A 52,052-nucleotide genomic window follows, 5' to 3' on the forward strand; every position below is an offset into this window, starting at 1 on the left:
GAGCTTTTAGTTCTTCTTTTTCTATTTATTTTTTATTTTATTTTTTTACTTTTTGGCCCTGCCGCGTGGCCTGTGGGATCTTAGTTCCCCGACCAGGGATGGAACCCGCGCCCCCTGCATTGGAAGAGCGAAGTCTTAACCACTGGACCACAAGGAAAGTCCCTCTTCTTTTTCTGGGTGGAGATGTTACAGCTTGTTTGTAGGTCAACGAGAATGACCCAGAAGGAAGGAGAGATTAATGATGCAGTGCAGAGAGCAGGGTCACTGAGCAGGTCCGAGGGTGTGGGACCCAAAGCCCGTGCGGAAGGCTGGTACCACACTGCATCACGATGGAAGGCAGAAAGCCTCGGCAGAGGCGCAGGTGGGTGTGGTTGGCAGAACAGGGATCCCCGAAGATGTCCACATCCTCATTTCCACACCCTGGGACTATGTTACCTTACATGGCAAAAGAGGCTTTGCAAGTCTGATTACGGGTTAAGGACCCTGAGGTAGGGAGATTATCCTGGATTATCCAGGTGGCCTCAAAGTAATCACAGGTAGAAAGAATAGGGAAGAAGTAGAGGAGGGTCAGAAGGAAATGTGACTATGGAACAAAGGTCAGGAAGATGCAACGTTGCTTGCTTTGAAGGTGGAGGAAGGGGGCCACCAGCCAAGGCATGTGGACAGCTTCTGCAGTGGGAAAAGGAAGGGAAGTGGATTCACCCTCAAGCCTCCAGAAGGGAATGAAGCCCTGCGTTGGCTTTAGCCTAGCGAATCCCGTCAGACTCCTAGCTTACAGGAGTGCAAGCAAATAAACATGTGTTGTTTTGAGACACCAAGTTGGTGGCAATGTATGGCATTCATAGAGGACGAAGACAGGGGGCCAGGGATTGAAGTGGGAAGGAGGGGATTCACGGGGAATGACAAATCAAGGCTAGCAAATGCCTAGAGCAAGGCTTGCAAGGGTTTGTTGGGTACTTCAGAGAGAGGAGGTGGTGTGAAAGTTGCCTGGAAGAATGGGAAGGAACGCAGGCAGGAAACTGGTGGTCCCAGGCTGCACCATAGGCAAAAGCTGCTCTCACCCCACGGAGGCTGACAGTGGTCTCTGCTCTGGGAGCCACTTATATTTGTGAGAAAGAAAAGACACTGCTCTTGAGGGGGTCCCGAGAAGCTGACTCATAGGTGGGAGGGGGCCCAGGGCCAGAGTTCTGGGTTAGTGGCGTCTGACCTTAGGGGGGTCCTGGTCCCAGCAACATCTTTCCCCCAGGTTAGCCTCCTGCACCTCGAATCCTGTGTCTTGGGCTCCCCTGGGCCCCCTTCTAGGACCCCTTGGGAGGATGTGACAAGTGTGGGTATGAGAGGAAAGAGTGGTTCCTCCTAAACAGTCCTGGCTGATGCTCCCCAGATGGCATCAGAGCTTATCACAGTGGCCTTTGGGTACTGCTGGGAGCTACACAGGACAGACGTCTTACAGGTGGACCTGCTCTCGTGTCCCTGCGGACACATCGTACATCAATCTGACTGGGGCGATTAAGATAATCCCAGGAAAAAGTCTCCGTCTCTCTTGAGCTCTCTTTTATGGACCTGCCTCCCTACCCCAACCCCTCAATAACTCATCCCCCGTGGCTAAAATTAGGCTGCATCTGGTTATAGCCTGGTGGCCGAGGTCTAAGACTAAATCACCGGGGAGCCACAGTGAAAAACCCCTGGTGGCCAGGATCTGCTAGGGGGCTTTTGTGAAAGGGTTCTTGGGAGAGATGTTTTTCAAGCAAAGGCACACACTGGAGAGGAGACCCAGGTGTCAATCCTAAATTGTCACACCTTGACCCGGCCTGGGCACTGCCAACCCAAAGTAAGAACAAGAACAAGCTGCTTTGGGGTCCTGGAGCTGGAGATGCAGGGGCCGGGATACCTGTGGCAGTGACTGCTATCAGGTGACCGCATGCTGTCTGCAGACCCAGGCCAAGAGGGCCATCTCCCTACACCCCAGCTGCCCATCCCATCACCCTCCTTCCAAGGGTTCTGACCTCCTGGGCTCAATTTGGCCTTAAGTCCAAACTGCCTGGGCCGTGAACTGGGTGGGTCTCCATGCCCCCGAGGTCACTGGCAATGGGGAAGCTCTCTCTTCAGTCAAGAAAACTGACCACCTAATTAGACCGACGTCTGCATCAAACTCATGGACCTTAAAACAGACTTTTGAAAGAAACTTCCAAACCACATGGCTAGTAATCAGGCATTCGTTTTATTCCTGGAAGCTCACAAACAAGAGAATGGTCCAGGGACAGGCCGTTTCCCTGTTGCTTAGTTACTCTGGAGACAAACTCCATGCAGTGGTTTCCATCGCCAGGATGCACACAATTCCCAGGGAGTGCAGGCCGGGCCCAGGGACCTGAAGGGGAAACCGATCTGGAATGGCCTGGCAGTAGGGAGGTAGAGGCACCGTCCAACGTGAGACCACGCCGCGGGGTGTCCCAGCTCCACTGCCATTACACTACTTACTTTGCTGACAAAGGGTCAGAAGTTTTAAAACCACTCACAGCATTAGATATGGGAAAAAAATGTGCTTGCTTTAGTCTTTGTGCGTTTGACACCTTAATGACACCACAGCATTCAGCAATACTTCAGAAGGGTAACTAACTCTCCAAAACCCTTTACTTAACAGAATTGGAACAACTGAAGGCAACGTAATACACAAACTCAAGTGTGCTAAACACAAGACGTACAGAGAGCCATGCTTCCCTCTGGCAGCTCTGGGCAGTGCTGCAGAATGCCTCCCCTGTGTCCTGGCTGAACGGCCAGGGCTGCCAGGACACTCGTGCCCAGCGCTCAGGAGAGGCTCAGCTCCACTGTCACCTCTGCCCCCAGGGCCACACAGTGCCTGAGAAGTCTGGGACAGGTGAGAGACCTGGTAGCCCTGCAAGATACTTCCTCCTGCCTGTAGCTCCTTCCCTCCACCCACCAGAGGGCTAGGGGGGCAGGGGGTGGGGGTGGGGATGGTCCATAAACGTTGCTCCCTTAAGAAACAGGGGCCTGGCTGGCCTGGTTATCGGGGACTGCCCTGCAGCACCCACTGGAGAAGGGCAGCAGAACTGGGAGAGATATCCAGGGCCCTACCCCTGTCCAGATACCTGGACCCCAGGGAGGAGGGACTAGAGCATGGGAAGGCAGGGTCCACCCCTTAGGCCCCAGGCTGCCGTTGGTCACCAAGGTCTCCAGACACTCTGGGCTATGCGGGCGGCGGTCAGGCTGCCCAGGGCTGCGGGCACCAAGTCCGGCCCCTCGGCAGGCGCTCGGCTCAGTTCAGCCTCGGGGACCTCCTCCAGGTCGGAGGACTGATCGTCCCCGGAGCCCCGGGGGCTGGGCAGTGGGGACCCCAGGGCGCCTCCTACTGGCCAGTTGCTCCGCCCATGGGCTCCCGTTGGCCCGGACAGGGCGTCCCCCAGCAGATCCCGGAAGCTGCTGCCCTCGCGCAGCGGCATGGACTCTAGCAGGTGGTTCAGGAGCTCGGCGGCGACGGTGGCGTCGATTGCCCGACACGTCGACACGAACGTGTGCACCTCGTGCATGCACTGGATGTAGCCGGCGGCGAAGCGCTCGCTTTCCGCCTGCAGCTGCTCGCGTTCTGTGTTCAGGGGTGGGGGGCAGAGGGCCGCGCCCGGTTCGGTGAGCGGCAACTGATTGCTGTGGCCCGGCCCGCCCGGCCCCCGGGGACAAGGCTCACCCAGGAGACGCGCGGGGCGCGCCCTGCTCCAGGAGGGGAAGTCCTCGGTCCCGGGCAGGGGCAGGCCAGGCGAACGCGCCCCCGCCCGCGCGCCCCGCCGCCACTCACCGCGCGCCCGGCCCCGCAGCGCGCCCTGCACGCGCCGCACCGTGAGCTCCAGCACCTCGGCGTTCTCCAGCTTGGCCTGCACCTGCGCCGGCGGGAGCGCCCGGTGGGGAGGGTCGGTGAGGCGAGGCCGGACGGCGACCCCCGCCCGCCCGCTCGCCCGCAGCCCGTGGGCGCCCGCCCGCCGGCCTCACCTCGGCGCCCGCCAGCAGCAGCCGCAGCTCCTGCAAGCTCTCGTTGATCCGCGCGCGCCTCTTCTTCTCCACTAGGGGTTTCCGGGCCTGCGGGAAGCGAGCAACTGAGCCCCGGCGCTGCGCGGCCCCCCGCCCGCCCATCCACGGCTACAGCCAGCACCTTGCGGTCCCCCCGCGCCTCGCAGCCGTCCTCATCCTCCCGGGCCGCACGGTCCCGGCCGGGCGCCAAGAGCGGAGCCATGACCTCCACCTCCCGGAGCGCCGTGCGCCCGCGCCCCTGGCAGCGCAGCGGCCCGCAGCCACCGCCGCCCTCGCCCCCTGGCGTCTTACGCCGCGTCCTCACGCCTGCAGCGGCGCCCGCCCCTTTTATAGCGCCTTATTTGCATCTCAAGGCGCCGATTGCTCGTGAGAGCCAATGGCAGAGGCGTGCTTTGTCTGGCCCCGCCGCCGGGGTCGGCCGGCAGCTGGCGGGGCGTGGCCTGCGGCCGGGGACTGGGGGGTCCAGCCGGGCACTCCGCGCCGCCCCGGCATTGTGGGGCACCGGGGGGGGGGCGATGACCCGGAGAGCTGTGGCTCTGGGTGCGCTTGTTTCCCTTCCTACCCCAAGCAAGGCGCCCAGGTCTGCGGTGCGTGCTAGCAGGGGCGCATCCATCTGCCCATTCATTCATTCACGCTTGACTTTGTTCACCCAAGGTGCAGCAGGAGAGGAAAGCTCCTGCGCAAGTGCCGGGGTCCTGGCGGCCAGAGCCACAGCAAAGGCCGCGGTCTCCGGGCCTGGAGGGAGCTACAGGTCCGGGCTGGGGTGGCTGCAGAGCCCCAGGGAGGTGAGGGCCCCTAGGGCAGCGGGGGTGGGAGCGGGCCCTTGGCCCCAGTGCGTTTTTTGCGGACCTATGGGTCCTGACATCCGAACGTTGACACCGCCTTCAGCCCGCTCAGGGATCCTAGTGGGGCGGGGTCCCCAGGCCCGCCCGCACCGCTCCATCTGTAGGCTCTCCTTCTCGGGTCATCCTCTGTCCCCACAGGCCGTCTGTTCTCTCCTGGTCATCATCGCCCTCACCACCGGAGTTCCCCTCATCTCCTTCTAGTCCCCTTTGCTCCCCGACCCCTCTTTCACTTCCCTTTCCCCCCTCAGCACCCACCGCCGCCCTCCCTTCCCTGCCCGCCCGCCCCCGAACCCACGTTCTCTGATTCCCAACCCGAGCTCGCCCTTCCCTGGTCCCCGCCCTCCCTGCCCAACCACCCTTCCCCGCACCCTTGTTTGTTCGCCCCGGCCCCCCTCCCCGCCTCCTGTCCCCTTCGGGTCCCTTTCCCCCCCAGCCCTCCCGCGCTTCCCGCCCGGCTGGTGGAGGCCGCCGTCTGGTCCCCGTAACTTGATGCCCGTGACAGTTGGCAGCTGCAGCCGCTTCGGGCGGAGAAAAGCGGCAGCCTGGCCAAGAGCGACAGGTGTTGGCCGCGCCTTTGTCTTTGCCGCTTTGTCACTCGGCCGGGAGCGGGCGGTGGGTGCGCCTGTGTCCGCCAGACGACCGCCACCCCCACGGCTGGCCGCCCATCTGTTGGCCCAGCCTCCGTGAGGGTGGGGTGCGCGGGCGGTGGGGCAGCTCCCTGGGGACCCCAGCCTGGCCGCAGCCCCACCGGCCTAGGTCCACGGCGTCTCCTGGCACAGCCAGAATACCAATTTGCCTTCAGACCGTGAAGCCTTTGCACACACACAGCCTTACACCTGGAACACGCTGGGATCTCCCTTCAATGGCCGTTTCCTCACTGTTCAGGTCTCAGCTTCCCTTTACCCAATCCTCTGCTTCCCTCCCGGGACTGGGATTGTCAGGGTCTGGTCTGTGCCCCTCCAGGTTACAAGCATCCCTGGGGGTACAGTCTGACCTAGGACCCCTTATCTACCCCCAGCACAGAGCCTGGCCTAGCAGAAGCACTGGGTAGGTAGGGAAATTGAGAGAGTGTCCCAAGCCTAGCTGGAAGGCAGCAGCGGAAAGGAAAATCCAGGGACTGCAGTGTGGTGGGGTGGTAGGACTAGGCCGCAGACACCCACCTGTGCCCCCGGCCATCTGAAGATGGATCTGGAAGCCCTTCAGGTGACTGTTTCACTTCAGCTCCCCACCGAGGGACCTCCGTAGGTAAGACAAGTTTGGTGAGTGGCTTGATGGTTCCCAAAGTCACCTCACTGACCTCTATAAGTACCTGGGAACCCCTTCTGCTGGTTCGCACCTGGCCGTCTCTTTGCTTTTCTGTGAGCAGGGCCTGGGGACTTCCCCAGCCCTGCGCTGTTCACCCAGGTATGAACCCACTCCTTTCCTTCAATCACCCTGTGTCGTCCTCAGTCTCCCCCACAAGCCAGAAAGCTTAGTTCTCTTCCTCCCATCCTCCCCTGCCTGGTCAGAGACCTGACTACCCTTCCCCCTCTACTCCTAGTGGAGGGACTGACAGAGTGGGGGAGGGGCTTGAGTAGTGAACCCCAAGACAGCCGATAGCTGGCCTGTAACTTTACTTTTCTTCACCATTTAGACATCACCCCAGGGAAGGAGATCCCACCCCCACCCCAAGAAACTACAATTAAGCTTCTACTACTCTGAGGAGCTCAGATATGGAAAAATAAACTCAGTGATATTTCTTGTACTCTGATTCATACCCCTCCCGTTATTGATTATATTGTTTGAATAAGATCAAACAAGTAGTTTAGAACGCTCTCCCTGAAAGGCAGTTTGTATTGGAACGGGATGATCAGGGCTCTGGGGAAGGCCTCTGGGAAAAGACTATTAATCTTTTCCTGATTGGATGGGGAACTGAATGTGGGAGGTGGAGGAAGAATGATAAAGGCAAATGGTGCAAGCGAAAAATGAAAGGCAACTAGGAACTCCGGGAAAAACAAAAAGCTGCTGAAGAAGAGAAGTGTAATCTTAGCGCTTACTTGGCCCAGTAGCCAATTCTTTCACAGTCAGAACAATGTAACACTGTTCATAGGGTTTCAACATTTTAGAGTCCATCTATAGAAAAGGCAAGGAAGGCTTAATTATGGTTACAGGATATAAAGTTGCTTTGTAGAAACAAAAGGACAGATGACAGTTGTCAGGAGAAGGGAGGAGGCTGAAGCATGGGCTGGGGACCTCGTAACCCTTGTCTTACATGGGGTGGGGGGATTGAGGAATGCGTCTAGAGTTAAGGAAGGAGAAATTAAGTCCTGGGATATGCCTCAGTCTGACCAAGTACCCTTGGGGAAGAAAGTATAGGGATAGAGCAGGGAGTGTGAGGCAGCAGAATCCTTCTGGTTAGACTGGAAGTTGCCCAAGGCCTCATCTTCGAAGTCAGCCTCCATTTCCTTTAGTGCGCCCATTGGCTGGCTGGCTTGGACTTTTCCTCCCAGAAGCCTGGCTACTCCGTCTCAGGACCACCACACCCTTTCTTTCTCCTTTGCATGGCCTCGTCTAGCAGGCCCGCTTCCGGCCATTTGTCCCTTGGACTGATCCCCCTTTCAGAGGTTGCCTGAGCACAGACTTCCTGAGCATTTGGGCTCTTTGATCCCCTCATACCCGAAAACAGAGGCCAACAGAGGCTGGGCAGGGCTGCAGTGGCCACAGGGGGACCAGTTAGCGGCAGGGGTGGCGAGCCATAAATCCCCAGGGAACAAAGACAGTGGCCAGCCTATGGATGTCCAGGCCCCTTGAGGGCAATCAGCCCAGAGGCTTGGAGAAGCTCCTTTTGGTTTAGAAATAAGGGGAGCGCATGCCCTTGGGGATATATGGTAGATAAAAATGTAGTTAAGAGCCCCTGAAGGCACTCAGACGTGCAGTGAAACAGCCACATCTGGCCACTTGGCGCATTTGCAGAGGCCTCCATGCTCACTGGGAGGACTTTGCCTCCCCAGCCCCCAAGCACCACTTGGATTTAGGCAGCCAGGACAGGAAGCGGCGTCGAGCCCTCCCTCCTGCTCGGGGAGCTTCTGGAAGGCTGGGCACCAGGGCCGGATCCATTCATCTCCCTGCTCCGACACCACAATACGGTCCTGGTGTGAAAAGTGGGGTGGGGGGGGAGCAGGCCTCCACTGTTTGACCAGGCCCTGCATGACTTCATCGTTGTGGAAGGAAGGACTGGGGGGTGGGGTGGGAGGAGGCTGCCACGCTGCCTGTATCACCTCTGATGGAGACGCGAGGTCCTTTAGACCACTCTGCTTTCAGCCCCGTGGCCAGCACACAGGCAGCCAGCCCAGGTGAGACAGACTATCCTGGAGGGGGCAGGAAGAGAATGGAGCAGGTGCCTGGGGTCACCTCAGAGTGGACAGGGGCACCAGGGGCTGAGCTGAGTGGCCCTACTCCCCATCTGTGAGTGAAAAACCATGGGGGAACGGGACTCCAGGATTAGATCTAAATCGTTGGGAGTTCACTGGGGTGGGGCTGCATGTCAGAGAGACACATAGAGACAGGAAGGGACCAGCGAGAGGCACCCTGTGCAGGGGAAGAGGTGAGGGGGGGCCTTTGTGACAGAAGAGTTCCTAATTCAGAATTTCTAGGGTTCTTTTTTTTTTTTTTTTTTTGCGATACGCGGGCCTCTCACTGTTGTGGCCTCTCCCGTTGCGGAGCACAGGCTCCGGACGCGTAGGCTCAGCAGCCATGGCTCACGGGCCCAGCCGCTCCGCGGCATGTGGGATCTTCCCGGACCGAGGCACGAACCCGTGTCCCCTGCATCGGCAGGCGGACTCTCAACCACCGCGCCACCAGGGAAGCCTGGGTTCTTTTTTTTAAAAAAAGATTTTGATAATCTTTGATCTCTATTCAGGTTCCTGTTCCTCTGTGCTACATTAAAACTACACACAAATAAAAATAAAAATATACTTGCTTTATTTACCAATTTTCTAAAAGGCAAAAAATCATAAAAAGACACAAGCAGTCCAACAAACATATTGCACTGGGTGAAGAAAGTCTGGTTTGCACATAAACAAACCACTTGTCCGGCAAGGCTTAACACGTCGTTACACAGACTCTGAGAGCTTATTTACATATCTTTTTAGGAATATATTAAAAAGAAGGCTCAGTTTAAAATCGAGAAGAAGTTTTTTATAACACCCGTGTAAGCACACATACTAAATAACGAAAATGTAAGACCCGATGCGTGGCACCGTGTAAACAATTTCACAAAATGCTCCTGCTGTCAACTTCTCAGCACACGTCAAAGCTACGCAGCAGTTAACAATCAATGAATATACATAAATGCTAAGATAATGCTGCCGGTAAACATTGCTAACAGGAGGGAACGTGTTGGCAGTCTTGTGTTTAGGGAAAGTCAATGCAACTTTCGCTCCCATCTAATCCCTTAATGATCTGACTTTAGTGGCAGGAAGCAGTTTGTAGCATCTAGTCTCCACACAAATGCATAGACTACACCTTGTCTTGGGTATCTGCAGGTGATGTTGCTTTGTAAATTAAAAAAAATAAAAAATTAAACTTTCTGTGTTCGAGTTTATGAAAAATAGGATTGATATTCAGGCATAAAGTGGTTTGACTATGAAAACCAACTGGATTACAAGGAGACGTCACCTGTTCTAGTAGCTGCTTCTCCAGCAAAGAACAGGGGAAGCTGCCCCCTTTTAACTTTCTACAGACGCGATGCAATTGTAAGTCAGTTGTTTCATCACTGGCAGCTTCTCATTCACCCTAGGGACCAATGTAACATTTTTGCAGACAATCTTTGGGATAGACGATGCAATACGAGGTTTTGCAAAAAGTTGGGCCGTCTGGTCTCACTTTTCCCCGAGTGTCCCATTCACCTGAAAGTGCTAGTGGACATCACCACAGAGACCGGAAATGGCACCAATGAGGTCAGGTTCATGAAAAGAATTAGGGGCCGGTGTCCCAGCCCAGGTGTGGTGAGAGCGGTTAGATCACGTCGCCCTGGAAAACACAGATGCAGCCACCAGCTAAGTCAGGAGAAAGCACTGGCTCAGCTGGGCCAGAGCTGATGTCTCGGAAGTGCCGATCAAAGAATAAATACGGGTGGGTCCCAAGTGTGGCGATCAAAGCCTGGTTTGCAGAGGGAAGTCACAATAAGGGGATGACCGACAATGTGTTTTTATCTACATATTGGCTATCCCGGTCTGAAAAGGATACGAGAATGATGTCAAAATATACACAAGGGTCTGCGTATTTCTGAGGATGTATATTTCTACGATGGAGTTGGTCACACAAACCACTAGGCATCTTTAGTCCAGAGCGAGCATTTCAACTTCGTTCACCCCAATCTTAAGCTACGTCAGGTGAAATGTTTGCTGCTACCACACTTGAAGCTGAAGCTGCTGGTCTGCCATTTAATGCAAAACATTTTGAAAGAAAATTAGCGGAGGCTGTGACCTCCACTTGGTATGTTTTAAAAACATCTAGTCTGACTAAATAATTTAGATAAAAAGCAGCCCCCCAGAGAGGACATAATTTGATCTGATCCAAACACACTCTGGGGAAGCTCTGAAAGGCTGGCCCCTCAGCGCGGAGTCACCTGTGGCCTCCTAGCTGTGGGTCACAGCCCGGTGCGATGCCTCGGGACCGCCCACGGGGAGCCAGCAGACACCGGTGCTCTGGCTGAGAACACTCAGCCGCTTCTGCGACACAAGGAGGGAACAGTCCTTCTCAAGTTAAACAATGATGAAAATCTCCTCCCCTGTCCCCGAAAACTCCATATTTATATTTTAAATACAAAAAGCTATTTCTTCCCAAACTTCTCCTACCCGCCACGGTGTTAAATCACCCCTTCGGAAAACGATGGGTTTTTTCTAGAACAAAAAAAGCCATGTAAGTATATCCGTCCATTTCATTAGAAACACAGGTGAAGACCCTCCCCCTCCTCAGAGCACCATCTAATGTATGCCACCGGCTGTCCCACTGCGGGGGGTTACGTCTGCCCTTCGTTTCTGTGACTCAGGGAGGGTCCGTTTTCCTCTTCTGTGGTGTCGGTTGTTCCGCTGAGTCCCAGAGTAGGGGTAGCTTCCTCATACCGCATGCAAACGTTGTCTTTTCCCTTGTTTTCACAGCAAACGCATTCCTTAAAAGAAAAAATGCAAATCAGTAACAAAAATGAGATCTTTGGTACGAAAAAGTAGTTCAAGCTGAGAGAGGTGCAGGTGATCAGGTGTCAGCAGTGAGGCTGCTGGAGGGGAGCAGGTGCCACTGGGCGTGGGACCCCTGCCTGCTCTCCAAGGAGCCAGAGCTCTTCCCAAGAGGTCCCTGCTCCCAGCTCCCCAGGCCCCTCCCTTGTCTGCGAGGTGGCTGTGCATAGCGAGGGGACAGCATCAACCAGAGGCTCTAGTGCCAGCTCCTCCTCTTTCTGCCTGTGGGACCTGGAGTTGCTACCGACCTTCTCTAACCTCAGTTTTCTAATCTGTAGAATGGGATAGCAACAACGTACTGTCTCATTTGTTCATTTCCCATCTGTTAAGCACCTGTCGTGTTCCAGGCACGTTCTAAGCACTGGGAGTCAGCAGCGAACAAAGAGGAAAATCTGTGTCCCAGCGGAGGTGATCTCCTAGTAGCCGAATGAGAAATGCTCCACAGTGTATTAAAAGATGGGAAATGCGGGGCTGACATGGAATGAGGCATGTGAGGACGTCTGTAATTTTACTGACGTTCCACTGAGAGAGTGACTGTAGTGGTTTTAAAATACGCCCACAAATTCTTTGACACCCCTTCCTCAGAAGGGGGAGGCCTGGACTTGGTGACCTGCCCTAACAAAGAGGAGGTGATGCAGGTGACATGTGGGTTGTAACAGGCACTGCAGCCCGTCGGTTCTCTCTGGGGAGGCCGGGATCATGTCATGAGGACACACAAGCAGCCCGATGGACAGATCCACACGGCAAGGAACTGAGGCCTCCTGCCAACAGCCAGCACCAATGTGCAGGCACGTGAGGGAGCCTCCTTGGAAGGGGACCTTCCAGCCACCATCCTGTCTTCAGATGGCACGAGCCCCGGCCAATATCTCACCTTCGCCCTCAGGAGAGACCCTGAGCCAGAACCACCCAGCTAAGTTGCTCTTAAATTCCCAACCCAAAGAAACAGTGGGAGATGATAAATGATTATTATTTTAAGCTCCTAAGCTTTGGGGTTATTTGCTAGGTAGTATTAGATAAATAACACAGCAGCATGTGAGAAAAAGACTTGAAGGAAGCTGGAGTGAGCCATGTGTCTGTCTGAGGAAAGAGGAGTCCAAGCAGAGGGAAGGGCAGGTGCAAAGGCCCTGAGGCAGAAGCCTGCTCAATGATTTCAGGGAACAACTGGAGAGGAGGGAGTGAGGGGAGATGGGAGCTGTGGGGAGGGGGTGTCATATTTTAACAGCTTTGCAGCAATTTATTCTGATTGAGAAGGGGCACCGCTGGAAGGGCTCAGAGCTGAGGGGTGATGTGATCTCACTGTAGGGGACAAGGGGGAACAGAGTGCAGTGGGGGGGATACTGTGACAATCAGGTGAAGCAGCACTGTGGCGTGGACCAGGGTGGTGATGCTGGAGGTGATGGGAAGGGGCTGGTTTCCAGCCACCTTGAAGGTCAAGCCAGTAGGACCTGCTAGTGGACTGGATGGGGCACGACAGAAAGAGAGTCCAGAGGGCTGTGGACCAAGCAAGAGGGTGATGGAGTCACCCCTGAGTGGGTGGGAAGACAGTGGGTGGGCTGGCTCTCTCTGAGCATAACCAGGACAGCAGATGAAGTTCGAGAGAGGTGGACGCTAGGGAGTCTCGGCACGGAGACACTACTTTCGGTCAGGAGAGAGCTGACAGCGCCAGAGGGAGTATAGACAGAAGAGGAAGGTGCAAACCCTGAGCCTGGGCGCATCCACACTGATGGGTACAAGAGCGAGGGGCCAAGGGGCCGGGGCCAAGGGAGGGGTGCTCTCAGAGGAGGGCCGGCCGTCGCTGAATGCCGCGAGTGGGTCGGTTAGGGTGAAGACGGAGATGTCAGTGGATTCAGCTGCTGGACCTGGAGGCCTTGACGAGAGCAGCCTCCCGGGCAGTTTTGGTATGGGGGTGCTCTGAGGGGAGTGGGGGAGAGGAGCTGGGGTACAGAGACACCTCTGGGACCCTCGGGAAGGAACAGAGACAGGAGGGGCAGCCTGGTGAGAGTGGGAGGGAGGGTGGGGACCTGCTGTCTCCCTGTTACTTAATGGTCTATGTGGATGTTGAGGGTTTATGACAGAGGAAGTGTATGGGGGGGTGTTTTCACTGGAAACAGAATTGAAAGAAAAAAAATTCAAATTTCAGCATGTGATTGAGACTAGATATTTAGGAGACCTTTTTGGAAACAGTGTTGAAAAGCCATTGGAAGAAAGTTCTTTGAAGGAAACCTAACAGTGTGGTGGTATTTTTTTTTTTTAATGAACTTTTTTTTTTTTTTTTTGCGGCACACGGGCCTCTCACCACTGTGGCCTCTCCCGTTGCGGAGCACAGGCTCCGGATGCGCAGGCTCAGTGGCCGTGGATCACAGGCCCAGCCGCTCCGCGGCATGTGGGATCTTCCCGGACCGGGGCACGAACCCGCGTCCCCTGCATCGGCAGGCGGACTCTCAACCACCGGGCCACCAGGGAAGCCCTTTAATGAACTTTTAATCTTAGAAGTTTTAAATGTACAGAACAGTTGCAAAGACAGCACAGAGCACTCTCATCACAGTGCCTTTTAACGCAAAGTCAGAAAACCCGCTCCAGAGCTCACCGCCACGTCGAAGGCCGCGGGCAGGCCGCCCGACCGCATCCACGGGTGGACGTCCTGCAGCTCCTGCCTCTGCCTGTCTGTGAACCTGGGCTGGAGCCTCTGCAGCACCTTCAGCTTCTCCCTGTCCTCCTGCAGGACCGTTTCTAAATTTCTTCATGAAATATTTAGAAATAGGAGAGCTTTAGAACGTCTCAAGGGCTTTGTTTTTTAAAGAATATACTCGTTTTCTACCAACACTTCCAGTGGTAATCATGTAATTTTAGATGATTTTGTTTAAATTTCCTTTCCATTTAAAACAAATTACCCTACTTAAGGTAACGTCATCTCCCTAGTAGATAGTCTGTAGTTTTTCTATGAAGATGATACACCGAGTTCTGATTTTCATTTCACTTTAGCGCAGCCATGGGAGCCGGGTATCTGCAGACACTTGGTTCTGTGCCCAGGAGGTTCTCACCAGCGAGGTGGTAGGTAGATAAGCCCTCCCCTGCCACCTGCCGACGCTGCCACCTGCCGACGCTGGCCTGCCCCGCAGCAGTCCTGGAGACAGAGCCCTGGGCTCCCCTGGCCCAGAGGCCTGGCTGTTCTGAGCCTCAGGGTTAATCTGTCCTTCCTCCCCCCCATGTCCCTCCACCGAGGGGGCACTGCACAGGGGCATGGACCCTGATAGGTTCCAGGTTCCTTGGAGTGGTCAGAGCTGAGGCACAGACCCAGGTCCCTACAGAGCAGCCAGCAGCCTTGGGCTGATCACCCACCTTGACTCTTGGTTTCTGCATCTCTAAGACAGACAGACAGACAGACAGACAGACAGACAGACAGACAGACACACACACACACACACACACACACACACACACACACATCACCGACCACATAGGGTTGCTGGCAACAGAGCAAAAGAGACGACGTTGGCACGAATGCTTTGTAAACGTCTTGTGACACCGTGGTGGGTCCCCAGAGCCCGTCATCCTGGAGGCCTGTAGCAGGTCACTCTGCGGGCTCTGTGTGGCCAGTGGCACCATCTAGAGGAGCCCTGCTTCTATCTGTGCACTCAGCTCAATCTGAGATAAGGCTCCCAAGGGAAGGCCTCTGGCCTTGTGGTTCTGGGGAAACCTGAACCCAGCCCTTCACTGTCCCGAGCCGCCGGCGAACGGTTACCGCGAAGGCATCTGGTATGCCATCATGACGCTGTCGTCCGTGTCGGCCCCGAGCAGCCAGACGGGGTCCTGGAGGACGTCCTTGAGGCGCTCACTCTCCGCCATGTCCACCTTCACTTTTGCTCTGTGGTTATTCTCTGAGGAGTCGACGCTTCCAAAATACTTGCTGGTGTGACTTGTGTTGCTGCTGCCTTTAAAAACACAAAGCATGGCAGGTCAAAACCTTGACTACTGCGCTGACCTTGCACGCTGTGCTCGTGTAAAGGAACGGCAGCATCACAGAGCTGAAGGGTTTTGTTTGGTAACTGGTGCCTGGGTTGGTGGACCTTCCCTTCTCTTTCCAATTCTCGAGTTGTCTGGGTAATTTAAAAACAGGATATCAGCTGGTACCATGGAGGTGATTCTCTCCTGGGGAGGCCCCGAGGAGTCCAGGTGGGGCTATCTTAGAAGCCGTGCTCTTCTCTCCCAGGCTCACTACCTCCGGACTAAGCCAGGCCACAGAGAAGCCACCCCTGTGAGCGGCAGGCGGCTGTCCCGGAGCGCCTCCCGGCAGGCCTCCCGCAGGGAGAGGGGCCCGCTCACTTCAGGGAAGCGGGGGTCTTACAGTCTGGGGAGAGTGTGTGCTCTTCCCGTGGGGCGGTTCCAGATCACACCTGAACGATCCCGGTCGGTCCACACGCTAGCTTCTCACCAGGGGATCTAACTCAGGAAGGCGAGCCGCTGCCAGCCCTCCCGGCACACCCGGGGAGCCCCAGGGACAGTCCAAGCAGGGCCAGCTGGGGTGGGGGGCCTGCAGTGCCGCTGAGGTCGAGAGCGACGGGCAACAGAGGGAAGTGGGGCGGGCCGGGGCTGCCGTCCGCAAGGGTGGAGCGGGGTAGGAGGAACCCAGCTGCCTGTCTGAACGGCTGAGGGCCCCGAGGAGCTGCTCGGGGTGCAGCTGGATGCCTGCATGTCGGGGCCCTGCCCAAGTCAGCCTGCGGCTTTGGGGTGACTGGCTCCCTGGGGGCCGGAGAGTCAAGGACACGCGAGAATCTTCCAAACACACCTGCCACCTCCCACCCCGCCCTGACTCCCAGGTGCTCCCAGCACCACCTACATACCGGCCGCACTTGCAGATGCATCGCAGCCCAGCGAGCCGGAGCCCAGGGAGTAGGAGGTGGCGGAGGCCCTGCTCCCGGACGGGGCTGAGCCCATGGCCGAGCAGAGGTCCTCGCGCAGCAGGAGGCGCAGCAGGCCGCTGGGCGTGCACAGGGCGTCGCTGCTCTGGCCGTCCTTGGGCTTGTCGCACTTTGGGAACAGGGAGGAGACACCAAGTCAGGTGTCTGGTCTGCACCAGACTCTCAGGGGCACAGCGGGTGCGCCCTCCTTGGACCGCTGGCCCTTCCTCCACGTGCCACATGCGCAGACCCTGTGCTTACTGGGACCACAGCGGGACTCTTGGTAGTGGGATGGATGCCATCTAATTAAATTTAGTTTGGGGAGAGTCCCGCTAAAGACAGCAGCTCTTGGATCCCTGCGGGGGAAGCCCCAGGCTTGCTCCTCCGCCAAGGAGGGCAAATGTCTCCTGCAGCACCCCAAAGCTGCTCCTCGCAGAGGCAGGGCTCTGGCTTCCCGGCTCCCGTGCCCCCAGAGTGGGGACAGGCTTGGACATGAGGGGGGCTTGGCCTGGGAGCGCCCCAACCCTCCAATCCTTGGAACCCAGACTGTAGGCCCGGGAGTCAGGAGGGCAGCAGCCATGCTGGGACAGCCACCCTGTTCCCACTTGCTCTCCCAGGAGCACGGGCAGGGGAGCCCCGCGCAGCTCCTTCCTCGGAGGGCCCACGGATCACACCGCCTCAGCGGGTGCGACCACACTCCGAAGCCCTCAGGACACAGAAGCATTAACTGGAAATCAAACTACAATTTCATTAACCGAGTACGAGTACACGCCAACGTCCCTCAAGACGCGGGAGGATGCACACCCATGGCACTGGCTTCCAGCTCCCTCCTGGCCCTGCTCCTTCACAGTGAGCCGCTCTGCTGCCAGCTGCCCTCCAAGGCGCCTCCGTTCTGACCTTTCACCTGACTGTGCTTTATCCTCGAAGCATTCACTGAAAACCTGGAGGCCCGTGACGACGGGTCACGAAATCACCTGTGGCTATTTGGCGCCTGCATCCGCCAGCAGACAACCCATCTCCCTTTTCCCCTTCAGGTCCCAAGACAATAAAAACTGGTCTGCTCTGACAGGGTCTTTTACCCGGAAAGTGTTATTTCCTAGCACACGTGTTTATGTCGGAATTGAAATGGTCAGTGCAGGGACCACCTGAGGTGAGGATGTTCATGACCCGCCCGAGGCGGCCGCGTTCGCCACCTGCCTTCGTTAGACAAAGGGCATCAGGAGATCCTTACGGTTGGCGGTGCCTCGGGCCGCCGGTCCCAGGATGAGCCAGGCTGGCAGTTGGGCCCTGCTCGCACGGTCTCTGTGGGCCCTGTGGGCCCTGCGGCTGTAGAGCCGCCCTCGGGGGCCTCCTCCAGCTGCAGCAGGCTGAGCTGCAGGGGCGAGCTCCCGCGGGACTGGAAGAGCGGCGGTGAGGTCCTGCCTGCGGACCCCATGGCCGAGGGCAGGGCGGCCTGGGCGGCCACGCGTGACACGGGCAGCCCGCACTCTGCCAGGGCACACGTGTGCGGGTGTTTGGGGGATGAGGTCCGACCAGGGAACTCAGGCTGCGAGGCAGGAATCACCTCGGACGGCAAGTTCGGCTGGCCGGGGAAGAAAGCTGGGGGCAGGCTCGGGGTCACCGGGGAGAAGGAGCAGCTGGGTAAGACCAAGGCCACGACCGGGGGCAAGGGGCCGGCAGACGGTGGGGGCTGGACCGCGAACTCGCGCTGGGTGTCCACGGGCAGCGCGAGGCCGGCATGGGGAGTTCCGGGTGCCGCTGCCACGGTCCCTGGAGCTGGCACTATCCCCGGGGCTGGAAACATGGGCAGGGAGTAAGCGGGCACCGGGGTGGGGAAGGGCATCGTGGGGCAGCTGGACTGGGATGTGTCCGACGGTGACCAGGCGGTGGCATTCAGGCCCACCAGCGGCAGCCGCTGGGGCGGGGGCCCCCCGGACCCAGGGCTCCCCGAGGAGTCTTGAGGCTTGACCCGTTTGGACTTAAGTTTTCTGTTCTTCCCCGTTTTTTTCCAAGATGAATCTATTCCAGAGGTATTTCTTAGTCCGGGAGCAGCTAAAATAATGGGAAAACAAGAGTTAAAACGTAAAAATTATGTCATGTTTCCTGTTACGTCAATTTTCAGAGATTTGTAGGACCTCAGAAACCTGAAGGCGCCTCCCAGTTCAACAGTGAGTCCCACCCTCCCCATCGCCAGCCACCACCCGGTCTTCCCGGATCCTCAGGAAAGTGAGAAAAATCAGGGCAAAACGTTAGGTTTTCATAAAACTAGATTCAATCCATTTAAAGGACCACCCTTTGTTGCGAGATCACATTCCTTGCTTTCTTCTCATATTAAAATGCCGTTTCTTTCATGAAGTAATAGTGATAAGTGGCATCAAGAAGGTTTTATTTGTCCAGAACAGTAAGAAAGCTGGAAGTCGACGCTATTCCCCAAGGGCGGTTTGTGACACCTTAGAGGCAGAACCGCTGGTCTCATCTAACCTTATCTGTCAGTGTTACGAGCTTCATCGCTGCTGTTCCTAAAAAGAGATGTTTCCTGCTTAGAAAGCTTGTGATTCCAGCCCAGTGAAGTCAAAGGGCCGCTCGCCCTTGGAACCAAGGTCTTCCTCTCTGACGATGAGCACTGCTGAGAGGGCCTTTCTCAGGAGACTGGAGGGGCTCCACCCAGTCACATAAGGGACCCTGGGCATGTCCCCCCCCACCTCCCCTGGGCACCGGCCGGCGCTGGGAGTACTGTGGGCTCGGGGGTCATGCCGAGCTGGGGGGGGAGGGTGGGGTGGGCAATGGAACGGGTCCCAGGAACCTCAGCTTCTCCTCTCCTGTCACAGAGGGTAACTCTGGGCTCCTGCAGCAGGTGTCCGAGGACATCCCCTGGCGGCCGTGCCACACACACAAATGGGCCAGCCCAAAGCAGACTGCTAAGCGGGTGGAGGTTTTGCCATTCAGCCTCTGCCTGAGGCTGAATTTCCTACAGGAAATCTGCCCCCTACTGGGACCCGGAGCTACAGTACTGGGCTCCTGGGATGCCACACCAGGGTCTGGGAGGGGCTGCTGTGGACAGCTGTGCAGTCTGTGCACTGCACAAAATGTGTGGCCAAGGGGGCAAGAGGGGGCTGGAATTCTACGGTGGTGTGGACACCGTTTCCTGATTTCCACAGAGGTTCCCGATGTGCTGGCAGTAACCCTGGGTCTGGGGATAAACTCCTTAAGGAGTGTGTCAGCCTCTCACTTCTGGGACATCTGTTTCGGTGTGTCTGCCCAGAGACCAGGGGGAGTTGGGTCCTCATGGTGTGTGTCCCCTGGGCTCACTAGCTCTCAGCTCTGATCCCTGTGTCACGGCCTGGGAGCCCAGGGAAGAGGCAGCATCTCTTACCAGCTTGGCCTTGTCAGTGGGGCCTGGGAAGGTGGCTGGGGGTTGGGAGCCAGGCTCCTGGACCAGAAAAGGGGCAGGGAAGCTCGTCTGTTCCACTTCATCCCTTGCCCGTTGACCACCTGATGGCTCTCAGCCTAAAGGGCAGCTTCACGCACCCCTGGGCTCTGTCGGGCCTGGAGTCGGCAGCCTGGCCCTGAGGCCGATCCGCCGGGAGCGTACGTGCTCTGGGGAGGAGGGCGCCATTCCCTCCTACGGTGTCGTCCGGGGCTTGACACCAAACGCCCCGTCAGTGCCATCTCCTTCTCTGGGCGGTGCATTAGCCCAGCTGGTCCTCTGAGGGTCCTGTCTGGGTGGGAAGGTGGGGTAGGGTCTCTTGCCCCTCAGAGTCACCCAGGCAAGAAATGTCTGGCATGGCAGCACTGCAACTGCCCGCCCTGCATTCCACAGGGGGCTGGGCTGGGACTGTCACCACTATTTACAGCACTGCTCCCTTGGGAACACAAAGTGACATCCTTGAGAACATCACTGGTCAAGTTCCAACAGCTTCTTACAAACCCACGTGTCCCAAACTGGGGACGTTTCGCCTTCTGAAAGCAGCGCTAGGTTCAGTAACATTAAGAATAAAGTTAAAAAATAAATCCCCTTTTAGCTCAGGTATTACCACTTACCTCTTTCACTCGACTGCCCCTTGCATCTGTCTTGTGAGTAGTAATGGCAGCGAGACTGGAAGACACTGAGCTTTCTTATTTCTCTGAACTTTAGCAGGAAACTCTGCTCCTCCCTCTGGGTGTGGGCGGCCAGCACTTCCTTGGTGAGGCCCAGCTTCCGGAAGGGCCCCTGCTCGTGGCCGAGGCCGCAGGGCAGCACGGAGCCCGCCAGGCAGTCCAGAGACCCGGGCCCACTGGCAGCATCTCCCACCATCTCTGTAACAGAAGACGCACAGCTCTCATCTGCAAGGGCCCTTCTATTTTAAAACGGCTGAAAAAATGCACACTGCACCTATGAAGAATAGAAATCATTCGCACAGAAGATTCCTTCACGATGCCCACAGCATGGGGATAAGATTCCTTCACGATGCCCACAGCATGCCCACAACATGATGTATTTGTTTAGCTTTCTGAGAAAGTTAATGACAAAAGGGGTAGGAAGCCCCATGACCCAGGGGCTCCGGGATCAGTCCTCTAAATTGGGGCACCTCGGGGGGTTTTCAGCCTCTGACGCTGAAGACACTCCAGGCTGTCTTGTGCTTTCAGAGCAAGAGGCTAGGCTGGTGCACAGCCTCATCCTGGCTCAGCATCGCGGGCTTGACAGTGTGGCCAGTGGGACTGCGGGTGCAGACAGGATGGGGCGGGTGGGGCCACAGCCCGTCCTGGAAGGGGTTGGACATTGACTCTCTGATGTGTACTTCGGCCCTCATCACGCCCCCCTTCCAAGCAAAGAACGAATTCAGGATTCGTTTTACTCGTGGTATCTGAAGAACAGCTCAGTGTGACACCCTTGGTTGTCCTGCTATTACGACCCGCACTGGCTCCTGTCCTCACATGGGGAGGGCACGGCTTGTAATCCCATCCAAGGAAGCGGGATGCTGGGCGGGGGCTCGTCCCCAGGCTTCTCTCGGCACCAACGAAGGGGGAGTCCTGGGACCCCTGCTTGGTCCTGGGAGGCCCCTCCGTATCGACACCTGAGCAGACACCTGTCACAGGTGGAGCCAGAGCGCAGCGGGGGCAGGACAGGTGTGGCCACCCCCGCCCGGCATTGCACGGATTTCCTGCACCCCTGTCACTGGGCTGTGTAGCTACCTCCACACTTGGATAAACTTAAAGAGAATCTGAGGACGGCAGTCGAAGCTTCTCATCTCTATCGTTCAAGTCCGATTCCTCCTGACATCACCCGAGGAGCAGCGCGCGTACCGAGCTCAGGCTGCGGCTTCTTGTCGCCCACGTGGACGATGGTGCTGCTGTAGCTGCACTGGCTGGTGAGGGACACCACGCTCTGTGCCTTGCTGGGCAGCGTCAGCGAGGTCAAGTGCGTGCTCACGTCCGTGTGGCTGTTCACCTTGAAGGGTGACGCGGTCTCTTTATAAGGGAAAATGGAAGCAAGACACAAAAATGTGATAAAAACGAACTGTGGGGATACGCCGCGTGGAGGCCTAGGTGGTGCCCCAGTACCAGGGGCAGGGGTGGGGGGCAGCTGCAAGTCTGCACACGTCCTGGCAGGTGACACTGTGTCCTCAGGTGTTTATTCACGGGGGATGGCGGAGAGGAGGAGATTCTGAAGTGGGAACGCCGCCGCCCTGACCTCCTGAGTCCTTTGGGAGGAGGGAGGCGGCAGGTGGCAGGTGACCGCGGTGCCCTGGGTCAGGGCCTCTGCCGTGGGCCTGCAGGGAGGGCCGCCCGGCAGTCAGGAGCCCGTCTGCTGAGTGCAGGCAGGCAGGTGGCGCTCCCTCCCTGCGGGCTGGGCCAGACTCCACCAGGGCACGGCTGTCCGGTTGCCTGGGCTTCCCGTCTACAATGGGAGACCCTACTTCTGATCCTGGTGGCGGCCGCCAGCAACGCCCTCATGTTTGAAGGGCCTGAGGTCTCATCTGACTCGTGGGGTCACTGACCGTCAGAGGCCAGGCCTCCTCTGAGACGCCCAAGAATGACAGCCCGAGAGGCCCCGGCCTCCAGCAGCCCCGCAGGATCCTACCCTCAAAGTCCAGGACCACCTTTATCTCCAGCTCATAAGAAGTTCTGAGCTACTCCGGTCATGTAAAAAATAGCCTATACCCTAATACCGTGTCCCTGAAGCCGCTCAGAATCCACCTGGAAAAAGGGGCTCCAGGACCTCAAATAACGCCTGATCCCACCAGAGAGGGTCTAAGTTATCCCGCAGTTAACAGCTCAAACGAACCAGGTACCTGTGGCATGTGGCCCGGGGCCGGCGGTGGCCTCGCGCTTGTCGCTGGCCTTCCGCGTGGGGAGGTGTGCCGGGAACTCACACTTCCTCTTCAGGGTGGTGGCCTTGCTGCAGCTCTCCAGGTACCTGTGGGCGGGTGATAAAGGGCTTCATGTAACAGAGAGCCCCACAGCGTGAGCAGCTGGGTGGGGAGGGAGGCCAGAGGGCTGCACCTGACGACACTGTCCAGGCAGCTGATCTGCTGGTAGGAGCCCGCGAGCGGGCTCTTGAAGGCCAGCTCCTCAGGAAGGCCGGCCTCGCGCAGGCTGGCCCTGGAGCGGTCCTTTTCCGTGGCTGCAAGAGCTTTCATCTGAGCCGGGGAACTGCTCTGCATTTCTGGAGGAACGACAACATTGTTTTTTCAGTTAATCCTTATTTTCCCCGGAGTACACTCTATACTTACAAAGCACTTTAATTCTACCTAAAGATAAGGCTGGGGCCTCAGAATACGCTTCATGGACGCAGAGACCCTGAGACGGCCTGCTATTCATGCAGCACTGCTATGCCATCCGCAGGGGGGCCTGGGGGGCGCTCTCTCTGCGGCACTCGGTCCGGCCTGTCCCCAGGGTCAGGGACTCAGCAGTGGGAAAAGTCAGTTCTTCACTTGAACTCCTGAAACTTTCAGGGCCAATAAGATCACAGGCGCCTTATGGTCAGTCGACGCTCCCTGCCTTGGGGAGGGTCGGTCTTTTCAAACATGACTTGGCGGGAATAACAATTGTAACCATAATTGCCGGCAGTACAGCTTTCCGTCTCCTCGCCTCACCACGCTGAAGTCTCACTAAGGAAATGCTGGATCATTTGTTACCTGCAGCAGACGCGTTCTTTTGTTCTCCAGATTCATCCGGACAAGGGCTTTTGCTTTTGACCTTCTTACCATTTTTACAAATCTCCTGGAAGAAAAACACATCATTCACCCTGGGAGACCCCACAGCCTTTGCCCCACCCTGGAAAGAGAAAAGCAGGATTAATCGCAGCAACAGCAGCAAGTTCTGAATGAGACCTGAGAGGCAGAACTAGAGACAGCAGATTTTACGATTCGGAAGAATAAGAAGTAAAGGGAATGGCAGGTTACACTTTCTTCTTTCTAACCCTAACCCTACAGTTAACTCCTCACTTTTGCTTGATTGGCCTGTTAAATAATTTTCACCTGAACCTCTAGCCAGTCTGTGGCTGCCTCCACCCTTTCGAAGTTACACAACAAGTCCCAGGTGAGCCAAGTTCAGAGCAGCCAGGAGCAGGTGAGGTCGGAAAGGCTCGGCCCCAGCGAGGGCTGTTTCTAAAGTGCTCAGACATTTGAGTCACAGATGACAGACAGAGAGGGACAGAGGGGGACAGAGGGGCACGTACGGCTCTCCTCCGGCAGGGGTCCTCCTGGCCGGTGCATTCGCTGGAGGAGGTCTGGCTCAGGAGGTGTTCGTGGGACCCGCTGCTGCCCAGGCTCCCGTAGCCGCTGGAGCTGCTGTGTGGGACAGGCTGGGGAGACAGCAACAGAAGGACTCTGGACGGGCCGGGGCGCGCCCGCCTTCTCTCAGAGGCGCCGCGACCTGCCTGGGGGCCCTCGGCGGGGACCAGGTGGGGCCGGGCTTGGAGCCAGGGTCAGGCTGCAGTGGGCTCCCAGGCTCCACCCACGGGGCTGGTCCTGGATCCCAATCCCCAGGAGACTCCACCAACAGGGAGTCCATGGCCACGGGGCTTGGAAACAAAACAGGGTGCCTGACGGTTCCCGCAGCCCCCGGAACCGAGAGGCAAGAGGCCACTCCTCGTGGGGCCAACGTGCTTGCAGGAATCTGTCTTGAGTGCTGTGTCCCCAGGGACAGGGAGGGGCGTCCTCAGTTCCCCCTGGGGCCACCGCGACGTCCCGTGTTGCAGGGATGCCCCTGCCCCCTTCCACCCACAGGGGTCACGTGTGGGCTGGCGCCTGGGACGTGGGGACTGGGCTGGGGTGCGCCCTTCAGCCACTTGCCCAGAGCTGTGGTTCACAGATGCCCTGAATGTGCGAGGCGGGGGCAGCCCCCATGCGGGCAAGGCCCACGCGGGTGGGACAGAGACCACCACCATGCGCAGCAGGGCGCAGGGCAGAGCTGGAAGGAGGAGAAGGGCCTGAGAACGGGGGGTGGGGGGCCCCCAGGCCGCAGGGCAGCTCTGGGCTGCCTGCGGGGGCAGGAGGGAGGGCGTGCAGGCAGCACACCCACCTGCAGCAGCAGCCGGTGGATCTGCTCCATGAGCTCCTGGGTGCCGGGCTGCAGGGCCTTCTCCTCCACGTGCGTCTGAGCCGAGAACACATCCTCATTCAAAGGCCCCCTGCGTGGTTTTCATTTGTCTCTGTGAGTCGGGGCCCCGCCCTCCTCTCTGCAGACCCCCAGCCCGCCACCTGCCTCCCCCCCTTCACTGCTCTGCCTGAACAAGGCTGGGGCCCCCCAGGGGGCAGGGGGCAGGTCAGCACAAGCACGTGGTGGGAGGTGACCGGGGTCCTGGTCTCCCAGCCCCCCGGGCACTGGGGGCACTCACACCCTGACTCTGTGTCTCCCGATGACGAAGGAGATCTGCCTGCTCCACGGGTTGATGAAGCTGGACCAGCTGGTGTCCAGCGTGACGTACTCCCCGTTCCGGGCACGGAACCGGATGGGGGAATAGTCAAAAGGCTGCCCGCCGGACTGCACGACTAGGAGAGCGAAAACAGAGTTCAGGGAGCAAAGAGATTCAACCGGTGTTCGCGGTACAAGAAAAGACACGTGGAGATGCACTTGATTCTGGAATCATCTGAAAACTTAGGAGGTGCCAATACCTCTTCAAAGCCACCACTTTCAATCTCCCATCTTGCTTTAAATTGCGACCGGGGACTGTTTGCGGCAGTGTCCTTACACGTTTTAGGACACACTTCCCTTTGAGCCTCACAGGTCTGCTGCCAGTGGGACGCTCAGTGTCACCTGTGTCGGTGAGGCCTGGGCTTGCTGGGGACACGTGTCGTCCAGCCCCTGGCCTGGGCAGACCACCCCCCAACCCCCCACGGCAGCTGACCCTGTCTCTCCTCCTCCCGCCTGCTGCCGAAGCCAATGGTAAAAGATGAGAGGCCGAGGACTCGGGCCGAGGGCGACTCTCAACCAACCGACAGCGCCGGGACTCAGGCAGGGGGCGGGGCACCCCTTGCCCGCAGCCCACTGGACCCCACCCGATGGGTGCTGACCTCGGGAAGACACCCCCAGAGTGCGCTAGCTTTGTCCGTGCCCCCGGGAAGGACCGTGAGAAGGGGACCTACTCTTTTTGTGGATGGCAAGCATCAGAGGCCTGTCGCTGGGGTGCAGCTGCACGAGCACAGGGGTCTCGATCAGGTCCTGGGGCAGGTGGCCCAGGAGGGGGACCGCCCTGCAAAGCAAGTGCACACAGGGTCACGGCTGCGCTTCAGGACACGAGCCAGAACGCAGCCTCCAAACGGGGCAGCCGACCACCTCCAGGAACGAGTCCGACTCCAAATTCCCCAAAGACCAAAACGTGGGTCTCATGCTAACAAAGAAACGGTTAGTCTTCTAACTAATTAGCAAACAGGCGACGGCAGCATCGCCGAGGGTCTGCGATAGGAAATAAGGCCCTACAAGTGCCTGCCCGTTACAGGCTCAGTGCTCTAGCTCTGCATCTATTTCCTGAATCAATCAGGACAATGTTGTTTTCTTCTCCTAAGACCTTTTTCTTGTTTTGTGTCGTTCGTGAGTTTGGCTAGATGTGGCCTGACATGGACTTTTTTTTTTTAACAAGTTTGCTGGGACCAGGAAAACCCCGCCCATGTGCGTCTTTTCCAGCTCAAGGTGTTCTGCTCCAGCTCTAAGTGTGGTCGCTGTGTCCGGTCCAATTGACCACGGCTCCCCAGGAGTGGCCACCACTGGCTGGGGACCTTCGCTCTGTGCCCGTCAGGGCTTCCCTGGGAGCTGTTTTCTTTCTGGGCAATGTCTTGCACTGAACTTCTGTAGTCCCCCTTCCCTCTGTCGTGTCCCGTCCCCTCTGTGTGTCCAGCACCTTCTGCCGTCCCCGCTCAGTTGCCGTCCCCGCTTCTGAGCTGCAGCTCGGCCTTCCCCTTCTCAGGCCCGTCTTCTTTCATCCCAACAGCTGTTTTCCCAAACCCTTCTGTTCTGGTGGAGGATGTCCTCCTGCATCGCTAGAGTGAAGGCTGCCTGTTCTGTGAGGGGTGGAACTTCCTCACGGGCCCGGCGCCATTCCTGGATTCCCTCCTCGTCTGAGGCATGCTCTCTGGGCCTCGTGTCTTCCTTTGCACAGGATGTACAGAATGTCCCTGGCCAAGGCCTGGCCGGAGGAGAGGGGGGAGCCCCGGCCAGCCTGGGCTCGTGGGCTGGGCTGCCCACTGGGCTTTGCTGAGGAAGGCTCTGCAGCCTGCTGGCTTGTAACGACCTGCTCACCAGCCCTCCTGTACACAAATGAGTGGGCACCTGGGGCAGCTGCAGACAGGAGTTCTTAAGTCTTTTGGAGGAATAAAAATTATCCTGGGATTGCTACACAAATGCAGCTCCCAGTCCCCCACCTCCAAGATCTTGTTGGGCAGGGCTGGGCGGGGCCTGGGAACCTGCACCCGACGCTGTCCCTCCGGAGATTCTGCCGCAGGTGGCCGGCAGGGCACACCTGAGCAGTCAGGGGCTGGTGGAGGCTGAGGGGCCCTGGCTGCCCAAGAGCAGAACTTGTCCAGCAGGCCCCGTGGCCTGCATCCGAGGGGGCACCTCGTGTCCCAGGCCAGGTGCAGGCTGCGAGGAGGTCCCGACCCTCCACGGATGCCACTGCACGAAGCCCAGCGTGTTTCCCGTGTGTCTTCCCAGGAGACTCCTCCCTGATCACGCCGGCAGTCGCGGCATTCTCTGCGTCTTCGTGCGTCTGCCAGGAGCCAGGGGAGTCACACAGGGCCCCTGACCCGATGCCAGAGAACCCAGAGCCCTCTCAGAATGGTCAGTGCTCCCGACTCCAGTGGGGCCATGGGCACCAGCTACAGCACCCTGGGTGGGAGACGCAGGAGGGGAGTCCGAGTGGGCTCTGGGCAGAGGTACGAGGTGGCCCCCTCCCTGTAGCAGCCTGTGGCATGCAGGCTGGAAGATGCACTTGTGCTGGGATCCTGCCAAGGGTGTCCTAACACTGCCCCAGGCACACGGTCCCTGGTTGTACCAGCCTTTACTCATGTGCCCAATTTTTGAAACGGGTTTATTAAACAAGGTAATAAAGACAGGCTCAGTTAGAATGATGACCAGCTCCCTAGAATGCCCCATCTACACAGCCTCCATACCTTAGGAGGTTTTCAGTGTAATTCCATAATTATCTCATTGTCTACGTATAATTAAATGTTTTAATTGATTATTACACATAACATGCAGCCTTAGCTTTAGCTAAACAGCTTCAGCGTCAAAAACATGAAAATTGATCGAGCTTTATTTAGTTATTAAGTAACTACCACGATAATGCTGAAACACAAAGTATCTGGGGAGAGGGGCGACCGGCTGCAGACGCGATACTGACTCCAAGGCCAGGACCGCGGCAGAGGCGAGCGCTGGCAGGGGGACGGCGCCGCATCGCTTACCTTTCATCCACGTCCTGGAACAAACAATTTGGTGAATGTGTGGTCGTAAAAATTCTCTTTTCAGGAGGGATTCTAGGGGCTGAAAGAAAAGAATTTTGCACGGATTTCTGATTCTAAGACATACGTACTTTATGTAGTCATACTACAACTACTGGAAAACACCATGTGTTGATAGATTCAGAATGACGGGTAGCTAGAGAAAGAATTAACAGTGGACTCTGAACAACAGAGCACGTACTGAAGGGTGAAGAACAGACCCTACGCTTGGTGACCACCAGCCAGGCTTCTCAACTTCTTAGTGGACCAGTTTTAGTCTAGAAAGCTAGGGATTGCCATGTTAGCAGAATCACGTGGTGAGGTTTAGGCTTCTTTCAGCAAAATCCTGCTGGAAGGCCGTCTTCATGATGTTTAAGATCCAACAATAGTGAACTGAACAGATTATATTTTTTAAAGGAGTAAAGTATTTGGATTCAAAATTCCCAGCAAATGTCATTGCATTGGGACTTCACAGTTTCTAAGGTGGGCAGAGGTGATAAGAGTAATTTTCATAAAGGAAGTCACATACGCAGAATTTTCCTCAACTACCAAATTCATGGGCAAAACATTCAAAATTCCAAAACTTTTCATTCTTGAAGGAGACGCTGATCATTTTGGGGAATAACGTGCTGAGATCTGAGTAACCCCTCTAAACCTTTACTGAATATTTAGAAGAGAATGTTCTATATGTGGGAATCCAGCAAACATCTGAAAGAAACTCATATACCTAAAACATTTCTATCACTTTTAAGAAATGCCTTTTTAAAAAAGACATCATTAACCACTGAGAGACAATTATAAGTACAATTAAACCTGGACTAAACTGGACCCCTGTGGTTCAGGACTTACAGATGGCCCTGCTTCCAGAGAATTTTGAAATCTTGTGACTTGCTGAGTCGCCATGGCGAGGACCTAGGTTCCTGGCCAGGTCTCGTGGCCAGCACGAGGCAGTGCCACGAGAAAGCCTATGAGAAGGGGCTGCTGGGAGGATACCAGCAGCGTGGCAAAGCGCCTTGGGTCCTTTGGGAGGGGTGGCCTGAAGAGCCAGCAGGTCCAGAAAAGGATACCAGGTGAGGTAAGCCTGCTGTGACGACTGGGTTTCTACAGGCAGAGGTGGAGGGGAGGAGCCCTAGCGGAGGAAACAGCAGGACAGAGACTGGGGGTCAGGGGAACGCTGGGCTCTGGAGGCTCCACAGCTGGTCCGCAGAAGCCAGGCCGTACCAGAGGGCGGGACATCCAGCAGGAGGTGGGATGGACCAAGGTGAGCAGGGAGGAATGCCCAGCACTTATTCTTAGGTGGTGGCTGCTTTGGGGTTCCGCACCTCAGAGGCCGGGGAGTGCGAGGACAGAAGGGACGTGGGCCCTGGACCCATCGAGGCTACGTGGACGGAAGGCCGTGGCCAGGGAAAGGTGAAGGCATCCACGGTCCAGTGACGGGCTGGACCCAGGTGAGAGATGCCAGGGCCCGGAGCCTTTGGCCGACAAGGGGAGGTGGTGTGGATGGGACTACAGGGAGGGCAGGTGACAAAGGTGGGTGCCAAGCCTTGAGGGAGATGGAGGCCCTGCCCGAGGCTGGGGAGAGGCAGGGGCCGGGAGCCCACCTCACACACGTATGTGAACCACGGGAGGAAGGGAGGGAGTGGCCTGGGCCAGCCGTTACCTTCGTAGCCCGAGTGCACCCTCTCTGCCAGCAGCACGCAGCACAGCTGGCTCTCGGTGCCCTGCTGGTCGCGCACCTGGGCCAGGTAGGGCGTCATGCGGAACGGGTGGTAGCGGATTTCGCTCTCGTGGTTTTTGCCGACACTGCAGAGGAGGGCACGATGAGAGGTTTGGGATTACGACCGAAGGAGTCATCCTTTATTGCTGGTTACCTCTCCCCCAGCGACAGCGGTTATGTCTCAGCAATCCTTTTATTTATTGCATGGACGCCTGCAGAGCAGAGCCAGGCCCCTCACCTGGGGACCCAGGCCGAGCCGGACGTGCTCCCTCGGTCTGTGGTCTGTGCCTCTGTCCCGCCCGAGGGTCTGGAACCCCCAACCTCGCTCCTCTGTCCTCACCCTCAGACGTCCGGTGACAGTGAGGGGTCAATTGGAGAGTCACCGGCCTGAGTCATGGGTGCTTCGGGGGCCCTTCTCTGGAGTAGTTTGCACTTTAATTGGGGCGAGGATGCTGCTCCAACAGTGGGGTCCCAGCCCCAGCTTCCGAGGGTGCCAGTGTCTGGCCAGGGTCCCTCCTGATACCGCAGCTGGATGCTCAACTGGTCACTCGACTTGGGGCCAAAAACCTGTTGGGAAAGCTATGGGGCTCTCCCTGAGAAAAGGTACACTCGAACCAAAGGCCACACATGCTTCTGGGGTCCTCGCGGACCACGGGGTTCATGCCTTCCCAGGTGGGGGCTGCCAGCCAGTTTCCTGGGTCACGGACAGCAAGTCCGGGCTCCCCAGGCCGACACTCCCCCCAGGAGCAGGCAACGCTCCAGCGTTGGCCAGGCTGTCTTAATATCTTGTGCACATTTAAAACACGGCCCGGGAACTCCCTGGCGGTCCAGTGGCTGGGTCTCGGCGCTTTCACTGCCGGAGACTGGGTTCAGTCCCGAGTCAGGGAACTAAGATCCCACAAGCCAAGTGACGCCCCCCCTCCCCAAACAAAACAAATAACTCCGCTTATGGAAACGTGTTTTCACGCGGACTTTCCAGGAACACTCATGCTATGTGGCAGGGATGCTCCTGCAGCACCTCAGCCCCACAGAACGGGGCCTGGGCAGGCTTGTGGCCTCGGCTGGCGGCATGCGGAGGGCACCCCTGCACCTCCTCCGCCTTTGCGAGAAGCCCTCATGATGAAACGTCTGTGCAATGAAATTCAGGAAAACCTGGGCTTACCTGACGCGGCAAAAGAAAGATTTCTCCTCCACGCATTCTTGAGTAAAAGAGTCTAAAAGAAAAGGCCCCAGTCACTCACCCAGTTACACCACTGACCAGGGACAGTGCTCTTACTTCCCACAGACCAGGCAGAAGCAGGAGGATCGAGAGTCAAGGTGGGATGCACATTTACCTGGCGCTGAGCAGAGCCCTTAGGTCAGAGACCTTGTACCACAGTTCTGACTAAGGAGAAATCTATTTCACGAGCGTGCACTCACCAAATTATGCCGTGCGAAAAGCGCTGCTACAAACACACTAATTAACGACCAACTTAACTGTGGAAGACGTACTGACTAACGTGCAGAATTTTTGCATATAAAGCCCTGGACATTTCAACCTACATATTTTGGGGGATATTTAATTCTAATAGAAGCAATTCAGGGCATTTCACAGCTTACATCAATCCTTTTCCTAAATATTAACTTACTTTAAAATTTAAAATGTCTAGTAAAAACATGAGTTCGACTGGGTGACCTCATCAGAGGTGACGGAATGGTGTTTCCACAATAAACGCATTTTAGAAAAAGAAATCTTAGACTCTGGTCTTTCAGGTAAAGCTTCCTCTACTCAAAAGAAATGAGGACAAGTAGATGATTGCTGGTTGGGGAAAATGATATAAAATTTCCGGCCTGGAAAGGCCTTCAAGAAGTCACCTGGTCCTTCTTTTCTATTCAGACAAAAATTCAGTGGCAAGCATCCTGGGGAGATGGTGCCGGCCTGTTCGTGCTGTGAATCCACACGCAGAGCTGCCTCCCCCCCTCCACGCAGTGACCCAGCATGGACAGGTCCTAGTAACGTGCACCACAAACTTTAGCGATCTGACCGCACAGCCCTTGGGCTGGGACTTTGGGAGAAAGCAGACAGCTCTACCTCTGAAACGCGAGGCGAGTGTCTCCTCCTTTAATGAGTCAACCCTAAAGCAAACTGCGCTTCTGGCCCCAGGTTGTCTGTTGTCAGGGAGGAACAGCTGCTGAAAGGTGGCTGTGACAGTGACGGCCCCGCTGCCGGCTGCCTGGGAGCACCATGGCGTGGAGGGACCCAAGATCCAGGAGGTGGTGACAGTGGGCTGAGGAGCGTTTCGACGTGAGCAGAGATGCTGACCCAGGAGCCAAGGACGAGATGGGAGTCAGCTTTGGGTGGCGCGGCCAGGGCTGGCTCTTGGTTAAGATCACGACTGAGGCCCAGCTGTTCTGGGGGGACTCCCGGACCCGTCCGTTTCCTGCTCGTCTCTCTTGGCTTCTCCTCTTTGGGTCCATCTCAGCTCTGAGCTATCGGAGCCCAACGAGGAGCTAATGACAGTCAAGGTGTAGGTGGACGGACGCTGCAGGACCTACGCTGTCGGCCACCTGGTCACTGAAAGGCCTGAGCTGGTGGGGACCCTCTTCTCTCCAGTACCTTCTGCCAGGACCCCGTGCCATGTTTCTGCTGAGACTTGTCTGGTCAACCGGTCCCCTCCTGCACCCACTCATGTGAAGGCCCGTGCTGGTCACGAGAGAGCTTCCATGCCTTCCAGACGCAATGTCTCCCCAACCATGTTGCAGGAGGACAAGGACACATGACACTTGACCGTGAGAGCCCTGTGGCCAGGAACATGGGGGTGGGTGGGGGACCCGAGGTCCGAGGAAGCAGCCACCTGGGCGCAGACTGGAGCCTGAAGTGCCTGGAAGGCCGGGGTCTGAGCCCGGGAGGATGGCGCGGCCTCTGGTGGAGGTGAAGAGCCCCCCGCTATGCTGACATCGTTGCACCACCTGCAGAGAGCCTTCCAGATGTACCTCCGTCCTTCCCCCGACCCTGCAGCCTCATGTCCAGACTCCAGCTCCGATCAACTTCCTTTCTAAAATGCCTGACATGTCTTAAAATCTTCTGAAGCAGTTTTCCCTTTCTGAAATTTATGAAAAGACTTTTTTCTCTCTCTTAATGTATTCTGAGCAAACCACCTTTAATCTTGCACCTGGACAGACAGGGCAGCCTCAGGCCCCTCCACGGGGCCTACAGCAGGCCTCCAGCGCAGGGGAGGTGGGCAGCAGCCCCACGTGGGGGGCGGCCCCGCCCGGCCCCTCCCCATGCTGCCTGTGGAGAAGGACTAGGCAGCCCGGCCGCAGGACCCTCACCTGCTCGGTGGCGGACACTCCAGGGCGGCAGCTTGCACGGCGTGGTGCGGCTGTGGAACACGCCCACGTCGTGGGGCGCCAGGAACTCCACAAACTTGGTGTCGTGGAAGGTGCCCCGCTTACAGTGGAAGATGGAGACCACTTGGTCAGAGATGTACAGGATTTTCCCGGTCACCAGGGACACGGCTGCAGCAAACATGTCCTGGAATGGAGAACACGACTCTGGTGAGGCCGGGCTGGAGGGGACTGGACAGGTCACCCTCCCCCGAGGGCAGAGAATCGGGGCTGACAAAGGGGAAGGGAGCAGGACGCGTGAAGGGTCAGAGGAAGCCTCTGGGCCCCTCTCCTCAGCCCTGATGAGGATAACTCTGCCTCCCCTCTTACATATACTGGGGTCCCAGGGGGATATTATCTGAAAAAACACATCAGGGCTCCACCGCCAAAAGGAACCCCAGCTGTGCTGATTCCCTGCAGCTGTCACCTGCTCCGTCTTCTGGGCACGGAGCTCCCTGGCGTCCAGCCTGGGTGATTTGGGAGGGGGAAGGGGGCCCCTTCCTCTCTCTCCCGGGGCTCAGGGTTGCCTGGCAGGCTGGAGGCCTCAGGCCCCCTGGCCCACCACGGGCTCTCCCCACGCTGGCTGGCCCTCTGAGCTCGGGGTGGGGCTCCCTGGGGGTTAAGCTGCAGGGAGGGCATGGGAGGAAAGAGACGGGAAGGGCCGTGCAGTCCCATTCTGCAGGTCATCACTGCTGCGATTCCGCACCTCTGGGTCCCCACTTGCCCTCTGGTTTCCTCTCATTAATTGAGAACTGGGGGTAACTCCCTCCCCTTCCCCAGACTTCCAGGGAGGCCTCACCTTTATGGGTTGCTTAAAAATGCATAAGCGCCCACCCTGCAAGTGAACTGACAGTCACCTAGTGTGTCCCTTCCCCCCACCCACCCCCAGTCAAGGGGGGCTCACTCACACACACTCGGGGTGTGGGGTGCAGTCAGCGCAAGAGGACAGCCTCAGAGAACAGCGCAAGTCGGCAACGTGGCCGCCACTTCGGAATCCCTGACTGACTTTCTTTTCTTTTAAGGAAGGAACTCATTTCCTGAAACTCCCCACCCTGCTGCTATGGAACCGAGGTTCAGCCGGCTCCCCTGGGTGAAGACCTCGGCCACCTGAGCTGAGCCTCCCGGGGGAAGACTTCGCTCGTCAGGACACTTACCACGTTTTTCACAATGAACTCGGAGGTGACGCTCTCGATTTCTTCCACCGTGCAGGAGGGCACGTGGGCACTGCAGGGGTGGTCCTCACTGGACATCAGCAGCTGGTAGTACTCCTCACTGGCTGTAGGCGAGACCAAGGGGAGGGCTGAGGGCGGCCCTAAATCATGGCTGGGGCTCTACCTTTCTCATGAGAAAGTGGGCACAGAACACAGAGAAATGTGAAGGCTAGACAAACAGACATCCGGGATTCTCTTCCCTGAAAAATCAGAAGGCCTTTGATTACAGAAATTTTTAAAACGATAAAGACACATTCTTTTCAGTAACACGACCACACGGTTCTGCCTAAGCCTCACTCTCCCCAAAGGCCTGTAACCGCGACACAGCATCAATGTTTCCGCGCAGGGCAGCCGTGGCAGCCCCTGCATCTGCTCCCTCGGGGGTCAGACGTTCCCATCCGGACAGAATCGACTCTTAGAAACACCGGGCATGAGAAACAACCCTGTTTTCAGAATGAACTGCTCAGAACAGAACTGAAGACGAGGACCACTCATCCCGGGACACCCCGTACAGGGTGACAAAGCTATCTCCACCCAGAGGGGAGCCCTCAGGCGAGGGGAAGCCAGGATGCCCGACTTCAACAGCTAAACCGTGCTGAGGTGACCCCCGGCGTGGGTGTCCTGGGCCTGGTCTCTGGGGATGGGCTGTTGGCAGAACAGTGCACTGGAGATGCCGGTGCTCCCTCCACAGCGGTGCGTTCCTTACCTGCCCCGGAGACAGAGGCACCTGCGTTTACCTGAGACCCAGGGAAGGGGCCCCAGCTCAATGGAAGGGCCAGCCACAGGAGCAACTGAAGGAAGACCGCACGCTATTGGAAGTTACGGCAGGGACCTGGAATTTATGCAACGTAAAGTGGCTTGATGACGCAAGTCCTTTGGAATCTGCAGTGTGTGTTGGTGGATTCCTGCACTGCATCTGTGAAGAGTTCTGCACACACATCTCAGGTAAAAGCCTCAGTCGATTCCACTGACCGGCTCTGAAAGCTCTTACGAGTTCTTCCACCCAACAGTAAAACCCGAACATACCCCAGAGGTAAGCAGGACTCGGATCACATGGGTCCTGTCACTGTGTGCCTGTGACGGAAAGGGGGCGCCTGGTCCCGCCTGCCCGCCCTCCTGGTGCAAAGACCACCACGATGGAAATTCATGTATTTTTAGAAAAACGAGAGATGAACTGCCCAAGGTCTTGAATCTGAAGCAGCTCGAAAATACTGTCCTTTAAGGATAAGATCAGGCAATACCCTCCTTGTATCTTCTCCTTTTTTTTTGTTGCTGTTTGTTTCCTTTTCTTCCCCCTCACGTTATTTTGTTTTGTTTTGTTTTTCTTCGGTACGCGGGCCTCTCACTGCTGTGGCCTCTCCTGTTGCGGAGCACAGGCTCCGGACACGCAGGCTCAGCGGCCATGGCTCACGGGCCGAGCCGCTCCATGGCATGTGGGATCTTCCCGGACTGGGGCACGAACCCGCGTCCCCTGCATCAGCAGGCGGACTCTCAGCCACTGCGACACCAGGAGAGCCTCCCCCCCCACATTATTTTTTAAAGGAGGGGCAAGCCCTCAGCTAAATGCTGGGGGCTATTCACGTCGCCAGCGTACACACACGTCACAACTCTCCAGCCAGAGCCTGGAAGGTGCTGGACATTCCTGAACGTGACCTGACCCCAGCCCCGGGCACGAAAGCTTCATGTTGTAAATAGGTTTCTTTTATCAGCTGGTTTTCTACCTGCTTTTTTTTCCTCTAAAAGTACAACAGAAAACTTCCAATGAACTGAGATTTCCAACCAGCTGAGATTTCATCAGACTTCCCCAACTTCCTTCTGCTACTTCAGGACTGAAATTTAGAAAATCAACACAACTGAAGCTCTAATTTGGGGAGACGTGAAACCGACTTCTACAGGTTGGAACAAACATGTGAGGCGGACGTACCTTTCACCTGCTTCATGCTCCTCAGGGCGTACTTGAGGGTCAACAAGGTGCTGGCCTTCCCCTTGGCCCTCTTGTCCGCAGGGAGGTGGACCTTCAGCTCCTTCAGCGTTTTGATCAGCTCTTTGTGGGCATCCACTTTGGTGGACTGCTCGCTGCTACGGAGTTAAAGAAAAACGTCAGTACCCTAAGTGCCCTTTTCGGAAGAAATGTGCCTCTGGTCCAGTTTCTCCACCAGGGCACGAGGACACTGTGGTCCACGTGGTCCTGGGTGGGCATGCAGGATGCAGCAGCCCCCAGCAGCTGTGACAACCACGAATGTCTGCAGACATCGCCTCGTGTCTCTCACGGGGAAAGGAATTGCCCGGGAGAGCCAGTGTTCTGACCCAGGTGAATGCTGGAGGGTGCCCTCCCCCCTGCTGGTCCACCCACAGCCCGGCCAGCAGGCCCCACTGCTGAACTCTGCCTACCCCCATCTCAGACAGAGAGACAGCGACGGAGACCCCAGAGGGCAGCACAGTGGCGTCCTGGGGCGAGGACATAAATGACGTGTGAGGCCTTGGAGAGGAAAGGGGGTTTATACGGAGGATCTTCAAACTCAAGGACGTGGGAGGGGCAGGAGGAGGGGCAGGCGGCACTTGCTGGGGGGACGCGCCTGTGTAGACAGAGGGATGGGGTCAGGCCTCTTGGGCGGTGGAGATGCGCCTGTGTAGACAGAGGGCACCGAGGGAGGGACGGGGTCAGGCCTCTCGGGCGGTGATGGCAAAGGCCCCATATGCCCAGGACAGAGATCAGGATTTTGCTCCAGTGGGGATGTGAATATGAAATTAAGGACACGTTTGTTACAAACACGTAAAAAAAAGTGCGTGTTCCAGATACACGTCCAAGACGCAGACAAGGTCTGCTTAGCGAGAGCTGAGCAGCTACAGGTCTGGGGCAACATCAGGGGCTGTGAGCGGCCCGTGGGGACGGTCGTCTGAAAGGGCGCGGCTGGGCTCACAAGGCAGACAGCTGCTCAGACTAACAGGTTCTAGCAGAAGCCTGAAAAAAGTTGCATCACCCCCAAAACCTTATCTCATGACAAATCTTTCCATCTCTCTAAAGGCTCTAAACTGAGGGAGTTCTAATTGGTCTTACCTGCAGCCACTTGTGGACGGGTGGTGCTCAGACTTCACCATCATCACGCTAAATGTACCTGGACTAAAAGAACAAAAAATAAAGGCCAAACTCAGAAGAGTGTGTCCATCCACTTCTCCCCCCATCCACCCAGCGATGACGGGCTGGATTACACCACAGTAAGTCAATTAGGAAAAAATACGAGCTTAAGAGAAAAAGAACAAGACACCTCTGGACACCGGAGAAACTAAGTACTGGGGGATATAAACCCAAGCCTAGAGGAGAAGTTCGCTTTCTATAAACCACGGGGCGTCGGTTCAGTAGCTGCTCGAGGGGTTCCCTGACTCTTCCGCCTCCCAAGATCTGGTCACCATGCTACGTGTCTAGCTACTGGCGGTCTGACACCCAAAATCACCGTCATAAGGAAGGACAGACCCTAGCAAATTTTAGTTATTCTGAGTCAATAAGATTTTCAGAAGTCTTAAAAAACTTGGTCATCAAGATTTAAAGACTGCAAAAGTAATCGCAATAGCACGGAATGAGACACTGAGAAAACAAATGCCCAGCCTCGCCTTGGGGGCCTCAGACACACCCACCCCTGGCAGGTGCCGGGCGGCCCCACCAGCATCCCCAGCTCCCGGCCGCTGTTGTCACAGTTGCTGCCCCGTGAGTCCCGCCCCGTCGAGCCGTTCTCGTTGGTTTCATTCCCACTTGTGCCGTCGCTCATGTCCACGTCCTCCTGGACGGGGGCTTGGCTGGGCCAGGGCTCCACAGGCTCCTTGGAAGGGTCACTGGGGCTGGGGGCGTAGTCAGCGCATCCGTTCATGCTGGCTCCTGAGTGATGCTGGCAAACGAGAGAAGGTCATCAGGTTCAGGGGGCAGGGGGCCGTGCGGCCATCAGGTAAAGCGTCCCTTGGGAATCTCTCTCCACGTTTCGCTGGAGGAGCCGGCAGGAGGTGCGGCCAATCGTGGGTCTTCTGCGCTCGTATCCACAGGGCTCCCACCTGTCATGAACTGCGAAGGCGCGTGAATCAGGTGGCCGCTGCCTCAGACACCAAGGTGCTGACGGCCTCCCCAGGCAGTGTGCGGGGGCAGCGGGGTTCAGAAACCTTGGCCACCACAAGTTACAGGAGGCCCTGGAACCAGGCTGTGGGCAGGGGCAGAGCCTGGAACCAGGCTGTGGGCCAGGGAGAAATGTGGCTTCGGGGAGCAGGCGTCACTGCGTGAGGAGGGCAGAGCGGCGGGGGCCCTTACAGCAGCAGGGGGTCTGGGCACGGGGGGTCCAGCCGAGCGAGAGGGGTGGGGAGGTGGAGGGACCAGTACGAGGCCGGCGTGGAGTTATCTGGGATTGACGAGGAGCCGCTGGAGCACTGGAAGCAGAGACTCCTACAACTTCGCTTGCGTTTGGACAGCAAGTTTAGCTTTGGTGCTTTGGGGGTAGGTGGATGGAGCGGGGCTGAAATGAGAGACCGACCGGTCACAGGCGGGGATGAGTAAAGACAGGGAGTAGCCAGGGCAGGAGGGGTTGACCAGAAGCCTAAGGACGGGAGACTTAGACGTCACAGGGTAAAAGCAGGACCTGGGATGGTGCCCCCCTGCGAGGTCCCGGGAGGAAGCAGGCACTCATGCACACCAGCGGGGAGGTCGAGGAAGGCCCGGCACGAAAGGGCGTGGTCAGGGTTAAGGAAACTACAAATGATGTGCAGCTCGGGGGCAACCGGTTAGGGGGAGGGAGCTGTTACCTTCTCTGGGCCTGGAGGGGCAGGAAGAGGAGGGCTACTGAAACCAGAGGCGCCCAGACAACCTGTGGCCCGTGGGGGGCATCAACCTCCTGAGCTCGGAGGTCAGGAAGCAGGAAGGCAAAGGGACACACTGACACAGTCCCCAAAGGCCAGCCTCGGTCACCGAGCAGCAGGGGAGGATCTGGAGGCCCAGGCAGCGGCGCCTTCAACGAGGGGGGTCCCCAGAAAGCAGAATGTGCCCCTGCAGCTTTCCTGCGCTCAGGCACCTGGACCAGAGGCCGCAGGGAGGCCTCTGTGGACACTGTGCTGAGGATGTGTAACCCTCATGATCGCCATCCACGGCGCACCAGCATTCCCTTCCAGGGATGGGCAAACAGGCCGGTGAGCTGCCCAAGGCCACATACAGCAGGAGACAGTGCCGGATTCAGGCTCCCTCACCCGCCAAAGATGGGGACCCGTGCAGAATCCAACCACATTACACTTTGGAAAACAGCAGGTCCGATCAGACCCTGTCTTGTTCATGAACCAGATAAACAGAAAAGAGCCAACATGCAGCTTCTGAAAAGAAGTGCAATGAAGACAAGATGCACACAACCTCCACGGCACGAGGAAACAAGCAAATTTAGGACAGCACCAACTCTGTACCACAAGCGAAAATCAAGAAACGACGGATTCGATGAAACACGTAATGAAGGAGGAGCTAAAGCTGCAGACTGAAGTGGAAATGTCACATTACAACAGACAATTAGAAAGCTAAAGTTCAGACTCAGCGACGGGGAGGATGAGAGTGAGAAACCTTTTAAACATGCCCAGGGAAAGGGCTGATATTAGAGGCACATTGTTACCTGCAGATAACATCTCTTTCTGAAAAAGACACCATAGCAATGAAACAGAAACTACAGTGAAAGATACACGTGAAGGAAACCATCCTGGAGGCAGAGCTGCAGCTGCGGGACTCCCTGAGGACCAGGCAGAATTATGTGAGGAGTGTCAAAGCCCATCCATGTCCCGATGAAAATGATGCTTTCAAGAAAAAAGAAAATTCTACCCACATCCCAACAGGAAAAACAGGTTACCTGCGAAGGATGCTAAGTCACGCTAGTCTTGGACATCTCTGCTGTAATGTTAAATTTTCAGAAGATAAAGTCTCTACACTCTGAGAGGAGACGGTCACAGCCACAGGCAGGAAGTCTCAGAGGATCTTGCTATGGCTTTAGACAGAAGCTGTTTATTGGTCCCGAATCACAGAGAACCTCAAACGTCAGCTCTTTGCAGTGAAAGTCAGGAACAAAATAAGCAAGTCTACTGCTCGGTCTTCAACATTTCAGGGACGTTCTAGCTAATTCGATGAAAGAATGAAAGGTGCTAACATCTGGGAACTAACATCTGGGAAGAGAGAGACCAAAGACTAAGGACAGACTGTTCCCACAAAGAGAAACACCAGGTAAGACCTATAAACCTGGAAGGATGCCCAATCTTTAGACACGAGGAAAATGCAAAGCACGAGGTTTCCAAAATCTAACAGGACCGACAGCATCCTGGGTTGGCCAGGAGCAGGACTCCTGTGCACTGTGTTGGACTAACGAAGTCTTCCTGGGGGGTCTCTGGGCGTGTCTAGCAATGCTTACACCCCAGCCCCTCCCCCTCCCCCCTCCTAGGAAGCTGCTCCGTAGGAATGCTCGTCCATGCACAGAGACGTGTGAGCACGGGGTTTGGAGGAAGAAAAACCTGCAAAGAACCACCAGCAAGAAGTCTACCCGCATCCTGTCCAGGGCAACTTCCAAACTGGGCCCCCTGCCTCACATGACCCCACGGCGGTCCACACGGGGCAAGTAAGCTCCTCTCTCCCCTGGGCACAGAGCTCAGCCCTGCTCTGCACAGGGGTCAACAGCTCAGTGAGGCCTCCAGCTACCTCTTGGGATCTCCCGTGCAGCCACCCCCTTGGCCCAGGCACTGTGCTCCGACCTCGGGGACCTTGCATTTGCTGCTCCCTGGTGCCCGCAGCACTTGTCCGGCAGATGGCCTGACCGTCCTGCACAAACAGCCCTGCCTTCTCCCCGGCCCTGCCAGCCCTGCATCCCCTTCTCGGCTTTCTCTCCCGTGGCACCGACACTGCCCTACTGCACACTGACGCGTGGGTGCTTTTGCTGATGGCTGTACCCCAGGGCCTGGCACGTGGTGTGAAGGCATAAACTCTGGGACATCTGCACTGTGGAATACTATGTACTCCATCAAAAAGATGGAGACCAGACACACTGATGTGGGAAGACGCTGGGGCATAAACGGACACGTCACAGAACAGCGGGAGCGACAGTAAGAATGACAGGCAGCACTTGGCAGGGCTCGGCGTGCGCCCGCACTGCTCCAGGGCTGTTTCTGCTGATCAACTTGCTCTCTGTGCACAGCACCGAGGGCCACCGTGCCAGCAGAGAACAGGACAGCCATCTTTCCTGCCCTCACGGAGCTTACATTCCAGTGGGGAAAACAAACCATCAAGAGGGGAGCGACGCGTAGAGCAGATTAGGGTAAGTGCTAAGAGAAAGACGCAGAGCCGGAGTCCAGGAGGCGTGTGGGAGCAGCAGTGTGAATTGGGAAGGGTGGCCAGGGAAGGCCCATGGGTAAGTGATGTCTGGCCTTGCACCCCCATGTGGTGGTGATTCAGAGCCCCTTGGCCTCCCTCTCCCCACGGCCTGCAGCCCCTCACTCCCCGCCGGCCACTGCTAGGCACACACCCACGCGGCCCTCCTGGCTCCACACCTGAGGTCATCAGGAGACTCTGGCTCTGCCGGATGCCTGTGACCTTGGATGAAGCGTCACACCATGGGGTGCGCCCTGCTTCCCCCACTGCTGCCGAAGGGCCGGTGAGGCAGCTGGAACCCAGGGAGACTGTACTCCCTGGGTGAGCTCGGACCACAGCACCCATCCCTCTCCACCCCTCCCTCGAACAGACTGTCCTGGAGCTTTTCTTTGTGTCCTTCCTTCCTTTTTTTTTGATAGTTTTTTGGATGAGGCCCCAAGGGGCTGAGCGGCCAGCTGAGTGTCTGTGAAGCAGGGTGTCAACGCATGTGTGCCTGTGTGTGCGTGTGCGTGTGCGTGTGTCACAGCCTTCTCTTCTGCACTCCCCGCTCCCTCACTCCAGCTGTGCTGGGATTGCACCTCCCAGGGGAGCACTAGCGTTTTGGGTTTTTTTTTGAATTTTCTTTTATTTATTTTTTTATACAGCAGGTTCTTATTAGTCATCCATTTTATACCCATCAGTATACATGTCAATCCCAATCTCCCAATTCATCACACCAGCACCCCCACCTGCCACTGCTTTCCCCCCTTGGTGTCCATACGTTTGTTCTCTACATCTGTGTCTCAATTTCTGCCCTGCAAACCGGTTCACCTGTACCATTTTTCTAGGTTCCACATATATGAGTTAATATATAATATCTGTTTTTCTCTTTCTGACTTACTTCACTCTGTATGACAGTCTCTAGATTCATCCACTTCTCTACAAATGACCCAATTTCGTTCCTTTTTATGGCTGAGTAATAATATTCCATTGTATATATATACCACATCTTTTTTATCTATTCGTCTGTCCGTGGGCATTTAGGTTGCTTCCATGACCTGGCTATTGTAAATAGTGCTGCAATGAACACTGGGGTGCATGTGTCTTTCTGAACTATGGTTTTCTCTGGGTATATGCCCAGTAGTGGGATTGCTGGGTCATATGGTAATTCTATTTTTAGTTTTTTAAGGAACCTCCATACTGTTCTCCATAGTGGCTGTATCAATTTACATTCCTGGGAAAAGTGCAAGAGGGTTCCCTTTTCTCCACACCCTCTCCAACATTTGTTGTTTGTAGATTTTCTGATGATGCCCATTCTGACTGGTGTGAGATGATACCTCATTGCAGTTTTGATTTGCATTTCTCTAATAATTAGTGATGTTGAGCAGCTTTTCATGTGCTTCTTGGCCATCTGTAGGTCTTCTTTGGAGAAATGTCTATTTAGTTCTTCTGCCCATTTTTGGATTGGGTTGTTTGTTTTTTTAATATTTAGTTGCATGAGCTGTTTATATATTTTGGACATTAATCCTTTGTCCGTTGATTCGTTTGCAAATATTTTTTCCCATTCTGAGGGTTGTCTTTTCATCTTGTTTGTAGTTTCCTTTGCTTTGTAAAAGCTTTTAAGTTTCAATAGGTCCCATTTGTTTATTTTTGTTTTTATTTCCATTACTCTAGGAGGTGGATGAAAAAGATCTTGCTGTGATTTATGTCAAAGAGTGTTCTGCCTATGTTTTCCTCTAAGAGTTTTATAGTGTCCGGTCTTACATTTAGATCTCTAATCCATTTTGAGTTTATTTTTGTGTATGGTGTTAGGGAGTGTTCTAATTTCATTCTTTTACATGTAGCTGTCCAGTTTTCCCAGCACCACTTATTGAAGAGACTGTCTTTTCTCTATTGTATATCCTTGCCTCCTCTGTCATTGATTAGTTGACCATAGGTGCATGGGTTTATCTCTGGGCTTTCTATCCTGTTCCATTGACTTATATTTCTGTTTTTGTGCCAGTACCATACTGTCTTGATTACTGTAGCTTTGTAGTATAGTCTGAAGTCAGGGAGTCTAATTCCTCCAGCTCCGTTTTTTTCCCTCAAGACTGCTTTGGCTATTCGGGGTCTTTTGTGTCTCCATACAAATTTTAAGATTTTTTTGTTCTAGTTCTGTAAAAAAAATGCCATTGGTAATTTGATAGGGATTGCATTGAGTCTGTAGATTGCTTTGGGTAGTATGGTCATTTTCACAATATTGATTCTTCCAATCCAAGAACATGGTATATCTCTCCATCTGTTGGTATCATCTTTAATTTCTTTCAACAGTCTTATAGTTTTCTGCATACAGGTTTTTGTCTCCCTAGGTAGGTTTATTCCTAGGTATTTTATCCTTTTTGTTGCAATAGTAAATGGGAGTGTTTCCCTAATTTCTCGTTCAGATTTCTCATCATTAGTGTACAGGAATGCAAGAGGTTTCTGTGCATTCATTTTGTATACTGCAACGTTACCAAATTCACTGATTAGCTCTAGTAGTTTTCTGGTGACATCTTTAGGATTTTCTATGTATAGTATCATGTCATCTGCAAACAGTGACAGTTTTACTTCTTCTTTTCCAATTTGTACTCCTTTTATTTCTTTTTCTTCTCTGATTGCCGGAAGCACTAGCCTTTAAGCCTCGGCCCGCACTCTGCTTTTAAGAGAACCCAAACTAAGACAGACTGAAGAGAGTGACAGAATGGGCCAGGAGGGTGCTGGAAGAAGAGTATTCTAGGCAGGAGGACAGCACATGAAAAGGTCCTGAGGCAGATGGGTCTGAGGACAATGGACGAGTTTGGAGCAGACGGGCAAGGCAGAAGGTAGGAGCTGATGTGAGGTCAGAGCCAGGTCATGTGGCACCTCGCAGGGCAGAGCCAGGGCCCTGGCTTTTTCTGAGTGAGGTGGGAACTGCTGTAGAGTCCTGTGCAACAAGGTATGACTCACGTGTTAGCAGGGCCACAGGGTAGAGGCAAGGTGGAAGCCAGGACACCTCTAAGGGGGCTCTGGGCCACCCAGGGTGCAGAGGACATTCACTCTGTCCCCTCCACTCCCTGGACACCACCTGTCCCATCCCACAGCCCTCCCCAGACAAGCAGCAGCGCCGGTCCTCTGCTGGCTAAGTTATGAAGGTGACAGGGCAGCTGCAGAGGACTAATGAGCAGACTCTGGACAGCAGGGCCTTTGGCGGGTTCCCCCACTTCCTGGCCGTTACCTTGGGCAAGTTCCTACACGTCCTGGTGCCTCGCTTCCTGATCTGTGAGATGGGGCTGCAGCAGCACCTGCCTCCTACTGGTTGCTCGGAGGGTTAAAGGACAGCAGTGCAGTATCTGGAATGCAGTAAGTGTCCAGCAAAGGCTGGCTCTTACTATCACTGCCAATCACTAGAGGAAATGAGACAGTGTAACAAAAAGCAAATTAAAAAAAAAAAGTTGCTATTTCATCGTCACGAGCGCTGTTTCTGGCCGCCCCAGGCGATGCAGACGACCCTTGGTGGGTGCATCACGCGCTTTGCTTCCACGCTCGCCCAGGCTTGCCGCTCAGCTCCCCGGAGGGCCTCCTGGTTTTCACCAGTCCCACCCCTGGGAGCCTGTCTGAGTAGGATTCATCGAGCAGGGGTCACAAGATGACCTGCGGTGGAAGGTAAATCTTTTTGCTAAGAGGGTAGGGCAAGCATGGCAGAAATGGGAAACAACAAACCAAACCATCTGAGCTTCATTATTCCAGAAAAACACGTCACTCGGCACTGACAGCTCTAACTGACCAACCGCATTTTGCCAAGTTGGCAGAACCAACGTGCCCGTCAAAGCAGACTTTGCCTCCTGCCTTCCACCAACGTCCACTGAGCATCCGCTCACGCCAGCACTGCCAGGGCCCCAAGGAAGCCCTGGGAAACCTGTGTTTCCACCAGCGCAGTGGGGTGTCCTCGTGAGCCCAGGGGCCCCGCGAAGGAGAGGACAGCCCTGCTGCAAAGGGGCTGTGGGGAAGCTGGGTGTGCCGCTGGGCATGAGCTCGAGCGCCTAATGCTAGAGGCCCATCGCGGCTGCTTCTCAGTCATCCACACATGGGTTCTGCCCCGGAAAACGGTCAGACCGGAGGAAAGGAGCTGAGCTCGCACCCCTGACTCCGGGCCCCCGACCACACCTGCAGCAGCGATGGCTGCCCTGACTGGACAGAGGAACACTTAGAAAGTGTCGTCCACGATGAGATCTTCATCTGGGATGGCTTCACAGTATTCGTGATGGGAAGGAAATGGCAGGGATACAGAAGCAGAAGGGCCAAGACCCGAGCTGGCTTATGGGTTCAGTACCCTGTCCTCTCCACTTGCACGTGTACTCATAGTTTCCATAATAAATAGTAAAAAAAAAAAAAGGAGAACAAAAACACAGCCTGGGCCCCAGGGCCACCTTCCACTGCCACCGCCAGGACTGGTAAAGGCTCCCTGCACTCAGTACCCCGAGTCTAAGGGGGAACGTGCATTTCTCTGTGGAAAGCAGAAAGCGGTGTAGGTTCAATCACTTAAGATGATCAATGATTTGAAATGGAAGATAAGATACTTGAGATAGTAAGGCCTTGCTCCATGTCCACACACTGAGCCCCCAGCCCCGGAGGCAGAATGCTGCCAGCCCCCAGGGGCCCCGGGTGGTCCCCCCACCCCTCCCCCTCCCACCCCAGGGCCCCGTGAGCCTGAATTCTCACAGCCTGGTTCATTCTGCCTGTTTCCGAACTTTATGTAACAGGGATGTCACAGCCTGTACTTTGTTTCTGCAAACCTCGGTATTTTACAACCCCCAATATTATAAAACGGTTGCTACTTCCTGGTAGGAGCCAATTCCCGGAGGCCAGCCTGCTGTAATCTGGAGAAAATGTTTGTCCTGCTGAATAAACACCCGCAACTCTCCATGGAAACGGCTGGTAACCGAGGAAAATGACTGCAGCTGTCCAAATATGGAAGGGAAGGTGGCTGGGGAGAGGCTTGTCTCCGCCGCACTAAGACCCCTTCAAACACTCTCAGCTCTGCCTTTAAAACCTCACATACAGAAGCACAGAATTTAAAACAACAATAATGCAAAGGCGTCAGCTTCCTGGCTTCAGCGTGGGGAGGCCTGGGAATAGCCCAGCTGTTCTGAGTGTTCTGTCACCCCAGGGAGAGTGCTAGGATTCTCAAAGCCTCCGGGGCCTGGGGAGGGTCCGGCACTCAGCTGAGAGCCCCACCACCTTCAGAACTGCCCGCCTCTGATAACACAGCGGCCTTGGCCTCGCCCTGACCTGCACTGCTGGGACGCTCACTGCTTCTGATTTGCTCTAGACTTGGAAATACAGTAACAAACTTGTTACCGAGGTGCCTGCAAAGACCACAGAGCTGAAAAGAAAGGAGGGCTTCACAGAAGAGCTTCCGGGCAGGCCCATCAGAGGCCCTGTCCAGACTTTCTGGTGCTCTGTGAGCTGGCAGGTGGGCCAACTTGTCACTGGGCAGGGGTGCAGAGCATCTGCAGAGACGCCAGGTTATGTCTTTCTAGTTAGTTTTGCCGAATATGGTAGTTTTCAGCGTCACTCTCTCTTTGGACTGCATGCTGAGAGGTCCCGCCAGAGACTGAGTGACCTGCCAGAGCCTGTGATTTGCTGAAGCCCCGTCAGGTTACATCATCATTTAAAAACAGAGGCGTGCCCACCAGCAATTTTCTGAAAGTTAAGTGTGATTGAGAAATAGTACAAATGAGAGGAATTTTTCCTGTTTCCTTCTAAGCCTCACAGGGTAACATTATGTGCCCCAGAGTCAGAAACTTGTGTCTCCTGTGTAGGTGCCTAAGGAAATCACCTGTGGAGTAACAGGAATCCAAAAAGCTAGGGATGGAAACAGACCTCAAAGATCGCCTACCCTGAGCCCCGCTGTACAGACCAGCCCCAGGGTGGAGCTGAGTCAGCCAGCAGCAGCCCGCTGGCTGGTGACAGGCCACCCCGCCTCCTCACCAGCGCCCCAGCCTCCACAGAAAGCCAGGGCTGTGTTGGTTCTGTACCAGTGAATCACACCAAGATGACAGCGACAAGACAACTGCGAACACCCACGGTTCCATCCCTGTTGGCATATCACGTAGCTTCCACTTGAGAAAAAGGAGTCCCTTTCCTCATTTTAGTCAGACGCCTTATAAAAAGTGATTAGCCTTGTATTTAAAAGCTCAATTTCCAGTGAAAGCCTTCAGGTAGAGTCCTGTTCCCTCTTCAGCCAAACCAGCCCAGGACCAGAAACCCCGGCTGGGGACAGGGGATGGGCATCTCCCCTTTGCAGGTAGAGAGAAGGCCAGTGGCCTTGCTGCACTGGACGTGGGAGGGGAGAGGTATTCATGGAGGGGCTTCTGCCATGGTGCTAGGGTTCTTAGCGTTTGGGGGGCCTGAGGCCCCTCTCCCTAAACTCCAGCTCATTCAAGATTCAGCAGCACCCAACAGAACTTCTGAAGCTCATCCTGACCCAGATCAAGACTTTCAGGACAATGGAAAGACCCTGCAGGCACCCTGAGCCTGGGCCTGGCCCTGCCGTGATGTGTGCCCAGCAGGCATCTGGGCCTCAGTTTCCTCATCTGTCAAGCTAAGGAGTTACCCTGGGTGATTTCCAGGGTACCTTCTGGCTCTTTTTTTCTGTGAGTATGAATCAGTTTTCCAAACTGGTTTCTTCTGTATATCAGAAACCCTGGTAACCGAGTTGTCATCCCTTATCCTGGCCTTCCTGGAGGGATAAGCAGGCCACTACCCACCCCCTGGCTCCTGTCCAGGACTTGGCAGCCAAAGTACCCCCCAGAAGGTTAATGGGATTGCTACATCACAAAGTACAACCCTCCCCCTTCTTCCACCCAACCCGGGGAGAGAGAATAAATACAGAGCGGTCCAGGGTGGGCAAAGGGGATGAACAAAGGTGCTCAGGCCTGGCTCGGCCCAGGAACTGTCTTGTCTCTCTACTCACCCACTCCAGGGGACCCATGGGCTGTCTAGGTAGGGCTCCTAGACTAGTGCCCAGCAGTAGCCTTTCCCCAGCCAGAGACTTGACTCTGTGGCCTCAGAGCAGGAAGCTGGCTCCCCAAGGGTCCCTCCATGTTCCCAGGGACTGTCGCACTGACCCTCAGTTGCCTTGGCCTTTCTCAGCCTTCTCCCACGGGGGTGCGGGGGGAGGGAGGGGGTCAGGGAGGGAGAAGAGGAGGGTTCATAAAAGAAAATCGTCTAGAGAAGGACAGTCCGACATATAGCCACTCAGTAGCTCTGTGACCTCAGACATGGGCTTAACCACTCTGGACCTCAGTTTCTTGATCTGCAAAATGGGAATAACAGTCCCCACCCCAGGCCGGTTTCAAGAGACGAGGAGGCTGGTTTCAAGACGAGGAGTAAAAGCGCCCAGGAAACCCTCGGATCGTGCATCCGTGGGCTAGAGGATCCTCTGCCGCCTCCCGCAGCCCGCCCGCCGAGACCCCAGACCGCCAGCCCGAGGCCGGGGCCGGGGCCGGCCTGGAGGCGGTTACGTAACCAGCGGCCGGACGCCAGTCGGCGCCCAGGCTGGCTCGCCCTTCCCGCCGCGCCGCGCACTCACCGGAGCCGCGCCCTCGCCTGTCCGCCAGCCCGTCTGCTAGTCGCCCTCCGACCCCGCCGCCGCAGCCGCCAAAAGCTGAACGGATTCCGCAGGGCCGCCCGCCTCCGTCGCCGCCGGGGACTAGCCGCTGTCACATAGTGGAAAACGTGACCGCTCGCCGCGCCCGCCCCCGGCGCCCGCCATTGGCCGGGGTGCCGCCTCATCTGCATACCAGGGGGGCCGGGCCTGCAAACGCCGCGCGTCCATTGGATGCTGCACCCGTCGCTCTCTTTACATAAGACGCACATGGAATTCCATGTTCACAGATTCGGTTCCTCAATGAAGACGCGGCGCGCTCGTGCCCCCCTCCTTGTCCTCCCGAGTGGACCCTTCCACTTCCGGCCTTGGTGCCTTCCATTCAAGACAGCTCAGGTCCACCGGCTCAGGGAGTGCGGAGTGGCGCGTACCACCGCGGGGCGGGGGGAGTTGGGCGCGGGACTGGGGCTCCTGTGCACCCGCGCCGGCCCGCCGGGCAGCCGAACCCCCGCTGAAGCCCAGGCCCCCAGAGACTGTCACCTTGAGCAACCGGCCAGAGGCGCGCCCCCCGAAGATATCTTTCATTCACTCATTCACATTCATTCATTTACTCACTCTCATTCATCGCTAGGCGCTGTAGCTGCCCCGGAGACTGGGCGGCCCTGCAGGAGCTCCCGGTGCACGCCCACCCAGGCCACTGAGATTGACACTTGTCCCAGATCTGCCAGGACAGTTAGCCTCCAGGTGGCCTTTCTTATTTTTCAGATCATGTGTCGCAAGGTTTGGTTCAGCAAATAGGGTCCTTGTTACTGGAAGGATGTACAAAAGAAATAAATGATGTTGTCTCTGCCCCCAACCACGTCATTAGGGAGAAAGGACGTCTCATGAAAAGGGAACTTAATCAAATACTAAATTGGGCGGTATGGATCATAAATTAACCGGGGCTAGAGTCATGCCCGAGGCTCCATGGAGGAGGCAGCGCTTGAAGAGTGGGAAAGGCCTTTGGAAAAGGAGGGTTTTCTTTTTTTTTTAATTAATTTATTTATTTTTGGCTGCGTTGGGTCTTCGTTGCTGCGCGTGGGCTCTCTCTAGTTGCGGCGAGCGGGGGCCCCTCTTGGTTGCTGTGCGCAGGCTTCTCACTGCGGTGGCTTCTCGTTGCAGAGCACAGGCTCTAGGCGCACGGGCTCAGTAGTTGTGGCATGTGGGCTCTAGAGCTCAGGCTCAGTAGTTGTGGCGCAAGGGCTTAGTTGCTCGCGGCATGTGGGATCTTCCTGGACCAGGGCTCGAACCCGTGTCCCCTGCATTGGCAGGCGTATTCTTAACCACTGAAACTGCAGGGTCTGATGGGAGAGGCTGGTTGGGCTCTGAAGGGCTGAAGGGACCTGTAGAATCTCCCTCCATTTGTCCATTCTTCTTCCTGGGCTTTCCTGGGGACGAGGGATGGGAGGGAGGGAAGAGTTATGATCTGGTGGCCTGCAACAAACCAAGCTGCTTGTTCCCAAAGCCAAATGCACATTCAGTATTTCCTATGTGCACGTCACTTCTTTCCCTCTCCTGGGCAAGGTGTGTGTGCAACTTCATCACACACAGATGCAAAGCGGAGCAATGCCAAGTTCATCAGGACAATCCTTCCCACATAAGTCCTAGCAGGCCTGCTGCGTGCCGCATACTCCTTGGTGAGAGTGGCCCCTCCTGTTTCTCTGACATTGACGTCCTCCCCGTCCCCCTCCCTAAATACACATACACAAACCCAACCAAATCCAGGCTCAGCTGCACCCTGAACACACCCAAAGCCTTTTTTTTTTTTTTTTTTTTTTTTTTTGCGGTACGCGGGCCTCTCACTGCCGTGGCCTCTCCCGTCGTGGAGCACAGGCTCTGGACAGGCAGGCTCAGCGGCCATGGCTCACGGGCCCAGCCGCTCCGCGGCATGTGGGATCTTCTCGAACCGGGGCACGAACCCACGTCCCCTGCATCGGCAGGTGGACTCTCAACCACTGCGCCACCAGGGAAGCCCCCAAAGACCTTTTGTTTCTTCACATACATTGACATCAATGGTGAGCTCCATTGTTCTGGAAGCGAGAGGAAACAGACAGCTCATTCACATCACACAGAGATTCTCCCCCTGCTCCACTTTTCTTTGGTCTTTTGCTCCATATTCAGCCTTCAGCTTAATGTCACATTTCCTCCTTAAATTTAGCCATTTGTATTTCCACCCAAAAATCTGGTAAAAAGTGAAATCCATTATTTTAGAAATTATCAAACATTATGGACCTCGAGAACTCTTTGGAATTGAATCTATTTTCAATGTCTCACAGCTGGTTTCTTTATTCTTGTTTCTGGAAATTTTCATTCACTCCACAAATATTTGTTGACACCTGAGTATTGGGGGGTGTGGAAAAATGCATCTCATTGGATCCTTTGCTTGTAAGGAGTTTGCAACATAGAAGGGGTGATGAGGCAGGTCTGGAGCCAATTTCATCTAAGATGGGTTGTAAGTCCTGGGAGAACTGCATAGACCTGGGTGGAAGTGTCCACTGCAGCTCCAATAGGGCGCAAACTCCTAGTACCAGACCAAGTCCATGATGACATTCTCACTGAACCAAGATGGTGTGTGAGCATGTGTGTGTGTGTGTGTGTGTGTGTGTGTGTGTGTATGAGAGATTGTGTGTGTGTGCACTCAGGTACACACATTAGTGCTTTCAGCTTGGAGGGGCCGGGGGGTATATATCTTTTCCTGGTCAGTTTACGCTGACCTGGAAATGTGTTCAGATTAGCCGTCACCTCTAGTGCAGAGCTCTGGGCAGTGGGGGAGGCATGCTGGCGAGAAGGAAGCCTGGGTGCAGGGGTGTTGAGCCAGGGTCCCCAGGTGCCTGGGGAGTGCTGTCTGTGGAAGGAGCTGGCCTCT

General features: G+C 55.9%; 2 protein-coding genes across 5 annotated transcripts; both read right to left on the minus strand.

The window, feature by feature from the left end:
• Positions 1–3,179: 3,179 nt before the first annotated feature.
• On the minus strand, positions 3,180–4,240 carry HES6 (hes family bHLH transcription factor 6; the record flags this gene model as incomplete). Of its 4 annotated transcripts, none has more annotated exons than XM_082841061.1 (4): positions 3,180–3,601; positions 3,809–3,884; positions 4,000–4,086; positions 4,160–4,240. In XM_082841061.1, the coding sequence occupies 4 exons, from the start codon at positions 4,238–4,240 to the stop codon at positions 3,180–3,182; spliced, it is 666 nt and encodes a 221-aa protein (XP_082697187.1). The 4 variants fall into 4 exon arrangements, with proteins under 4 accessions (XP_082697187.1, XP_082697186.1, XP_082697185.1 ...); XM_082841060.1 differs by having other exon boundaries at positions 3,809–3,890; XM_082841059.1 differs by having other exon boundaries at positions 3,701–3,890.
• Positions 4,241–8,826: 4,586 nt separating this feature from the next.
• Positions 8,827–49,224, minus strand: PER2 (period circadian regulator 2). The gene is made up of 23 exons (XM_082840890.1): positions 49,133–49,224; positions 37,839–38,086; positions 37,264–37,326; positions 36,130–36,284; positions 34,149–34,270; positions 32,941–33,142; positions 30,791–30,842; positions 29,572–29,714; positions 27,876–27,954; positions 25,566–25,672; positions 24,818–24,971; positions 24,502–24,610; positions 23,657–23,782; positions 23,115–23,199; positions 22,480–22,642; positions 22,269–22,393; positions 21,280–21,444; positions 20,038–20,292; positions 17,228–18,048; positions 15,936–16,126; positions 14,841–15,026; positions 13,686–13,836; positions 8,827–11,034 (listed from the first exon to the last, which is right to left on the minus strand). The coding sequence occupies exons 2-23, from the start codon at positions 38,066–38,068 to the stop codon at positions 10,885–10,887; spliced, it is 3,834 nt and encodes a 1,277-aa protein (XP_082697016.1). The 5' UTR covers positions 38,069–38,086; positions 49,133–49,224; the 3' UTR covers positions 8,827–10,884.
• Positions 49,225–52,052: the final 2,828 nt, after the last annotated feature.

This window comes from Leucopleurus acutus (genome assembly GCF_964270905.1).
Source record: "Leucopleurus acutus genome assembly, chromosome: 6".
Taxonomy (NCBI): domain Eukaryota; kingdom Metazoa; phylum Chordata; class Mammalia; order Artiodactyla; family Delphinidae; genus Leucopleurus; species Leucopleurus acutus.

Bases quoted from the DNA above. Each gene is read 5' to 3' on its own strand.
- PER2 (XM_082840890.1), bottom strand. From the start codon at position 38,068: ATGAACGGATGCGCTGACTACGCCCCCAGCCCCAGTGACCCTTCCAAG. The intron at 22,643-23,114 runs GTAACAAATGAT...TCGTTCCTCCAG, and splicing joins AAAGAACGCGTCTGCTGCAG to AAATGCAGAGCAGTTCCCCG. The intron at 13,837-14,840 runs GTAACCGTTCGC...TATTTCATGAAG, and splicing joins GCATACCAGATGCCTTCGCG to AAATTTAGAAACGGTCCTGC.